Below are 69,348 nucleotides of genomic sequence, written 5' to 3' on the forward strand. Positions count from 1 at the left end.
ACTAAATACACATTTTTTTGTTTAAGAAAAGTGTATGAAGAGAAAACTACCAATTCAAATTATTGGTCAAATCAGGCAATGCCACAATACCATGGACAAGAAAACAAATATAGCATGTGTCTGCTTCTGCAAAAATGTTCAAATACTGATACCTGGAAGTGAAAGCTGCCGTCTCCTCCTACATGCCATGACATGAGGCGCGTCTAACTTTTTTTTTTGCACCACGGTAAAGTAACATGCGTTAAGATGTCGTTGTGCAGGTAGACTGGTGGATTAATTAACCAACAGGGGAGCAGGTGTCTCAGATATGATGCAGCCCAGTGCAGCCAAAGGTGAGCGGTCTGCACACGACAGGCAGCAGCATGGACACGAGTGTCAAACACCACTGAGTTTGCTCATTTCAGCATCTTAACAAAATAATACGTCCGGTGAATTTTTTTAATTTTTTTTCAAAATAAAACCTAAATTGGCCCCTGAGTCTTTACGACACACTTAACACATAATTGACCACCTTTTTCTTTAAATATATACATATACATATATTTCTAAACTTATTTATAGAATTTTTAACTCTGTACAGAAAGAGGAAGGTGTACATGTCTTCAGATAAATAACTTAAAACACATCCGGTTGCTCTGGTAACTATTTAATTTTCACAGATGTACAATTTGTAACATGTGGCTTAAAATCATTGTAATGTCGCAGTATTTCAGAGAAGTAAAAAGCTGTGACAGCTTGTTTTAAAGTAGCTACAGCGGTGTGTTCACCAGTTCCCCGGTGAGCCGTTGGGGGGACCGGGAGAGTCGGGATGGCCGCTCCGTGGTCCGCTCCCCACCGTGCGTAAGATCCGGCCTGGGGGAAAGGGATGAATGTTAATTTCAAAGATGGCGGCGGAGGGAGGAGGGAAGGAGATGAACGAAATTAAAACTCAGTTCACCACTCGGGAAGGCGTCTACAAACTCCTCACTCACTCCGAATACAGCCGTCCGAACAGGGTGCCTTTCAACTCGCAGGGCTCCAACCCCGTCAAGGTCTCCTTCGTGAACGTCAACGACCAGTCGGGCAACGGCGACAGGATCTGTTTCAATGTGGGCCGTGAGCTCTACTTCTACATCTACAAAGGCGTTAGAAAGGTAGCGTGCTAACGCGGCTAACCGCAGCGGGAAACCGTGATAGTGCATGTTAAAACCCACCGCTGCTGTCTGGGCTGTTTACGCATGTGTTGGCTGTGTCTAATAACTCTGGCCGGTGCTTGACTTTGAAATTAGCTGGCAGCTAGTTAGCTTGAAGCTAAGCTGGAGCTAGCCTGCTAGTTAGCTAGCCAGCGCAACTGGCTAATGTTAGCTACAGAGCCACCAGCTAGCTATTGCGAGGCCAGGGGCTAAATTCCGTCCTCTGTCCGCCACTCAGTTGTAGTTTTGCGAGGTTGGAAGGATTGGTGAGGTTGGACAACGATCGCCAGAGTAAAGCTGGCTTTTTTTTGGTTTGATTTAAGCTGCTAGGGTTGACATTGCTCGTAGATGACAGTGACAGTTGTAGGGTTGCGTTTCCACCCATAACACCTGTGGACGCCTTTTGACTGACAGCTGTCGACAAACTACAACGATGCCGATTCAGTGTCTGGACAGTCATTTTGCTAGCAAGCTAACTGCTACCTTTGATGTAAGGTACTCAGCTCTGAGCTTGGGGACGGAATCTATAACCTGACCAAATTAAGCTAACTTGTTCTCCTCGTACTGAAATGCTAACTTTAGCTAGTTTTGATGTAAGTTAAGTGATGGAGGTTATGTTTTCTAAACCCTCTTTCAGTACAACAAATGAACCTCTTTGAAGGCTCTAAATCTGCGCAGTATATTTTAATACTCTGCCTAGATGTGCAGTCATTAACAATTTTAATTCTTCAGTAACTCATTTTGCGGATGGGTGCTGACAAATGTGTATTAATTTTCTAGTTTAACATAATGTGGTTTCAGCTAATTGCTTACTTGACATCACAGATCGACAGGAATCAGCTGACTCCTAACTTGAGGCAATGTGTCATGCCCTTTTTATTATTCACACAATAATGACTGAATGTCATGCATCATCAGTCAAATAAAAAAACAGCTATAGCCTAACTATAAGCTGAACTATCTGAGATTAGAACAATTTCAGTCGAGTTTGTAGCACAGAATTTGTAGTCAAAGACAAACCTGTGCATGGTGTTTATTCTAGTCTTGTCAATCCTGGCAATTTAAGTTTGACAGTATATGTAAAATGACAACGTCTTACAGCACAAACATATTAATCATATGCCCCATAAAGCACTAAATGCTGTTTGGTCACCTTATTGATTATTTGTCCCACTCTTAAGGTGCAGCCAGAAGAGGTGGTGAAAGCAGAAATAGTAATTACAGCAGTTAATAAATCTTGCAGCACATAAGAACCTGTTTATTTCTTGTGTGTGTATATCCATAACCTCCTTACTTAAGTGCTGTTTCCCTACTTTTGACATAAGCTTAATTATGTACTATTTTTGCTGATAATGTCAGTTGTCAAAGCAGTGTTTAATGCCATGCATGCTGTTGTGAGGCATAAGCGCTGCGTTTTTGACTGCACTCTTGATTTTTAAACAACTTATAAGACTTGGTTTGACATTTTGTCTCTGTGTCGTGACAGAAACACTCAATGTCACATCAACAGTAGTGGAGGAACCACTGAGTCATCATCTTACACTTAAAGAATTTTCCATTCTGCCGATGGTGTAAACTGTAAATCATTAACAAATGGAACTGTTGTTACGCTGCTTATCTGCAGTATATGCCCTGGGTGTCTTCTTCACGGCAGTGACATACTGTGTCCCTAACATTAGAGACAAACTGTAAATCGTACAGAATGGGTGCTAATATAGGTCCATCGACAGAGATTGGACACCCTTCTATACTTGAGTTCTTTCTTATTTTTCAGTGACCGCCAGCTATTTCATGTGTTGCTGAACTGGATCTCACTTTGTGTAAACTTTGGTTGCACGAAACTCAATTTATGAAGGCTTTGACCAAATGCAACTTCTTCCTAATCAGTGGACTTAATTAATTAATGGTCCCTTCAGCTCTCCTAAATTCAGTATCCTTGTGTTTGAGATGAAGCACAGGAAAAACAACGCAACTGCACACTCAGCTCCAGTGGCTAATTACTAACAGTTTGATCAATAATAGCCTTCGTCATGTAACAAATTGCATAATGTCATCTTTAATGTTTAAAGGTTACCACACTCACTTCATGTGCCTTCATGGTTTCTCTCACCAGGCTGCTGACCTGAGCAAGCCCATAGACAAGCGCATCTATAAGGGGACGCAGCCCACCTGTCATGACTTCAACCACCTCACTGCTACAGCAGAGAGTGTGTCCTTGCTGGTGGGTTTCTCAGCAGGACAGGTACAGCTCATTGACCCCATCAAGAAGGAGACAAGCAAGCTCTTCAATGAGGAGGTAGGTCTCTGATGGACAGTGGTGAGATTCGTAAGAGTTGTGTGTGCAGCAGTTTCTTCAAGTAACAGTTGAAAAACTGGGCAAAGCAGCAGATTTTCTTTACTTTCTCACAAAATTGATTTTTGTAGTACTGTTGAGCCTTGTTGTCAGACAGGCATCTGCACATTTTCTTTCTGCCATTCTGGTGAAAAGGCCACATCTCATTAAAGAACCCATGCCTCACAGGAGAATCATTAATTAACCTACACCTACACCAACAGATTTGGCAGTATAAGAAACAAATTAATAGCTGTAAACTCTCTCACCGTCTTGTAGGAGATTTACAACATCTGAATGACTAAAAGTCAACAGATTTCTTAAAGCTTTTGTTATTATTTTCATATTGTCCAAACAGAATATTACAAGTGGCCCAAGATGTAAACAATATTTGAGGTGAAATTGTAAGACCATGTTCAGAATATTGATTTCCTCTTGATATACTGAAATATTTTTTTCTATCTCCCTCTGCTCTCTCTTTCCCCTGTTTGCCTCTCAAACCTCAACCTTCCTTCTGTCCTGCCAGAGACTAATAGACAAGTCCAGAGTAACATGCGTAAAATGGGTGCCAGGCTCTGAGAGCCTGTTTCTGGTCTCTCATGCCAGTGGGAATATGTACCTGTACAACGTGGAGCATACTTGTGGCACCACAGCACCTCACTACCAGCTGCTTAAGCAGGGAGAGAACTACTCTGTACACACTTGTAAGAGTAAGTCCACGCGGAACCCTCTCCTTAAATGGACAGTGGGTGAGGGGGCTCTGAATGAGTTCGCCTTCTCTCCAGATGGGAAGTTCCTAGCCTGTGTTAGCCAAGATGGCTTTCTACGGGTCTTCAACTTTGACGCGGTGGAGCTTCACGGCACCATGAAGAGCTACTTTGGTGGCTTGTTGTGTGTGTGCTGGAGCCCTGATGGAAAGTACATAGTTGCAGGCGGAGAGGACGATCTAGTGACTGTGTGGTCGTTCTTGGACTGCAGAGTCATCGCCCGAGGCCATGGGCACAAATCATGGGTGAGTGTGGTGGCATTTGACCATTACACCACAAGCGTGGAAGAGAGTGACCCAATGGAGTTCAGTGGCAGCGACGAGGACTTCCAGGATCAGATGATCCACTTTGGACGAGACAGGGCCAACAGTACGCAGTCTCGACTCTCCAAGCGCAACTCCACGGACAGCCGACCTGTAAGTGTCACGTACCGGTTTGGCTCAGTGGGCCAGGACACTCAGCTGTGCCTATGGGACCTCACTGAGGACATCCTTTTCCCCCATCTTCCGCTCTCACGGACACGAACACACACTAATGTGATGAATGCTACTAGCCCCCCTGCGGGTGCTACAATAATCACTAACACCTCTAGTAACACTACTAACGGAAACAACAGTGGTGCCAATACTCCTGGCATTAACTCCCTCTCTACTACATTACCACGCTCCAACAGTCTACCCCATTCAGCCGGTACTACAACAACGGCAAACAATACCAACAAGGCTGGTGGTGGTGGTGGTGGTGGTATCGGCAGTGGTATCATGGACAGTGCCATCGCTACAGGTGTGAGTAAGTTTGCCACGCTATCACTCCACGATCGGAAGGAGCGCCACCACGAGAAGGACCACAAACGCAACCACAGCATGGGCCACATCAGCAGCAAGAGCAGCGACAAGCTCAACCTGCTGACAAAAACCAAAACAGACCCTGCTAAGACTCTAGGCACGCTGCTGTGCCCACGCATGGAGGACGTGCCCCTCCTTGAGCCCCTCATCTGTAAAAAGATAGCACACGAGAGACTGACTGTACTCATATTTTTAGAGGACTGTTTAGTGACTGCTTGTCAGGAGGGATTTATTTGCACATGGGCGAGGCCAGGCAAAGTGGTAAGTTCTTTTTAATGTAGGAAATGTGGGGAAAACTGAAGTGATAACATTATGTCCGTCTTAAAAGCAGTTGGTGGGCTGTAACTAAAAATCAAGGAATGTTCTGAAAGCATAAAAGCGTAAACTATGGACATTTGGAAAAGCATTTTTAGCTTTTATAGTCAGATTGTCACTCTGCAGGCAGGCAAGTAACATATCACACTTTGTTTAATGTACATCTGCTTTCCAATGAAAGACCTATTATTATGCCTAAGTTTCAAATATAACCAATGCTATTAAAATATTCCAGTCTGGTTATATAATACACTCTGATAAGGAGGGATTTCCTGTATAGACTTACGAGTGGAAAGAAGACGTTAATCCATTTGAAGTGTGTTCATTGGTTCATCATAATCATCCCACAATGCATAGCAGCATAGCCAAGAAGTCATCTGCATACACTTCCATATTTCAGCTTTTATGCAAATGGCTCTATATGTGCCCAAAGAACCTCTGCAGTTTCTCACATGCTTACAGCTTAAGATGTGTATACACCCTTGTATACCTCCCTTTTGTCTGTGTTTTGAGAGATTTTGCCCGAATGAGGCACATGGTAGTCTGGATCCAGAGCAGACAGGCCATCTGAAGGCTAGTTAGTCCACTGTGATTGTTACATTCAACCAGAGTCAGACATTAAGAAGGGATAGAGGCAAACGTACCCGTGAAATCTCAAAAAAATCCCTTATGTAAAAATGAGAACACAAACAATGATATTGAGGTGCACACTAGTGTGTTCGGGGTGAGAAAATGGAACAAATTTGATCCAGGAAAAAAAAATCTTGGCGCACAGCTTGTAGTGGGTATAAATTCTAATTGATACAGATGAAGTGGTTGAGCACTGTTTTGTGGATGGTGCATTTAATATTCGGTAATGGGAAATGGAAGTTCAAACCTTTTTTTTTTTTTTTTTATGGTTATGGATTGAGTGTGCAATAAAAATGTGTTACTTAACAGTCTGGTAAGTTTGCCCTGTTTGGAAAAAAACACCAAAAAAAAAAAAAAAAAGATATTGGGTAAAAAATTTGCCCTCTGGGGTCAGATCAGCTTTTTGCTCATGTACATTAGAAGTGCCTTGATCAAGCAAACCTCTCAAAGACACCGTTAGTCTAACACTGTACGCTTTTCATCCACTCTGACTGCTGTGCACAGGCTTGTAATTAAATGCAGGGGACCGAGATGTGGAAAGAGTAGGCTAGAGGCTGATTTTTAATTAGCTATTTGTTGCTTGATTTTTTGCTACATTCTGTGAACTTTCCCAATGCAAATCTCCTTGTTTTCCTTTTTCCAGGGTTTATTGTCATCCCAAAACCAAGCCAGCTCTCCCAGTGGAACAGTAGTATAGCCACAATATTTCTGCTGCTAAAGAACCCTGCAATCCAGAGTCTGATGCTGCTCTTCACCCTGCAAGCATTGCAAGTTTTCCTTTTTCTTTTACACCCCTTCCCTCCCCCTGGTTTTGTTAATGGCTTTTCTGTTCTTTTTGTTTATCACTCACTTGACCTAGTGGAGGAATGAAGCAAGAAAAGGTGTGGTGCAATCGTGGACTATTGCGCTGATATACTATTGTTCTGTGGCGTTTTAACATGTTTTAGAATTTTAAAAATCTTTCTTTCATGTCGAATCTCATCAGACTGTTGTCCCCTCTGGAAATAAAGCTCGGCTTTGTTAGATGCAAACCAGACAACTGTGGCTTGAGATTAAAGGGATAGTTCACTTAATTTTCATAATCTGTGTATACACCCTATTTTTTTTTTTTTTTTTTTTTTTAAACCTTGTGTAGCCCAGTCTCGGCTCAGGGTTATTGACTCAATTATGAATTCTGGGTGAACTATCTTTTTATGACCAAGTGTGTGAGCATCTGAAAATTTTGCATCCATCCACATTCACCCACCACTTCTGTCTTTTCTTGAGTAGAATCTCCCTGTCAACGACTTTGCACTGATTTTGTTAGTCATTTTGTTGTTTGTCTGTATAACTACTCTAATGGAACAAAAAAAAGAGGGTTGAGGACTGCCTTGTTGCACTCGGCTTTAACATCCTCAGTCTTGAAATCTGAATCTATAAAGCTGGATGCTGCAATCATAGTCTTTTTTAAAGAAAAAAAAGTTTGCACTTAAATTAGTTTATTAGAAGAAAATGGCTTTACATTTTTGGGTGTGCTCCGAACTTACAGATGGTTAATACAGTAGGTGAAGAAAATGATAAAAACTATTAAAACCTTTATCTATTGAGCATTTATTTTAATATTATTTCAGATTCAAATCTGCTCTGTATCATAATGTGTATATTGTAATTAATTGATTTGATGGGGGCCTAAGCAAACTACCATTACTCCAGTGGAAGTTTTGTCATTGATAGTTATATTTCTAAAGCCTAAAGTATACATATTAATAATATTAAAATAATCTTGAATACACCGTTTTCTGTTCTTTTTTGTTCTCCCACATATACTGTATTTACATAACAAAGGTGTAATGCCTCTGGTGTGGAAATTGCATACATTGTCAAAAAAGTGCAGAAGGAAGTTTGCAGACAACGACTGACTCTCAGCCTGATACCAGCAGTGACAAATAGTACTTTGAGAATAAATCATGGAACTTTACATCCTCAGATTTTCTCCTTAAAAGAAATTTAACTAAAGCCACAAGAAAGATTTCAGAGAAGAAAGCAGAGATTCCCATTCGACACCACTTAAGTATTTATGTACTTTATTTTTGTGTGAGAAACAATCATTGTTAATGTCATGAAGAGACCAGCAACCGCTGACACTCAGGCAGGAAGTTGGTCGGGCAAATATATTTGCTTTATTTCCCACTTAATTATTCATGTGTCAGGAGGGTATACAGACATCATGGAAGAGATTTAAGTATTTGTAATGCAGGTTAATGACAACATCAAATAAATGACACTTCACTGTTTTACTCTGATTATGTGTCACGATAACAACACAATAAGGTGCAGACTGACTCACAGACTATTTTAATGAGCTCACAGCTCTGAATCAAGTGGTACTTAAGCCACAATGCCTCAGGTGAGGAGGTACGAGGGTACTTACCAAGCTACACTTAGAACAAAGCTTTAAAAACAAAACAAAAAAAAGACTCAGGACTTTCTTAAAGCCTGATCTGAAAATACAGATGTTTTCACATACATACTACTATGGAAAGAAATGTTCTGTTTGAATTCAGTTTATTTAGTTGGATAATGTAATCAGCCTTTAAAATAGTTCACCAAAGACAACGTTGTGGCTTTGAATAACTGTGAAGCACTTAATGTGAATGTTTTTACTGTTTACCTTTGTACAGGAAGACTACAAATCAGTTTGTCCCGAGGAGTTATTATTGAAAAGAGATTATCGAAAGTATACAGCGCCTATAAGAAGTATCCAACCCACACTTAGGAGCTTTAGATGTTTATTTGCTCTACAGCTTTGAATCACGGATGCTTCATTAAAGCCGCTATGTGTTCTGTTTGACCATTTCTGACTTTGGTAGTATCGTTCTTAACTGCAACAGCACTTTTCAAGTTGCTGCCTCAAATTGTAGATTTATGTCAGGACTCTCAGTCAAAGTTTCAAATTTTTAGCAGGACATTGACTAAACCAGCCATTGTTAAACTTATGTTACAGCTATATCTAAATATTAATGATTCAAGTGTGTCACACCAAAGGTATTTTCTTTTCTGTTAATCAGTGTAAAAAAAAGCTTATTAAATCATTTGTGATTCAAAGCTGTAAAATATTACAGTTAAGTTAAGTCCAAGGGGTGTAGCTACTTTTTAAAGGCAGGAAGCTGACCACACTCCTCTCAAAGTTACACCCTTTAATGCACCTGTTAACCAGCTGCTCACCTGCCCCATATCTTATTGCTCCGCTTGTGTAATAGGCTCAGATTGAAGTATATATTTCTAAACAGTTGTAAACATGTAACACCTGACTATGTCAAGTAAAACCGAGGTCATAACTGAACTACACACTCTCAATCCAACGTAATATGACGCACTCTGATATTGTTTATGTCAAGATCACATTGAATAACAATGAAAGTTAAACAGTTTGATGTAGCAGTCTTAACTAGTAAGGTGACAGGCTTGCCGGTCTTCATTGCACTTTTTTCTTTTAGTGTTGCTTGACAGATTACAACATCAGGCCAACATTGTCCTCTCAATAGTGTGTTTGTCAGTACAGACCTGTCCTGTTTTAAGAGGCAAATTTTTAATCAAACTTTGAAGCGTTTTTGGCTCTCAGTAGCCTCCGTGTTTCCTATCCAGAGGTGGCATGTAGCAGGTCTTAAGAGCTGCGTGGTGTGACTCATCTCGGGGCTGTGAAGAGAGGAAATGCAGCCTGAATGACAACTCAAAGCACGTAATGAAAGCACAACCAAGGCACTTGTTTAGTTAAATGAATTTGATATTCTCCTTTCCTCTTAAATACCACATAGTGAGAAACATAAAACATCTGATACTCTTAACAAACCTGTCAGCTGTGTTTTGCTTAATTTCCACAGTGCTCTTGGAGGACGCAACTCCCAGGAGGCCTAAATGACTGAATAATTCAAAAATGTAAAAAGCCTGATGCCTGTGTAGCACTCCTGTGTTTACCTTGGCCAACCGTGACTGGCACTTTTTTGATGTGATGACTGGCAGCGTGCCTCGGTGCGTGAGAGCAAATGCAGGGATAGTGGAGACTGGGAAGGAGATCTGTGGTCCTGGTACGACCATGTTGAGCTTGGGCAGCTCTGCGGGATAATGAGGCATGTTCCGTCTGATGAGGGGCTCTGCTACATGCTTCATGTTGTGCTGAAGAAGGAAGAAGTATCAGGCTACCAGCTGTATTCATCTTTGAACTCGTGGGCTTTTGGAGATTTCACTTCAGCTGACTTAAACACTGACCAGCAGAAATTAGACTTACGCTCATTAAAGGTGTTTGCCTTGTGTGTCTTCCTCTCATCTGTTTGCCGAGTCTGGTTGGGCGCCAGATGTGCTCTAAGGATTTGTGGGTCCCACTGCTCTCTACTCCAGCCACAGTCCCAGTAAGTCTGTGAGTCTCTGTTTTCTTCTCTGCCAGCCTGGGAGGAAAAAGCAAGAGCAAGCAAGACTTCTCTTACAAATGACAGAATTTTAATATCTAAATTTAAGTCCTTCCACATGTTGCCTTACCAACAAATCTGCCAATCGTGCCATGCAAATTAAAAAAGCTATCATGTTGAGGATTGTCTCTGATTTGCATGGTTTACCTGATTTCCCTAAAGTATGTGTGGCGCAGGGCTGTTTCTGCAGCAATGCGTTCATCTGGATCATAGGCGAGCATCTGATAGAGCAGTGACAGAGCTGGAGCCGGGCAGGTAGGGATTAACCGTGAGAGACCGCTGCCTTTTTTAGGAGGGAAGTTGAAATGCATCGCTCTGGACCTGCCAGGCATTAAGAGACCATGAGAAGTCTTGTTTTCCAAGCAAAAATTGGTTTGATACTCACAATTTACATGTACAGCTTTTCAAACAACGCATTTTAGGTCGAACACCTACTGCTTGAACTTTTGGAGGATGCTCTGATCTGGTGTCCCCAACACATCGTGGATCTTGGAAACCTGGTCCAACTCATTGGTTCCAGGGAAGAGAGGATTCAAGCTGAAACACACAGGTACACAACAGTCTGACTGCAACAACAAAACTATTTACATAGCATTTGTTTGACATTTGTTTAAGTTGTGGTAGCACACAATCAAATAAAGAAAGGAAACGCTCATGAACACTTGTGCCCCTCCCCTGCAGAGCTACCTCATGATCTCAAAGAAGACACAACCAGCACTCCACAGGTCCATCTTCAAGCTGTAGTAGCCGTCAGTGAGGAGGCACTCTGGGGCTCTGTACCAGCGCGTGGAGATGTACTCTGTGTGTGGAGGCTTGGAGTACACACTCCGACATGACCCAAAGTCACCAAGCTTCAGACCATTTTGCTGCAAAATAATTTTTAAAATATTTATAACTGAAAACCAGACACCAGCGTTACATTTCTGTAAAGTAAATGATTATAATGATGCATCTTACTTTGATGAGAATGTTTTCTGGCTTCACATCTCGGTGAAAAATCCCACAGCTGTAAAAAAGAAAAGAAAGACGCCAATGGGGAACAAACAATCTCAACACACTTGATATTGTGTTTTACACTGGCATTTCATTTGAACTGACGCTATTTCGTAACTACCTGTGCATATGTTCAAGTGACTTGCAAAGCTGGTACATGTAGTTCTTTACTGTATGGTCGGGCAGTGGCGTTTCTCTTCCTGCAAGAAAAAAAAGTTCCAGTTCCAGTTCCAGTTCAGACTTACAAGTATGAAATACAAATATTATATGTATGCACTCAGTCATAGTGCACACTTACCTTGTATGAACTCATAGATGTTCATCTCCATCAGCTCGCAAATCAAAGACACAGTCCCAGTGTCTTTGTCACTGAAACATTGCATTAGATTAATATGATGTGGTACGTGAAACTAGTTTGAGGCAGTACAGTAACTTCATAGCAGACAACACTCCAGTACTCACAAAATCAGTTCATGTAGCTGGATGATATTTGCATGCGGGCTTAGTCTCTTCATTGCCTGGACTTCCCGCAGGTTGTTGGCCTGCTCCAGGCTTAATAACAACAGATAACACAATGAATTGCTGCTTACCTCATCCGAAAAAAATCGGGCAGTGAGAAAGAGGGCCAATGGGTCAGTTTCATTTTGACAGCTTTGTATGATAGTAACATTATGCAAATGTAATAGTGTACTGTGCATGGACAATGTAACATAAGATAAGTTGTAGCGCAGATTTAAAGGACACAGTCAGTGTTAAAAACCAGTGCACTGACAACACACATTTCAAGCAGCGACATCTATTGTAACCTCACCACTACAAGGTCAAAGGTGGAGCAAGCTGATATCTAATAGGGTACTTAAGGCAAAGGGGGTGTCACGCTGTTGACTCAAGTTTCAAGGATTCATATGCAACAGAGTATAGTAAAAATGCACCACTGATTGCCTGTGGTGGACAGGACAAGATTTTGTTGCAGCTTACATACCTGTTAATTGTTTGCTTCATGGTTTTACAGGCGTAGAACTTCCCATCTTTTAGGCTCTGGGTTTTCACCACCTCTGAGAATGTGCCCTCCCCTATTTTCTTGATTATTTTGTAGCCTGTAACATGTAAAAAAAACAACAACAAAGACTGAGAAAAGAGAACAGTTTTCCATATTTCTATGATATTACTGTTGGATATCAGTTGATATTTGAGACTAGCTGAACAACAGAAAAGCAAGTCTGCATTATCCAGAGCGAGATCCTGTTTTCCCAAAGGACATTAATGCCCTTGATGATTTTAATGGGATAGGGAGTTGGGATTTTCCGATTCACAGCCAGAAGCCCTACTTTCATCTAGGGCTACAACTAATGAGCCTTTTATTATGAAATAGTCTGCGGACTGCCGGTTTGGTCTGTAAAAATGTCAGACCTAACAATGAAAAATGCTATATTTAAATGTCTTGACAGTCCAAAACAAAAGGAAATTCAGTTTACTATCAGTTTACTAGAGCAAGGAAAGCAGTGCATTTGGCATTTTTGGTTAAAATTGTTAATTTTGGTTAATTTCCTGTAGTTTGGCTAATTGATTAATCTATTAATCATTTCACATTTACATTCACAAGAGACTCATTCTGTCAAAATACTTCACAGGGTGTTTGAAAATAGGGCTGCAGATCACAATTATCTAAATTATTTGTTGATTATTTTCCTGATCAATCCAAGAAAGGACCATAGTTTAGATTTAGCCAGTGAATTTTTGTAAATTGTAAATTTTGTCTGGATTTGGAATTGTCTGATTTTACTGGATTAGGAGTCCAAGAGAAGTGAAAAAGCAGAATTAAGTGGTGTTTGAAGTGTTAACAAATGTTAACTAAACTCTGATATTCACCAAAATGATCCTCTCTCCCTGTCAACAACAGGTGAGGACAGGTGTGTGTCTGACACATCTATGTTCATCATTTTCGGTCACATCTACTAAAAGTACTGGATTAAAAAACAAACAACTGAGTGTTAAATCGAAACATTTTAAGTAAAAACACTATTATAACTGATATAACGGTCAGTGCAACAACGTATATGTCCAATTATTTGCTTAAGAGACAGTGAAGCCACAGCTAGCTCCTGGTTAAAGGTTAAAATATCTCACTAGAAAACAAAATCTTTGGAAAGAAACCTCAACGACTTGTCAGACCTGCCATCACTCTGCTCAGCCGATTAACTCTTAACTTACAATGCATCCCTCACGGTCTCTGCCGCCGCATGTAAGTCGATTATCCATAACACACGTATCTCGGACAGTAACGTTACATTTCGACTGTTTATGGGGAAGGTTTGAAAATGTGAGCTGGCCTTTTTTTGCGCGTCGTGGTGTCAAAAGGACGCGAAAAGTCGCCCCACGGATGCTAGCTTAGCCCCGCTAGCTAGCCCTGTTAGCTGACCGTCGCCTTGGTAACGGAGCACGCCTTCGCCCTCCTCTCTGACCTGAGGAGGAAACTGGAAACTCCGGCTCAATGTTTGACTTTCTGTGGCCGCCCCGGCGAAAACATTCATGATTAAAAGCTACAGCACAGCGGGACATGCCCTTCCATGTATGAAAAATGCCAGTCAAGCAGAATTAGTCGCTGCGGGCCCAGATATTTGACGCATTTGTGTCATTTTTCAGCTGTATAATTCACCTCCTTACCTTTTTTCCAGAGGTGGGCGGCGACACTTCGCTCGGATATCTTTTCATTAGGCATCGGGTTGTTGTTCTGCATGTCCACAACATTTCCCCTATTGTTCCAGTCGATGTTAGATGGTGTTTTGGGTGCATTTCGAAGGCTTGCCCTGTTTTTCACACCAATAAGCCAGTTTGAGTAATGCATCATTAATGCATTCTTAATTCAAAAGAGCAAACCATGAGATTAATATTTCAAAATTATTTTTTGCATTCATGTAATAGCATGAGGTTGCCAGGCACCAGAGCATCCCATACACAATCAATGCCTTCTATTCACTAACGTCCACTGTGTGTAAAAGGCGTGGACTTTGGCTCATTTTTGCTCCACACCGGCTTCCGTAAAAACATGTAATTTGTGCGCATGCTCAGCAGCCCTCTGCATGTACACCTTGCTGATGTTGCTTTAGAAATGTGAAGTTTTGCCACAGTTTTCCTTTCTTTTTCTCATAGCTGTGAGCTGTTGGGTCACCATGAAAACAAGATACACCACCGTGGATATCCGGGCAGTTGTTGCCGAGATAAATGCCAAGTAGGTTATGTGTGTTAATGCCTCTAGCCGGGTTGCTAAGCTAACCATCGTTCATGTGGATTTGTGTTCAGATATTGATGAGCGTTTCATTTTATTTTGCCTCAATCTTTAACAGCTACATTGGCATGAGAGTAAACAACGTGTATGACATCGACAACAAGACGTATCTCATCCGTCTTCAAAAGTAAGGACAGTCTGAAAACTTTCCTCCAAAAGTTTCATGGTATGAGTGTTTACGTGTGGCACGAAGCTCTTAAGTAAAGTAGTAATACAAATTAAAGCTCTGCATTCAATATTGTGATTATAATGAAATATGAATAAGGAAGTATTACTAACATGATGCAAGTGTAAAAAGTAATGATGGGCATTAGGCAGCAGAGAGCCCATGTCAGTGTTAATTTATTACTTGCTATATTATTTGTTGATTATATTTGATGCATTAATATCTACGTTGCATAGTAGCTCCTTTTAGTCATCTGGGTTGTTTAATCTGCCTCATATTTTGTTTGCATGTGTTTTGTATGTATAATAAGTATCTACAAAGATGTGATAGCTGTCAAATAAATGTGAAGTAAGAAGCACACTATTTTCCTCTGAAAATACAATTGTGAAGTACCTGTACTTTCCTTAAGTGCAGATCTTGAGTAAATGTACGTGTCAGTGTGAATAACTCAGTGTCATATTAATGTCTCAGGCCTGACAGCAAAGCTGTTCTCCTGATTGAGTCTGGGACTCGGATTCACTCCACAGACTTTGAATGGCCCAAGAACGTGATGCCTTCAGGCTTTGCAATGAAAGTAAGAACATCTTTTTTGTTGAATTAGAATGGCCTACTGTTTTTTTTTTAATTATTTAACTTTATTTGTAGGCTTTTATAATATTTTGAATTGTGAATCTGAAATTTTCACTTGTAGTGTCGAAAGCACCTTAAGACACGGCGGCTGACCCAGGTTAAACAGCTTGGGATTGACAGGATTGTTGATATCCAGTTTGGCTCAGATGAAGCTGCCTACCACTTGATCATTGAACTGTACGACAGGGTGAGAAAACATTAAGACACGTGCTGTGCTGTGCTGTTCAGAACATGACCATGACATTGATGCATGCCTATGTGTTTGCGTATGTGTGTATATGATGGTCTGTCCATTTCCATCTTCAGGGTAACATCATTCTTGCAGACTACGAGTACACCATCCTGAATCTGCTGCGGTTTCGTACAGCAGAGGCAGAAGATGTTAAGATTGCAGTGAGAGAGCGGTACCCTGTGGAGAGCGCCCGCCCGCCTGAACCTCTCATCAGTTTAGAGCGGTAACCACATCTTTACTAACTTCAATTAACATGTAGTGTTCATATATCAGTGGCTAATTATCTCTAATTGCTTTTTTTTTTAAATGCAGACTCACTGAAATCCTCAGCAAAGCACCAAATGGGGAGCAAGTGAAAAGGGTTCTGAACCCCCACCTTCGTAAGTAGCCAGGCAACCAATTCTGACATGTTCAACTAAAACACATTTCTTTTCAGTTTAAACATCTTAAGATTCTTTTATCATGAAATTGAACAGTTTTAACCCCGTTTTGCATACTTTCCAAACACCTGTCCAGCCTATGGAGCCACTCTAATAGAACACAGTTTGATTGAGGTGGGACTTGCAGGCTCTGCCAAAATTGACAGCCAAGTTGACGCTGCCCAAGGTACAGTAGAGCAGTTGGAGTAAAGGCTGTTGGCATATGGCTAATTTCAGTAAGAGACCAGTGGAAGTAGTGGTTCCAGTTTTAGATGTTATTCTTTTTCAGTTGCTCCTAAAATCCTGGAAGCCCTGCAGATTGCAGAAACATACATGACCAAAACTGAGAACTTCAGTGGCAAGGTAAAAGATAAAGATCATAAGCAGTCTTTATTTCAAGTGAAAATACTTTGCGTCATTCTGTAATGGATTTGTTATATTCACAGACTCTGCTTTGTTTGATTCAAGGGTTTCATCATTCAAAAGAGTGAGAAGAAACCAAGCTTAACTCCTGGAAAACCCAGTGAAGAACTGCTCACGTATGTCTTGTTTTATTTAATGCACTGTGGCTACATTGCAGAGTACTACACAGACGTTTCTGTGACGCTTATTAATATTATGACTAAATAATTCAAAATGACATCTACTTACAGATATGATGAATTCCACCCATTCCTCTTTGCCCAGAATGCAAAGAGCCCCTATTTGGAGTTTGATAGTTTTGACAAGGTAAATATTGGCTGCTTATTGTTATTTCTTGATGCCTTGTTTGGAAAAGAATATATTGATCCTTTCTACATTAGATTGTAATTGTACTTTTTTGAATGTGATGTGAACCCAATGTGATCATCTCACTCAGGCAGTGGATGAGTTCTTTTCTAAGATGGAGAGTCAGAAGATTGACATGAAGGCCTTGCAACAGGAGAAACAGGCTCTGAAGAAGTTAGAAAATGTAAAGAGGGACCACGAACAGAGACTGGAGGCCCTGCACCAATTACAGGTCAGCATTACTGACAACTTTTAGCTTTATCTGCTGCAAATGCTGCACACAATGGCCCCTGGTTTTCCCATATTTAAAAGCTGATTCATCCCGACCTTGCTGAAATGCGTATGCAAGAAATCTTATGTCGTGTGTTGCAGGAGATGGACAGATTAAAGGGTGAACTGGTGGAGATAAACCTGTCTGTGGTAGAGAGAGCACTGCAGGTGGTGCGCAGTGCACTGGCCAATCAGGTGGACTGGACTGAGATCGGCGTTATCGTCAAAGAAGCACAAGCTGCTGGAGATCCTGTGGCCTGTGCCATCAAGGAGCTGAAGCTGCAGACCAACCACATCACCATGCTCTTAAAGTGAGTCCCACACCGATAGACAAATGTGAGCACCACAGACCACTCTCCTCATTTTTACACCACGTGTGTCCTTCTCCCCACTAGGAATCCATACGTTTCTGAAGAGGACCAGGAAGAGGAAGAAAAACTAGATGTGCCAGAGGAGAAGGGGAAGAAAAACAAAAATAAAGACAAAGGACAGAACAAGAAGTTGCAAAGGAACAAGCCCATATTGGTGGATGTGGATCTTGGTTTGTCGGCTTACGCCAATGCCAAAAAGTGGGTTTTCATGTAATCAGTTAGACACAGAAATGAGCATTATGTGGGGAAAGTATCGTTACAGCATGTCATTGTGCTTTCTTAGGTACTATGACTGCAAACGCAGTGCTGAAAAGAAGGAATTCAAAACCATGGAAGCAGCAGATAAAGTAAAAAAGCTTTTTCACCATAACTTTTTCTACATGCTAACTCTTACTCTGAGTTAGCATGACATCTGGCATCTGGCAGTTTTTAAGACCAAAAGCGAGGCCTGAATTTGTGTTTCTGCAGATTATTTTTTATGCCCCGTATAACCACTTGCAGTTTATTGCCAGCTTTGCAGTTGACATGTCATCATACTTTTGTACACTGTGAAATGTTTTTGTTATGTTACTCAAGGCGATGAAGTCTGCAGAGAAGAAAACACAGAAAACACTAAAAGAGGTTCAGACTGTGACCACCATTCAGAAGGCCAGGAAAGTTTACTGGTAAGACAGACATGAGCACGTGTACCTACGTATTCAGACTTTGATTCAGTATTTTTTATATGTCAGTGAGGTGGAGCCTTTTATCGTCTCAACCATTTCTTCCCATTTGACAGGTTTGAGAAGTTCCTATGGTTCATCAGCTCAGAGAATTACTTGGTCATTGCAGGAAGAGATCAGCAGCAGAACGAGATGATTGTCAAACGCTACCTCCGGGCAGGTAATGAATAAACTACACATGCTCTAACCTTAAAAAAAGTTCAGACCTGAGCTTGTTTATCTCCCATGTGTACCTTTACATTATCAGGTGATGTCTATGTCCATGCTGACCTCCACGGAGCAACCAGCTGCGTCATCAAAAACCCTTCAAGTAAACCATGTGGCTTTCTCTCAGCTTCTCTCTGCTGTTTGACATAATTGTATCAGTTTGTGAAGATACTTGATGTTGTATTTCCGCTCCATTTGTACACGTTTCTGCCCTTTTCTGCTCCATCTCCTTTCTCCAGGTGACCCCATCCCTCCTCGCACCCTGACAGAAGCTGGCACTATGGCTGTGTGCTACAGTGCTGCTTGGGATGCCAAGATCATCACCAGCGCTTGGTGGGTTCATCATGATCAGGTAAGTCATCAATGCTGAGCAGCTACATATAGAGGAAATGATGATTTTTACCATGTTCCATACTTGTAAAATTAAAAGACCTGCTCAAAGGAGATGCTAGACTTAGGGTTTGACACAAGGCAGCATGTTTGCTGCTAACAAGTCGAGATTAACTATATTTTGATATGATTGTTGTTTCCTTGTTATTTTACTGTATAAATACACATCTTATAACTGTGTGGTACATAACATTTATTGCATTTCCTCCCATATCAGACATTTGCAAAATAATCTTTTCAACTAGAATATTTTAAATTGTTTACATTCTGTGTTTGCTAGCATGCAGTCTTCTTTTACCGTCATCCACCTTTTCTGGTGCATCACCTTAACATTGCTCTATAATGCTACCAGTGGCAAAAACCCCACAGGTTAACTTTAATTTAAAGGTAAACGACATTGATTATTGCTAATTACACCTATTTTGTTTTTAGGTGTCTAAGACGGCTCCGACTGGAGAGTACCTGACCACTGGAAGTTTCATGATCAGAGGTATTGCACTAAAACTGAAGGTGGATTCATTTTGTGTAATTGCTGTGATGTCTGACAGGGGGACCTGACGTTCGATATGTTCCTCTCCAGGAAAGAAAAACTTCCTGCCACCTTCTTACTTGATAATGGGCTTTGGATTTGTCTTCAAGGTAAATACCGTCATGAGCTGCGAGCACATTTCAGCTCTTTGTCATCTTCAAACAATTCATGCTCGTCTCTGCGCAGGTCGACGAGCAGAGTGTGTTCAGGCACAGAGGGGAGAGAAAGGTGAAGACTGTAGAGGAAGACATGGAGGAGGTCACGTCCAAAACTGCTGAGCTGCTAGAGGAGGGAGAGGAGCTGATAGGTAGCAGCACAAAGTTACTGACTTCATTAACGGTGTATGTAACAACCACATTCAGGTGTTGCAGCTGATTCTGTCGCCTTTTTAGGTGATGACAGCAGTAACGAAGATCAGGGTGAGGAGACGGCAGGAGGAGGTGAAGAGGTGGAAAAGAAGATTAAAAAGGTGGTTGACGAGGATGATGGCATGGGTGGCGAGCTGGCCACTGTTCCTGAGGAGGACTACGTGGAGGGAGAGCAAGAGAGTGGGGAGGAAGAGGAGATGAAGAATGAAGAAAGTGAAGAATTCAGCTTTCCGGATACGACCATCTCCCTCTCTCATTTACAGCCCAGCAGGTAATGTTACCACTTCCTCACCCCAAAACACGTTCTTCATATAAACACCATCATTGCACATGACAATGACTAACACTTAAAGAAACTGTCTCCTCTTATTTGTAGGAGTGCTCAGAATCCTGGTTTCAAAAAGGAAGCAACCACCCAGGTAATAAGTTACCATCTTAAGTCACGGCACAGCAATTTCATCTGGTAAAATCGTAAAAGGTATAATATTTCACACTGATGTTCATTCATTCATGTCATTTCAGGTTGAGGTAAACTCACAGATGAAGAAACACATGACTGCCAAGCAGAGAAGGTGAATGAATGGAATAAAATACAACAATTTAACAGTAAGATATGTACTTCTTGCTGTTAAGCTCATACCATAAATCCCTCAAACATTTGTGGTGTTTTTGTCTTTGCTGCTAGAGAGGAGAAGAAGAAGAAGCAGAAACAGGAAGGTTTTGACTCAGAGGATAAGACAGAGATTTTATCTGGCGGATCAGCGGTTGATCAGGGATCCAAAGGTGGCGGAGGTCCCTCCCAGCAGCCACTGAAGAGAGGTCAAAAGGTAGGAGTTGGAAGATAAGATTCTTAGGAACAAATCTAAAGCAAAGTAATACTATCGTCAACAATGCATGGTGCTTTTAAGTTTATAAATCCTTTCAAATTTACAGGAGATACAATTTAGAAGAGACAAAAAAACCTACAGAGGAGGCAAACAACACTAGCACAACTATTAAAAGCATCAGTAGCATATTTTTCCCCATAACCTGCAGCTAAAAGAAAGCTGTAATTTACATCACAAATTTAGTGTAAATAGTAACGATATGAATGAAATAACATTTCAGTTGAAGTCAAGAGTTTTATGTGATATGTATTGTGTTACATGTGTCCAAATGAGTTGTTTTTTTTTGTTTTGTTTTAATGGATCAATCTTGAACCTGAGCTGATCTGATACTTCAGTCTGGGTTGTTTCTGTTTGTATTTGTTGTCACCATAGAACAAGTTAAAGAAGATCAAGGAGAAGTACAAAGACCAGGATGAAGAGGACAGGGAGCTGATGATGCAGCTGCTCGGGGTGAGGATGAATAAAAACAGCTCTGAACAGTGAACACGTACTGTATATATTCATTCAGTTCAGGTTTCCACAGTCCTTGCGACAGACACAACGGATAAGTGTAAATAACAGTATAATCGCTTTTCCTCCGTAGTCGGCTGGTTCTGCTAAGGAGGATAAGGATAAGGGGAAGAAAGGCAAAAAGGGGAAGGGGAAAGACGAACCCATCAGGAAACCACCCCCTCAGAAACCACCCCAGAAACCTCGCAATGTGGAGACTGCAGCAAAGAAAACAGAGCAGACGGGTGGAGGAGAGGACGGTGGGGAAAGACAGCCTGGAGAGGAGGAAGGTCCTGCAGAACAGGAGGAAAAGGTACGACACACTTCTGCTGAACACAGTGAAGACCCAACACCGGTGACTGCACTGTTTGTCTGTTGATGTTAACAAAGTTACCTCCCAACTTTAAAATGTCCCTCTGTCTCTTTTTAGGGCTGATTTTTGTATAGAATCGGATGCTGCTATATGCAGTCATTCAAAACTTGCCTATTTTCACAATTAATTACATTTATACATATTTACGATACGTTTTTATCGCACATTTATTCATAGTCAGTGCTGTCCTCTCTTCCAGGAAGACGAAGTGGACCAGGACAACCCCGGAGCAGAGGTGGGTTCTTAATGTAAACATTTAACTGTGTGACTGATAAATAATTGATAAGAAAAAAATTCATTATTTCCTCTTTGATGTTTTTTTAATAATAAAGTATATTATGGGGATGAATGCATTTGAATTTTGCATCATTTATTTAAACCCACCAGTAAGTTGTCTTAGCACTGCAATAGTCTAACTTCAGTTTCCCTTTCTGCTGCCACAGGAAGCAGAGAACCTCCTCACCTCACTGACAGGCCAGCCCCACCCTGAAGATGTTCTGTTGTTCGCTGTGCCAGTCTGTGCCCCGTACACCACCCTCTCAAACCACAAGTATGTGCAAATAACCTTTTTGTGTGTAAGAGACAGGGAAAATAAGGAGTGCACACGCTAAATGAGTCGTATGTTTTCCACAGACACAAGGTGAAACTGACGCCAGGCTCTCAGAAGAAAGGAAAAGGTAAGAGGTTATCCATTGTAATGTTTAGAAATCCTTTTCTTTATGATTCTACAGTGAAGCTGATTGCTTTTTGAGTTGACAGCAATGTTTGTTTGTTTTTTTTTTTGTTCCTACCAGCTGCTCGTACGGCAGTTCTCAGCTTCATGAAAGCCAAAGAGACGTCAACCCGAGAAAAAGACCTGCTCCGCAGTGTCAAGGTAAATAAGTTAACTGCATGTTTATAATTGTACAGTGAAGATCTTTGGGGTTTGGACTGTTACTTTCAATTTATAGACTAAATGAATAATGAAATTAATAGTTGTATCATATGGTAGTTTGTTTTTCTTGATGTTCCAACTGTGTCCCCTCTGATCTTTTAACGTAACCGTGTTGCAGGACACGGATCTATCCAGAAACATGCCAGGCAAAGTTAAGGTGTCTGCTCCGAACCTGCTGGCTGCCAAGAAGAAATGAGACATGGGTGGATACAGACCGGATGGGAGGTGTGGATTTAACAGTGTTTGACACGCAGCTGCAGCTCAGTGGGACTCTGCCACCTCATCTGCATTTCAAACGGGTCACAGTACAGTTCCCACCTGGATGTGATTTTATTGTAAAGATTAATCGTATTTGTTGACCAACAGTTTGTTTGAAATGAAAACATGTAAATTAACAGAGGTACACAACTTATGTGTATGTGTTTATTCTTTGAGTACAAAGTAACGGTGTGCCTTGTATTCTACAATAAAAAACACCAAGGGAACATTGTGCAAACCAGGCAATACAAACAAAGCCCTACTGACATTAGGCATTTCAGTGCAACGTGGCTCAACATCCAATACACTCGTAGTATTTAAGTCATTAAGTAAAATTCAAATGCTACAGGAGCCACTCATGACAATTTAAAGGCTTTAAAGACCTCTTTCAGAACAAAGAACCCACATATTTCCTCACAAATATATAAATTACTTTATATGTATATATATATATAAATAAAAACAAAAAATTAAGATTGCTGTGGCTCCAGAGTAGATAGTCTTGCGTAACAAAGCACTAGTTTTAGGTCTGTGAGAACTTAACCTACCCAAGATCTGGCAAACACCTCTATTAAAGATCATCCAAATATGAGTCATAGAAATCAATAAAGCAGCAACTTCCCTAAAAGAATCCGCAATGTTAAAGCAAACCTGTTGCACCAATGCATTTAGTGTTAAGACATAGGACGCATAATTTAAGTTGGCTAAATTTTTGAGAAAGACCACTGAAACCGCCATTTCTAAAAATGTGCTGTGTTGGTTTAAAGGACCAGAAATCTCCCCTTGATACTTGGGGGTCAAGTTACTTATAACCACAGCATGTAGTGTAATCTTACGGGGGAGAGGGAGTTTGAGAAAACACAAAAAACCAAACTCCTGCCCACTTTTCAACCAGTACTTTTTTCAGTGGTCTTCCTGTGAAGCTGAAACATTAGCATGGGATTTTCTGTCCATTATTCTCAACTGAATTGGTATCTGCTCTGCACTGGCTGGAACAATCTTGGCATCAGATAACAAAGAAACATTTTCTGTTAGTCCTGATCAGCAAAATATCTCTGGAAACATCCGTTTAACACAGAAACACTGTCATGGCTTCACTTTACTTGCATTTACTAAATGCTGAAGAAAAGTGGTTTTAATCAAGGCTTCTTGCTTCAGAACAGAAGTAGCGATCCATTTATCATAAAATGCGGACATTAAAACCATGCTCTTAATGTTTTAAGGTTTTCAATAATGAAAAAAACCAAACGGTCCTCCTGAAGAATCATTTTGAGCAAAGAAAGCTGAACAGAGACTAACCCAAAATGAATGCAGGTCTTCTGCTTTCTCTTAGATACTGTGCATCACCTGCACTGCTACTTGACTAAAGATTCTTTGGGGATTGTCTGTTAACTTTACTGTGCCAGTCAGGAGCCATTTTTAACAGTTCCACAGCTGTTCACTATTGCTTGGAGGTGTTTTTTTTTTGTTTAATTATGCAAGTGTCCACACACATTAAACTAATGCTTGAATAGGACTACCTGCTTTTAAAGCAACACTCATCTTGTCCGTACAAACATATTTTCTGGTAATCCTCCGGACAGGAGTGATGGTTTCTTCTTAGGAGCCCAGCGTGTTGACGTGTGACATTCTCTGTTTGAGGCTGTGCAGAAGGTGTTTTGGCAAGCAGTCCCAGTAACTAGACAGACGCTCCCTATGCTGCAGGACGGCCTCCATACAGAACCTAGAGAATGGGGACAGGCAAATATGAGCGCAGAATAATAAAACAACACTGCAGGGTGTAAAAGAAATCCACATTGTAGAGCATCGTCTTTGCTCACCGAACTAATGATTTGGGCTGAACGTTGAAAACCAGTAACTCGTTGCTGTGAGCCTGTGAAGTTAAAAAAAAAACTGGTGAAATTCAGTTTTTTTTTTTAAAAAAAAAGCAGCTTTTAATGTGTTAAATAGTGTTATGTTAAGACATAACTTGCAGCTTACAGCTCTGTGATGAGACAACAGGTTGTTGGAACACCCTCCAAACACAAACACCTCCCCGTCAGGACCGGAGCACGCTGTGTGCCACAGCCTGCAACACAGTGTAAGAACACCCCCTAAATGAGCGGCCATCCCCCACAGTCATTCCGCTGAGACTTAATCTAGAAGCACACAAAACATTAGTTTTCACATTTAGGTGAGTAGATTACCTTGGTCTCTCTGTGTGACTGTGCTTGAAAGGCTTCCATTCGTTTTTGCTCACATAGTACAGCCAAGCATCACCTGGAAAGCAGATAATATCTTCCTGAGACCAGGGATCATTTTGAAGTGGCTATCATTAGTAGCTGCTATAGAAATGTCAGACTCACTCAATGTCTCTCTCTCAGTGGTGAAACCTCCAAATAAGAAGATGTGGTCTGGCGACACAGGAGTGAAGGAGTGCCAAGACCGGCCCACAGGACCCTGCTGGGGAACGCTCCTACAAGGCAGGGAGGGTCAGAGAGAATGTTCCAGTGTGTTTAGAGGATAACTGGGTCAATCATTCTTGTCCCGTCATTTACGAAAATTCTCCTGGTATTACGATGCGTTTTAACTATCGTCTTCCAAGATTATTCCGTGGTGAGATCCATGAAAATGAAAAGAACACTGCTTACATTTCGTGCCACTCCCATGTATCCAGGTCAATGTAGTACAGGTCATTTAGTCTGTAGTTCTGTGGACCAAAGGACAGGGAGATGGGAGTTGGAATTAGACACTTAGGTAGGCGATGTCAACCGTGTGACAAGAATTACCAACAAAGGGACTAAACACATCTTGAATTCTCAGTTTTATGTGCCTTACCTTGTATCGTCCTCCGAACACGTAGCCTCTGTTACCAACTGTGGCACAGGCATGAGCCGCTCTGGGTGACGGGGTGTTCCCCTACATCAAGCCATATCAAGAGAGGAAAGTAGACAATGACAAATAATTGTCAATATTGTTTATGAATGTGTGTGTAATGTTATGTTGTGTGAGGTGAAATTGGTGTGTGTGCATGTGTTTACCGTGGTGATGGGCTGGCTCCACGTACATGTCTCCAGGTCCAGGATATGGATGTGGTTGTTCCAGCCTCGACCAGGGCTGTCCCACTACAGCAGCAAAAAAATACACTTGTTTTTTAACTCAAATTTTATGTTGTGTCTTTACAGGGAAGCGACTCTGGCTTTTAAGCTACAACTTGGTATGAAAGAGACAGAGTTTCTTTTAAATCTAATTAAATGTATTGAAATACACGGATTAAAAGATGCAAAACTTGGAGTGCCTTGGTAGTCGAGTGGTTGCAACTGTCCAGTTTGGCCCTGGAACTAAACCGACCACCTTTGTTGCATGTCATTCCCCTCTGTTTTCTGTCAACCTCCACTGTGACCATCAAATAAAAGCAAAAATCACTAAAAATGATCAAAATGCAATTAGAGGTTAGTGTAAAGAATTTTTGTTTACAAACCATAAGTGAAGACGATTCATCATATTCAAAAGTCCCTTGATGAGCTCCTTGTGCAGCGTAGCCGTAGCCCCCAAAGAATATAAGTCTGTGGAAACAATATCAGACAAGCTTACTTAAATTTCTCTCCATACATAACTGGGTCTGCTCGTGTGTATCTATTATTGTGTATAAATACTAACACTCAGGAAACCCAATTAATTTTCAGTTCATTTGTGACACACTGTGGCAAAAGGACGTTTCATCGTTATGTCAGCAGGGAAATAAAAATGTCATCATCCCTTACCTGTTTTTCTGAACCCAGCACCCTAGCTTGTCCTTGGAGGATGGAGGGAGTCCTTTAAGATCCCTCATTTCCTCCCAAACAAGGTTGGGAGCTCTCAGGGGCAGGCGGTAAATCTGCAAAGCAAAGCACAGCACAGAACACAAGAGATTGATAGAAGATAATCACAAACAGCAGGCTGACCTACCTCAAAGTCTTTAAACATGACGCAATCATTTGAAAATAACTCAAGATGTGGAGAAATTTGCATGAAGTAAGACACAAACTGTACCCTGTTTGTGTTTCCCCTGGCGTGATGACCTCCAAATAGGTAGAGGACTCCATCAACACACACCCCACAGCTGCCTGACATGGATGTGTGCAGGTTACCTCCGGCCACATGCTTTGTCCTGTGAACATTCAGGGTTTTGTCTATTAAAATAACATACATTTAGTGCTGATGACAACAGTATCATTATGCAACTTGGATGTAACGGCTATTACCATACTCCTGACTCCATGTTGTATGCCCAGATCTCAATTCTTGGAAGATACAAGTCGAAGAATCCATGGTTTTGAGCATTCTTGTACAAAGAGGGAATAAAATGTAATTTAACTAAATAGCAAACTGTTAAGAAAACAGTATAAATGTGATAAAACTGCAGTTTTTAGGACGAACATCTAATAACCTCCTTACCTTGTATCCTCCCCACACATACATGATGTTTCTGTCCACTACTGCTATATGACCACTGCGCTCAGCTGGGGCATCCAACTCAAACGACTCAGATGCTTCAGTGTCCAAAGGCTGTTCATCCTCCACCTCCTCTTCATCATCTTCCTCGTCCTCATCCATATCGTCATTCACCATCCAGGCAAACATTCTGTCATCTTCATCTCTATCCGAGTCATTGTCATCCTCTCCGGCTGGAACATCTTGTATGTCTTCCTCCACCTCTGCCAGTCTCTCTGCCATGTCAGTCCCTTGTGTGTTATCAGGGGAAGAAGCCAGAAAGACAAATCATCTAGTTAGTTAGGTTAGTGCTGATAGGATTATTCGATTATGCGCGCTGATCAGTTTTTCCAATAACCTAAAAATAGGACGCAGGAAATATGAAAACGATTCAAAACATTGGATGTCAGGAAATGACTGCACGTTAAATCCATAACTTACCGTCAACTTTTCAGCCTACGTCGCTTTGTTAGCTAGGTTAATTCAGCTGGCAGCACGATTAATTATTGACCTACTTTGCTAGCTTAACTATTTAGGTTAATAAAATTAACGCTAGCTGTTAGTGTAGCCTTTCTCTTAGAGGAAACGCGTACTAGAGGATCAGTTTAAGTTGTATATTTGCTTAAAATGCCCTAATTTACGTGGACTAGCGAGCACCAAACAGCTGTTCGTCAGTGGATGTGCTCACTGCCATTAGCTTCACAGTGTTTGTGAACACTTCGACCACTCTGTGTGACAAAGACCCTAAAACCATAGTGGCCATGTTGATGTCGAAGCTAACATACATGCAAATTCAGTTCTGGGTAAAATGTATTCGCACTTGTAGCAGCCTTACCTTGCTATTAGATGTTTGTTTTTCCTGCAAAATACAAATAGCTGTACGCCATTTAATTGAGGTCATCACAGGCATTCTGGGGGCACGACCGGAAGTTATTGTCTTCTTCACGTCGCCATCTTGGTGAGGTCAGGGACGATATAGAAAATGGTACATTTTTATTAAGTTATTAGAGTATCTTACCAAAGATACTCTTAATATTATTTTCATTATCAATCATTATTATCATTATATCATCATTATTTATTTATAAGTTATTAGAGTATTATTGGTAAGATATTCTAATAACATGTTAAGTTTGACGTTGACAAGTGATTTCATGGTAAAAGTCTCACCTCTCATTAAGGGTGTATACATACTTGCGGATATGAAAAATAATGATCCTAATGTGGAACTAAATTACGAGTGCAATGTCATTAAAAAATTAAAAAAAATAGTCTATCTTGCTTGTGTAGTTTATACACAAAGTTCGGATTAAAAATTACACTAAATTAGTCTCATCTACCAAGCTCATTTTGATTGCAATGCATAACTTATTTATTTTAAATAACTTTTTAAGTCATCCAGAAGTTGTTGAAATAACATCGTCCCTAAATCAGCCTCCGGTGGTTAAGTGTGAGGTTTTTGAGTCAACCGTCTCCCGTCTGCTGCCAACACAGGGGAAACCAAGTAAGAAGAAGCTGCTGGGGCACAGAGTGACTTCACTGCAGGTCCAGATGTTCAGTACAAAGAATAAAACCTTTATTATTCATGACAGAACACACATAGAAAAACATACAAAATAAGACACTACAATAATTTGGTTACTAGTCAATTTTCAGCATATACTATCATACAAAGGCAATGTACAAAACAACTGAAATGGATCCATTTCTAAATTCGTGGGTTTCTTTAGAGTCCTTGAAGTTTGCTGTGAACACATAAGAGCACAACCGATTAGTATGAACATTAATTGATGGTTGAAAGGACACTTATCTGTAGTGAATGATGTGTAAAAGAAAAGTGAGACTTCAAGAACACATCCCACCTGTCCTCCACAGTTCTGTTGGATGGGTAGTACACCTTAAATGTGAAGCCACTTCTTGGGAATGAGCCCTGTACAAATTAATGATTGACAATTTAATAAATAGTACATGAGTCCAAGACCAGCTGGAACAATAGTTTAGCATCTTCTATCATTTTTAGGGCCCTAACTTAGGTGTATTCAAGTTTCTTACCGGGTTAACACAAAGGCAGTCTGTGTTTGCGATGCTGAAAGGGTCATATTTGTCTGCGAAGATGATGACATCAGGGACAGGGTAGGCACGCAGGGAGTAGTCGTACGCCCAGAATACAGGACTGACATACAGAGGCAGAGGAGTCAAGTGACCCTGGGATAGGATGGTCTTAACAAACTGGGGAGAGGACGAGGGAAATGACAAGATAATGTATTCACAAACATAAAAGAACATTAAGTAGATCGCCAACATCTTTGCAGCAACAACTCACTGCTTAAGAGGCACCTACAGTGCAAAAAATAACACTTATAGTACTATTTACAAGGAAATATAAAACCTCAGACAACACAGCTAGTAATACTGTAATTTCACTCAAGTATGAAGATTGGTTCAGAGAAGCCGAAACTCACATGGTTTGGAATGTCAAGATTGTTGTTGGGCAAACGGACGCAGTTCCTGCACATCTTATTGACAAGATCTTCCCTGATAATGACAATCTCCTGGCTGCAGTATTGGATTCTGACAGGAGAAGCATGGCAGGTCACTTTTAGTTTCTAAAGTCACTAGTCCATTCAAAAATTTCTCAAAGGCTTACAAATCAACCTTGTGTACACCAAAACCCTGATCGCTTGACAAAGACATTAAATAAATACCTCATATGTTTTACCTGCATGGATTAGTAGTGAACACGGAAAATGGCACCCTCTGTCTGAACTCCTCCGTGATGTGATCTGCCAAGGGAGGTCTGAGGAAACATATTTATCCCCATTTGTCCAAACCACTGAACAAAACTCACATAATGTTGTTAAAAAACTGATATCTCTGAAAGCTTACCTTGGAAGAATGGTGCCTGGACCAGGGTCTTCAGGGCCAGGAACAAACACAAAGCGACTACTGCAGGTGTAGGATGAACATGTTGAAACCAAACATATTGTAACTTGAATGATCAGGAGCAGACTAGACTATCAAGCTTTATTAGATCGTACCTGCTGTGAATGCTGGGATGTGAACATATGGCATCAGCAAGAGCCTTCAGTGACTCTAAAAAAGATAGAAAAATGAATTGGATTCTGTCTAGTCTCTTTTTTTACAGAGGTGAAAATCTACAGTATGTTATGAGCAATGAAGACCCCAAAGTCTCACCTTTGAGTGATTTGATCTGTGTTTTTCCATACGGGGCAGAAGAGAAGTTACCACACAAAATGAAACAGGTGGGAGGCATTGTAGCATAGCCTGTTAATAAAAACAAAGTGATGCTACACATGATTGGTGTCCTATAAAGTGCATATTCTTGGCCTGTAATATCTATGAGTTACAACTATGATGCAATACCAGACCTGAGAACATGATGTTGAGCTTTTCCATCACCTCAACGCTGTCCAGCCACACATCAGAAACAATCACAAACATGGCGTCCTCGTTCTCCTGCTCCAGCTGCTTCAGCTTGGCTGAAGCTTTCACCGAAGTGGTGGATGGACCACCAAAGAAGTTCACATCGCCGTAATATGCCCTGGCATAAAAGCAAGAATCACATAGTGAGGGTGCCTGTCTGGTTCACAATTGTAAAGATGTTTGATTTCATTACTTGAGACAAGAATATTTTACATGTTTGCTTTCATGCTACTTCACAGACTTGTCACTGCTTGCAAACAAGGTAAAATGGTACATTTTATCTTCCAGTTCACTGACCTTGTGCCTGATGACGACTCTGTTGGTGGAAACCCGAAGCCATTGACGTGAAAAACAGAGTCCTCGTACCAACCTACAGGGCAAATTAAAAAAACGTATTTACAGTTTTTATCTAATTACATATTCGCTCTTTTCATTTTCAGTTATTACATTTGTACTAGTGGTTGTCATCTTACCCTCTGCCAGTACAAAGCAGGATTCTGTGTACAGGCCATTATGAAACTGGTGCGAAACTTATTAAGGAAAACCAAAAATTAAAATTAAATTAAAAGCAACAAATAATCGTAAAGAATAGCTTTTGCTGACAAGCTTCTACAAACATATGAAAGGATATTGCTTTGGACATGTCCAGCTGTACTGTTCCACTTGGGTCCTCCAGGTAAAATTTACCCTTAAAAAAAAAAAAATATCAAGAAATATTTTAGAAACTAGATTGAAACATACATTGTACCGAAAAACAGACCTCCAAGAACTTTTCTTATGTAACTCACCTCTTTCAGTTGTGTGATCATCCCCAACACAATCACCTCTCCCAGTTTAGCAGTGCTACCGAGCAATGCTTCAATTGTCTTGAGCTAGAGAAGACAAATCACAAAATCATGTTAGTCAAAAGCAAAACAGTAAGAGGTGTTTCATTTTCAATCTCCAACTACTAAAGGAAAGCTCAATATGGATGAGTGCAATTTCTGAAGTATATAATGACCATTACTGCACATGATGGTCTTAATATTTGTTACCTGAAATTTGTTTTGACCCTCTTCAACAGCAGCTCCTATCACAGGTGGGGTGAAGAGCTCATGCCGATGTATACGCTACAAAAAATACATCTATATGAATACAACATGCCAGCTACACATACTGGAAATAGCAGCAAAGAGGATGGGTCAGCTCCCTGGTTTGAAAAAACAATAACAAACGGAGCTCACAGACCTGTTGTAAGATGGTGTAACGCTCCCTGAAGAGTTCAGCTTTGTCTTTGGCCAAACCACACAGACTGGGGGCTGGATGGCTCGTCATATCAATGCTGAATGAAAAAGCCAGAATTAAAAACTTTTAAAACTTTGCCTGTAAACAACAGTAAAGCACAAGATCTGCAGTATATGTAAGGGTATAAACTTTTACAGTTTAACACAAGCAGCAAAATCATAGTACACTCACGGTACAAATTTCTTCCGCTCCACACTGTAAATGTATCTGGGCACATCAAAGGCTCCGATGATGTTGAAAACGTTGTCTCTGGATGACAGTAAAACAACTATTAGTGAGACCCAATAAGCTGATAACAATGCTACATCTAACGGATGGCTGAATAGCCATAAAATGGAAAAAATAGCAGTGTAATTATTGCATTATTGTAATATCACTAGGATGTGACAGCAGGCCCTGAATACCCTACTCTAAACGTTCAGCTGAATGACTGTATCGCCTCTTAGTTTCTTATCCACACTCTATAACCTACCTGCTACCTAAACCTTTAGATTTGGTTTTAAAAGGCCTACTGGATATTATTGCATATTACTGCTTTGTACTCCACTAACTAACATCATGCATCATGATAAAGCCATTAAAAATACCTTCTCAACTCAAAAGATTAATATGGAAATAAAACACTTACATGATTTCATCACAAGACTGAGTGCAGTCCTGCACTGCACTTTCCACCACAGACAACTCTATCATACTAGAGGACACTGTGGGAAAACGCAAACAGTGGTTCACAACCAGCAAACACACTTTAGGAAAACACATTTTGTGTCACACACAGCACATTTGCAGAGACCAGCACTATTGCTCTACTTACATGGTTGCTTTTCCACTGCATCCAAGACCTTTTCAACAATATCATCCAGTTCAGAGGGATTGACGGACTCCAGCACCTCCACAAGGTATCTGCTGGCTTCACTGGAGCACAAAACAACAAGAAAACATGCACATGTTGTTGGTGTTTCTTCCTTTCAACTGCTGGTATAAAACTACTAAAAGCTAAGTTTCCTTAAAAGAAATAGATTTGCGCTTGCTGCAGCTTTAGAAACAATAGTTGTTAGTTGAAGTGTATGTGATGAAAGAATTTGAGATGAATCCCTTTATAGAGGTGATGTTTCATGTTAAAGAGGGTGCGAGATTAAAAGCAGTTTAAGAGCAGTTCAATTATCAGCTCAAGTGTAACAAACGTATGAAAGGTACAACGGGACACCTTCTGGCTTCACTGCAGCACAAAACAAGTAGGAAAACAGCCTGCGTCAAGTCATTACTGCTTATTTCCTGATGCCACAAGTGTAACATTACGCAGAAAGTATCGTCTAGTCTACGGAGGTGATAGATGTATTGTGTTAGGCTCTCTTGATGCACAAATAACGTTACAGCAACGTTACATTAGTAAAATTCATTTGAACAGTATTTAACCATTATTAAAGTACATACGGTCGTAGAATAAGTCCCCGCATCTTGAAGTCAGCGGACACTTTAGTCTTTATTTTGCGGGCAACATCCATGGTTGTTACTGTCCAACTCAAGACTTGGCGCTAAATGTCAACTTCCGCATGAGTTTCGTCACTTCCGCTTAGGAATCGCGCTGCCCAAACTTAACATTTTTTTTAAATCTATAATATTTTTACGTTAAATTACTTGAATGTACATATACATTATTATGTACGTTTATGTTTTGAGTTTGATATGATTGCCCTGCATTAAGTTGAAAAAATTATCATATTATTATTATAAATATATTTTAAAAAACTCCCAGTGTTGATGTTTTGGAAAGAACAGTGTTATTTTGCATTTACCTCAACATTATTAATTGTTTTAGTCGGTGTATTGTACAAGGATAGGAACAATAACTCAATAGATCAGTATTGGACTAAAAACAGATCCACTGTGTCAACCTGACATGAACAAAGTTTAAAATTACATTACTCCAAACTCTCTTGGTATATTGTTTATTTAATTTTTATATCATCATCTACTTCAAAATGGCCTATTGATATATTGAATAAAAACCAATATAATGATTTTATTTTGACAAGGGAGGAGGACCGGAAGTTGCATTTTATTTTGTAGCTATGGTGACATAGACACAGGAACTGTGAAGGAAGTGCTCTGCTTTGATGTTCACAACAACAGCAAAGAAAACATACGATCTAAAGGTCCGCGGTACCATGTGAGTATGTCTCTGTGTTTATGTGTTTTGTTTTATTATATATTATATTTGTATAATATATTTCTGTGTCGCGGACACCGTTTGTTGTTTGTGTTCACAGCTATACTATGGAACGTTAACACCCGGATGGGACGTTACGTAGGCTTCATATTTAGTACAAACAGAATAATTTACTGATTTCTTTCTGAAATTGGTAACAACACCATGAGGGAATTGCCTGTTTTATGTCAGCCCCGCTCGCAGTCTTGTGTTGCTTCCGTTTACCAGAAAGTTCTTTCTGCTGTCGAGAAAGAAGGCGACATTTTTAGACTGATTTTCTATAATTTTAGGCTCAAAGGCACGTCTTGCTAATAATAGCAGCGCAGTCATGGATTCCGAATTTGAGAAGCACTGCTCGGAGCTGGTGGCCCGGGAGAGGAGCGGACACACGGCAGTGGTGGAGGAAAACCTGCTGTATGTGTGGGGAGGTTACATGGTGAGAAACACAAACATTTTCTAATGAGCTGTCAAACGGGTTTGCAGCTTTCTTCGGGACAGTTTGTACGTACATACACTGCAGGGGTAATAGGGGCATTTAGTAGTGTATGAGCTAAAGTGATCTGGAGGTTCTTGAATACTTCCTGTGTATACTACATTTCAGATAGATATGTTCCACTTTGTGCTTCATATCCCACCACATTTATCTGACAATCAATTATTTATTTTTTTTTTACTTTTTATGATCAGAATTTTCCTGCAAAACATTGTGAAACATGATTCATGGTCACCAATAAACAATATCAATAAAGTACATGAATTCGCTAAAATTTACCACACATCAACCAGCCACAACATTAAGATGCTGCTTACATGTTAGTGTATCACAAATAATACATCAATAATAATCCAGAAATAGAAAATGTATATGCACAGTGATTATAAATGAATAATGTGCTTAACAAACACTTTTTCTTTTTTACTTTCAAGTGCATTCAACTCAAAATACCTAAAGCTGGCCTTTTCAAACTGCCTGAAAAGTTTTGTGCACATTTTCAGAATTTTGCATTGGACCCAACTGTTTTCTTTCATGTAGATGATATATTTCCATAGCAGTGAAAGGCTACTACATGTATTTTTTATGATAACAGACATGTTGTATCCTCTACAGTCAATCGCTGATGATGAAGTTTTCCTGCCGAATGATGAAATCTGGGTGTACGACTTAGAGCGAAGTGTATGGTAAGAGTATTAAACAGATTACAATGTCTGTTTGTGGTCAAAACAAAGAGTAGTAATGCATGCTTTCCCAAAACCTTTGCACCTTCTGTCCTAATTTATCTCCCACTTTGTGCTAATTTTCATACTTTTTGACACAGTCGTGTCATATTTATTTGCCAGAAGCTTTCTGCTGCCTTGTTGTTGTAAAGTGTGTCATGACACAAATTCATGTGACTAAACTAGTCACTATTCACATTTTCTAACTTTTTTTTGAAGGCAAGTGTTTCACATGACAGGGGAAGTCCCTCCCTCAATGTCTGGGACCTGCGGCTGCTCTCTGAATGGACACATGTACATATTTGGAGGGTGTGACGACAACGGACAGACCAATCAAGTGAGACCGATAACTGATGCTCCACACATTCATGACACCTTGATATGGCTTACTTCAAATGAACCACATGTTTTTTAATTTTGTGTTTGTGGTTAAATGATGACTTTGAACATTGCAAATTTCATCACCAAACTATGTGTGAAGTCTACTGAATCGATACCAAATCAATACGCTGTATGCTGCACTATGTGAAAGAGAATACGTAAGGCAGCAGGCTTGACTAAAACATTGCTTTACTAACTTTCCAAAACAAAATGTAACAAATAAATACATAGACATAAATCTATTACATTTAGTAATTAATCACTTATGATGATACAATCCATTATAAGAATAACAAATAATCATGCATCAGCAGCTTGGTAAAAAAAAACAACAACTTGATGAACAGGAATTACAACGCAAGTAAAACCATATTGTCTGTCTGACTTCTGACTTTCATTTTGGTTTTTGTTCTTTGTCTGTTTAGATGTGCTCTTGAATTACTTGTTGTACTGCTTTTGTGTGTTCTTTTGTTTAACACTTTTGTTAAACAAAAGAACACACAAAAGGTCCTTTAAGCAGGCAGGCTTGTTCTAAGCACTGTAAGCCAATCCAGAGTGGAGAAGTTTCTGTTGACAGGTCTGATCACAGTGAGCCTAGCAGTGCTCTGCTCGTAAACACCCCGCCCACATCAGTTGTAAACATAGCATTGAATTGAATTGATCGGCTTGTGTATCGGCACCGTTGTCATGATCCCCGATCTAGGAATTTAAAATAGATATAGGCCCGATATCCAATGCATTGATTTATTACTGAATTAACTGACATTCAATGAAGAGTTTCTTTTGTTGAATAGACACAATGGATCAGTGTGAACACATACAAAGGTCACAGCTTAGAGGGAAGATGACACGAAGACGTGATCCATGTTTGATTTCAAACAGATCCATTGTGTCAACCTGACAGACGGTAAATACACTTGGAGGAAGATCGTGCATGAGAGCGGTTCTGCTCCCTCACCTCGAGACAAACTCTCCTGCTGGGTTTACAATGGAAGGTAAGCACTATGAAAATGTCAGTGGTGCAAATTCAGTGTGCAGCTGTCCTCTCCTTTTCCTTTGTCACATTTTTTTTGTCCTGTATCTTTAGCTTCTCATGTCTTAAATTCATTTGCAAGCAAAAACACAACCTGTCTTGAGTTTCCTCAATCATTATTCGTTGTATGTGTTCAATTAGCTCTTATGTCTAAAGAAGAGCTAATTGTTTGGGATTTTGATCATTATCTTTGTTTCATATTCTCAAGGCTTATCTACTTTGGAGGATATGGTCACAAACTACTGACTGATCTCGATAGCAGGAACAGAAGCTTCATTGTAGATGACGCATCATGGGTAATTTTTATGGAAAAAATGACTTCTGTACATGTTTGTCATCCCAACAGGGCAGCTTAGTCATTAAAACTATTTTTAAAAAGACATCAAGTGACACATATTTGTAGTTTAGAGATCAATATTTTCTTTGTCATTTTTAAACAGTATCTTGTTGGTTTCAGGTGGAAGATGTCTTCTGGGGATGGAACAACGAGGTTCATATATTTGACCCCATGCAAGCCAGTTGGAGTGAACCACAGACACATGTGAGAGAGTTAGAGTGTGATTTGTGCTTTTATTCACTGAATTCAAAAGCCTCAGATGATTTTATTGAGACCTCTTTTGTTTGCAGGGGCGTGCTCCCATGCCCAGGGCCGCCCACGCCAGTGCCACAATTGGATGCAGAGGATACATATGTGGAGGCAGAGTCACGGTGAGATATCTACCTGCTTTTCAGTCCCTCTCATATGTCAGAACCATAGCTAGTCTACAAGAAGTTATCTGTAGCAATGGCAAGACAAAAGCATGAAGCCAAGTGGTAACTTGTCCTTCTCCTCTTTTAAATGCAGGAAACCAGGACAAGTGACATTTACTGCTTAGACCTTGAATCATGGACGTGGTCAGAAATGTATGTATGTGATTTTGATGATGCGTATGTGTGAATAATGTTATTATCCTCTGTTGGGCTTCCATCCTCAAGAATTTCATTGGAGACAGCAACACAATACACATCACCATCACAGACATTACAATTGGGCCTGCATTCATCGTACACATTTTTTAAAAGACATCACTACAAGCGTGCCCAAAAGACGTCTGTTTCAGCATTGCTATTGATATTTACAATGGCCTAATTTTTTCCTGGTTTGTCTTTGACAACATTGTGCAAAAAACGTTTTCCAGAATCCCAGTATCCACCACTCCAGTGGGCAGATCGTGGCATACGCTCACAGCAGTATCAGACAACACCATGTTCCTGTTTGGAGGTCTCAGTGTAGACTGCAAACCCATGAGTAAGAACATGCACCCACCTATGTACTTTTATTACCCCTTTTCCTCTGGTCATTGTATGTTCTTTAATTGTTTTCTTGACTATTTTTCTCAATCAGGTGATGGGTGGGTGCTTGATGTTGAAACAAAGAAATGGAGAGAGGTCGAGCATCCCTTTAAGAACAAGCCAAGGTAGCAACTTACGAGTATTAACAAATCATGCAACCAAAACATATGGGTTTTACATTTGTTCCTCTATATAAGAGTTAGAGAGTGTTACTGTAAATTGTGGGAAGATTTTAAATAGAATCTTCTCCCCTGTCAAAGGCTGTGGCACACAGCGTGTCCAGGCAAGGACTCTGATGTGATTGTGTTTGGGGGAAGTTGCGACTACATCCTCCTTGTCGACACTGTAAGTATCATAGTGGCACTTCAGAAGCTGAAAAATGGATGTGATATAATTCCAATTTTACAGACCTTTGGAAATATCACACAAACAAAACCTCTTAAAAAACCTATAAAGCCTCTTGAATTCACTCCTTAATACAGTAAATGTATTCTGGTGCTGTTTAGTGTCTGTGTACATATCAGAGAAAACCTGTATGAAATTCAAGCGCATTGAACTTTCCCCATAAATAACTTTATTATGTAGTGAAAAGTATAGTGCACATAAAAATCTACCCTGTAATATGTCTATGTACAGTATACCAGTTCATAGAAGACATTTAACAAAAAGGAACATAGGCCCCACGTCTTTGACAGGAAGTACTTTCTGCTGAATAAATAGTCTTGTGAAAAATTACAGAACTCAAAGTGCACCTTTACAAACTTTTTTTTTCAGGGTCACTGCAATGATGCACTTGTTTTCCAGATGCAGCCATATCCTCTGTTCAGGTAAAAAAAAAGAAATTCATCCGTCTCTAAGAGATCAGTTTATTAAATGACCTACAGAAAGAAAATTCAAATAATTTTACAGCAGAAATAGATAGATAATATAAACATGGTTTGAATAAGTTGTTGTAATTAATTAACAATGGCTGCACAACATTTAGATGTGTCGGCTCCAGCACCTTGGTAATTATGATAACAGTTTCACATGTGCTTCTCCTGTTATGGCAAGCAAAAATATCTGCTCTGAAAAGGTCTATCTCTCTGTCGGTTGTGCTAAATTTAGATTAATTACTTCTCCTTTTCATATCTTATCATTATCTTTCTCCCAAGTTTGAAATGGGAAATGACGAGACTCTTTCTTCTGACAGGATTTGTGAAGATTATATTGCCAAGAATGTGAGGAACTTTGAGATGCTCAGAAATCAGCTTCCTCTCCTGCCGCTCAAACTACTGACAGCAGTACAGAGGAGGATATCTTTCTACAGGCCTTCAAAGAAGCAAAAATATTAATGAAAAAAATGTCTTAATTGCCAAAAACAATGCATTATCATGCATTTTTTATTTAAGTACTGTACTCACTTCCGTGTGAACATCTCAGTCACACTGTGCATGTAGCGTTTTTATTTTTTAAATATATTGTACAAAATATTTGTGTTATATTTTATTGTTTTACAGATGCAAGTATTATTTTTCAATCTGCCTGCTATAATCCTCTTACAAACTGTTCCAGTGATGACTGTGATGATTAAATGGCACATCTAACTGTTTTTGCTTGATGTGGATTATTGGACTAGACAGGTATTTTAAGGATTAAGTAAGCAATGATGTACAGGCAAAAGTTAAACACACACACACACATATATTTTCTCCCAGAAACATAAAAAATTATCAATAATACAGGAATAGCAATTTTTATTTGCATTATAAAACAAAATTACAAAACTCCCTCTCTACATTTCTGGTTGAAATTCACCTTTCGTTAAACAGTGGAAATTATTGTCACATACATTGTTCACATAAATGTTCACACACAACTACTACATTCTACCACTAAGTGGCAGCAGGCCTTTACGTGTAGCTGAACGCAGCTTGGTCAGACAGCCCAAATGAGGGTCTGTGTTACCACACATTCCTTCTTCATAAGGGTGGAGAAGTGCAGGAACTGTGGTCAGGAAGGAAACCTTAAATAAACAACCCCAGCTCATACCTTTGCAGGGCTGCCACTTATGAAAAACTATAGCCTACACACTGCACTGCATGCATGAAACTGCTGGTGGAAAAAGGTTTGCATACAGCATGGCCTCAAGAATGTGCCTTTACTGCTAGGTTTAAGCACAACTGCTGAGTTTGGGCAACCAGAAAAATATCTGTGCTCTCTCCTTTACCTATTAACAGACAAGTTATAGCAAAGTAAGTAATAGGTAACAAATAACAAGGTGTGTGCTCTGTGGGAGCATGTCAGCACTGAGGGGGTGACAGTGACACCTTCAGATAACAAACCAAGGAGGGTTCTGTCAGCTCACAGACCCGCGCTGTGAGGAGAACCTCCTGGCACCTGTTCAAGCTGCTGTTATTACTCTGCAATTACACTGCTTCATGTTGTTAAACAAGACTTGGCTAAATGCAAAGGCCTGTGGTGCAGCAATTTCAGCTCAACACAAACACGCTCATTTTATCCAGGAAACCTGCTTTAATACGATGAATGTAGCCTCCCTTTAGCAGCAGGAAACTGTCAGATGAAACCCTGGTTCCCTTTCTCTTTTCAAAATCAATTCTGCAAACTGCTGTATCCCATGCAGACAGCTGAGGAGGACAGCAGCTTTGGTGCAGCACTCTCCGCTGGGGGTCAGCTAAACTCCCTCTCAATAGTGTCCATCAGCTCTTCTTCTGATCCATCGTACAGGATGACTGGCATGGTGAGAGAGGAGCTATGGCAGCTCCCAAAGGGCCTGGGGAGAGTGGAGAAACATGTCAGCAACATGGTAACAAAAAACAGAAAAAGTGATACTCTATATTTTCATATATATTCATATTAGATATTTATTTATAAGATATATATTTCTAAAGCAGGTGAAATCTTTTTGAATAAACAACATAAACTCACAACTGATCAATTCCCAATGAATCTGATGCACAAAAGAGGCCACGATGCTGAAAGTGGGAATTTATCCTGTCAAGTTGGCTTGATGTGTAAATATGATTTTCTTAGTTGTGCTCCCGGTTTTCACACTCACAGCAGCAACAACAGACACTCGTTTGTTTCTGTCCTGCGTGCTGACTAATCTGATCTGCCCTGAGAGTAATGGGTTGGTATTTCGATCTCCTTAAAGTAAATTTGATCCGGCCCTCCTCGGCTTTTACTACTCCACTGAGCTCGGAAATCAATTATTGATCAGAGTTGTCTACTTACGATTGTTTGTCTGACGTGGGAACAGCTTCCAACAAAGGCCCTCTTGTCAAAAAGCTCCGAGAGGAGGACTGACATAAACCGGAGAGGAAAGAAGGGACATCATGTGTTTGAACAATTCTCCAGCTTCATTTTTACTTTAAAACCATCCTGCTGTCAATGATCTATTATTAGTAAAGCGAGTTACACTGTAAACAACCACCTCACTCATGTCTGATCCAATAATAATAAACATCATATCGTTAAAAGTGAAAATGAAAGAGTTTGGTCTTAATGAAAGAGTTTGGTCTAGACCTGCTCTTTATGGAAAGCGTCTTAAGATATCACTTTTATGAATTGGCGCTTCATAAATAAAGATCGACTGAAAAGCCCTTACACTCTGCTGACTTGGGCACGCAGGTGTGTGTTTTTTAAAGTGTGTAAAAGCATCGTCGATCCTCTTGTTGACAACTGTCGCTCCGCCATGTGAGCCACGTGGCTCCGGAGCTGAGCTGAAGTCCTCGTCCTCCTCCTGACTGAAATGACACAGTCCGTATGTTTTGGACCTGGTGACAGTCTTCTTGGTGGGGGCTTTCTTCACTGAAGCTCTCCCTCGCTCCTCGTAATCCGCAAGAACCGTGTCCAGCTCTCCATCCATGTCATCGTCCTCCCTGGAAAAGTCAGAGTCGTGCCCCTCGCTGTGGCAGTCGGGTTGCGCACGGTTGCGCGCGGTGCGTAAAATTGCGTGGATTTTGAGAGGCTTGAAGGCACGACTGTCCTGTTTGGGTGAGGTGCCAGCATCTGTTTCGGTCACCTCGGTGACACACGCAGGTGCAACTTTCTTCCCTCGGCTTGATCCGCTGCCCATGTCCGTCCGTCTGGCTGCCTTCAACATCTAAATGCTCAGTCCCATTTCCAAACTCCTCTCCAGGCACAGCGAGAGCTTCCAGAGTTGAACATTAACCAACAAAGACGTGATCCTTGGCAGTGTTTAAGGTCAGATTTCAATTAAGTTTACAGTTTGAAGACAGTTCTTTGGCTAAAAATCAGCTCTGGAGGCCAATTTTCTTAAAAATGCTCCGCCACCGATCTGCAGACGCGCCTAAGATGATCACATACTCCATGTTCACAAACCGGACTTCGGTCAGACTCGCTTCTTGTAAACTTTCGGGTGTCTCCACATCAGGATGAGAAGCAATGTTTCTGTTACATAACACCAGTTTGGCTCAGGACCCCAGGGAGAAGACTCCGCCTTCTTATGCAGGGACACACACACACACACACACACACACACACACACACACACACACACACACCCTTTATGTTTCCATTATTTCTACTGGACAAAAATAACTTCCACTTTAAGAACTCTATGTCTGCGTTTCTATTCTTATTTGTCATATAATTTAAACAATGTGGTTTAAAAGAAAAACTGAAAAAAGAACTATAAATATTCTCCAATTCAAAGAGATTACATAAGGACTTAGACAGTATGAAAAGGATGAGGGGGCCAATTAATTTGATTTATCTGTATCACATCAGCAACAATGACCAGTCTTTTACCCGTCTGTGTTCAGCTAATAGATTTTATTGAGGCAAGTGAGGTCAGGAGTGAGTGAGTGAGGCCCCCCAACCCAACCAGCCACTCTGGTGACTGATTAAGACTCAAGCACTGAGCCACAAGAGAGATGGGGCATTCCTTTCCAACAGCTTGGGCTTCCCGGAGATTCCTCACTAAGCTTTTGTTTGGTCCACTTGCACATACAAAAGACACATCGGGAGCATCTCCCTGCCAGAGCTGTCCAACAAGAGTCCACCAGAGTAAAGAAAATGTTTGCTATCTTTCATTAAGTGCCTCTTTTTCTCTCCCTCTTTCCTTGCTTGTGTGTACACATATATGTGTGTGCCAGACAGCTGTGCAACCTGTTCTCTCTGGAGAATGACCAAGTCAAAGACACCTGCTGTTTAAGCAACTGGCACTTTCCAAACTGTGAATGTGAGAGGGTGGAGGAAAAGAAAATCAGCCAGCAAGTCCCAAATGTCTCACTGAGGAAATTCCTGCTTTATGTTTAGATTTTAAGGGAACATGTGTGAGATGTTTGGGGAAGATCGACACTATTGTTCCTTCACTTAAATGTTACTGAAATTAGATGTTTAGGCTGAAAAGTGCTCATGTAAAAATAGATGAGTAGCTCATTTGAAGACTAGTAGCAGTAGTAGCAGTAGTAGTAGTGAATGCCCCCCCAAGGATCAGTAAGCCTTGTTCATAAAATAACATCATGATTTATTTGTTCATTATATTTTGTGTTATTATGCTAAATCTGGAATGTAACTATAGAAACTAAAGTTATCAAATAAATGTAGTGGAATAAAAAGTGCAATACTTGCCTTTGTAACCTTTTTGAGTAAGTTGTGCCAAGTATGAAGTGGCAGAAAATGGTACTGTAAAAAAAAGTGTACCTAAGTACAGTACTCGAGTAAATGTACTTAGTTACTTTCCACCGCTGACCATTTCAGTATGAATACGTTTTACTAACCAATCGCTCTCCATCAGTGATGCTGTACAAAGATGTGATCGTCTTTTCTCTATAAAAAAAGAGATTGTTTTATAGGTTAAGGGCCTCAGAGCAAACCTGGAACATCCTCCTGAATGTGCAATAATTGCATAATTATATATGTTTAGCTCCTTTCTATCTACTAATCCAGTATATTATTTTACTTATTATTAAAGTGAAAGTTGAAGATCTGATTTTATGTTGTACCCAGAAGTACAAGTTCACAAGCAAGCTGCTTCTCATTGAGTCTTGTTTGTGGTGTTTTTCTTTTTTTTTTCGGTCCTTATTGCTGTTATTCTCTGCCTGCTGCAGTGTATCATTAAACAGATCGGGCAGCCACATCTGGAGAAGAACTCAACAGCTTCCAGACGAGGGGGAGGATCTGCCGCAAGATGGAGGCCACAGCCCAGCTTGCTACATAACTGTGGCTTTACTGACTTCTTCCAGATTCAAGAATATTCCTCCTCCCATGAACGGAGACATGAAAGACTAAGAGTGAAACCCTTGTTCTGGATCCTGCATAGCTTTGTGTATCAAATGTATAAATACTACATGAATTGAAATGATTATGGGGCTGTGTTTAGATCATTTGTGAGCTTCTTTTGTACTGTAACGGATACAGATGCCTTTTGTTCCCTCCCAACAGCAGGAAAACGTGTGAGAAAAATTATTACGACTCTACTGCTCCATTTGCATAGCAACAAATGAAATTGTTGTTGTCGTGTTTGAGCCATTTCTGCCATATGTCTGGTGAAACTAAATCTTTTGAGGATTTTAACAAGCCAGCTGCCCGCTGATAGGCATTCCAGTAAAACTGTCTGGGCCTCTTGCTCCGCCAGGTGCACAAACATGAACACGACAGGGTCAAAAAGAACTACACACCAACATATACACACACCATAAATAAGTGCTGTGTGTATCTGTTATTTATTTCTAAACATTTACTAGTATAGCATTAGGCTTCACTCAGTCCCAAAACTGTGAGGATTTGTAATTCCTAAAAAGGACACACACACACACACACACACACACACACACACACACACACACACACACACACACACAAAGACACACATTATTTTACCATTTTAGCATTGATCTATATTAATCATCCTATAGTGTGTAATATCCAAGTCTTATGAATGTATGTGCAGTTTAAATCATGTACATAGGCTGTATATCTAACCAAAGAGTCACCATTTCTGCACACTAATTTCAGCACTATTTTATCTAACAGCATTATATAGTTTTAGGATTGGGTGGGTGGGGTGGGCTACATCTCTTGTTACATCAAATTGACCTTTTTATGATTTTAAAAATATAGGATATGTTAGATAATATGTTCCGCACTAAAAACTTAAAATTATTTTGATTCATGTGTAAGACTTAAGAGTCTACTGTCATGCCGGCAGCTGTGTGAGTCTGTACTTGCTAAATGCTAACGTTAGCTTGCTAACATTCCCATACTCAAAACACCAAATGTCAACTTTATGGTGAAGCAAGAGGAAAACTGCGGATCACTGAGGTCATTAAGACTCATCCTCTGGGAACACCGAACAACTACTTTCATGGCAATCCACCAGATATATGTTGAGATATTTCAGTCTGGATTCAGTGGTGAGTCCACCAACAGACTTTACAAACTATATGTCAACTATTAAAACTACTTTGAATGTACATAATAGGCTATACTGTAGGCCTACATGAGACACTTTCTGCAGAGGAAGATGAAGCTTCTTCTTTTGCAGTCAGCCGGGAGATCCATGGAAGCACTGCCCAGACGTAATCAACTGAACAGATGAGCGGAGCTGAGACAGATGGGTTATTGTAGCTCTGACACGGTGATATAGGGTTGTCAGGGCAACAGTCAATGCAGCCAAGAGGAGCTGAACTGTAGTAAAAGGACCAGGGGCAACCCTGTTTATCTTTGAGCCATCCCTCTTAATATGCTAGATTACTAAATGTAAATTAAGGCTTTAGCTGCTGTGTTGACGTTGAAAGTACGTCAGAGGTGAACTTATGACCTCTGGAGGAGGTTTGTGGGAAACCTTTTCAGTGCTCACTGCAAACCTCTCACTCCCAGTCAACGCATTCATAATAACATACTACTTCTCATTGACCTCTTACTATACAAAATGTGGCATCAATCTTTATTCTGACCTCATGATTTGGTTCATGTTTCTCGAACAGCTCGTGGTTAGAGGAGTTTTATGGCTATGACCAGCAGATGGAGCCAGTATTCAAGAAAACCAAACCACACAGTGTGTCCTTTCTCCTGCCAGTGAAGAGGCCAGTGACAATGACCCACACTGCATCTGTAACGAAAGCTTTGCTTTCCAGGTTTAATATGTGGGGACGGTTCTGCTAAACTCACTGGGGATCTTGGATCCTAAGTGCATGTTTGAGTCAAAGTACACGTTTTGATATGTTGTTTTTTTTTTAAACTTGCTATAAAGCTATGTAAAACAATAAGATAATACTCTTTACATTCACTGCTACAAACCTTCCACAATGTTACATTGGAAATAGACTCTCTGCTGTTTTGCTTGTTTGTATTTTCACCCATTTCCTCACCATTTTCCTTACCATGTTTCTGTGGTAAAAGTAACACTGGAAGTTCTTCTGAACCCTGTCTGTGGTCACTACTGCAGTGACCATTTTTTCTGTCAAAAGGCCATGTAATCAACAGAAAACAATTACTGCCTCTCTCAGGCACTCAAAGCGCTCAATACAAGAATCTGCTCACTTCTTAATTACCTACTAGGTAAGAGGCTTCATTTCGAGAGGAACTCACAGCAATCAATCCTTGCATCATACTTGGCTTGTTTGTCAGCCTCCTAATGTGTCAGACTGAAAGTGTCAGATCTGTTCAGTTCAATCTTTAATTAACCTCTCCTTTACCTATATGTCTTTCATCTATGTATAACCTACTTGCATTTCTGGTGTCTTTTTCTTCTTCTAATTCAATCCACTGTAAACTTGTGACCTGAAAGTATATCCCAGTTGCCTGTTTTACTCCTTAGGCTCTTTTCACTTTTTACTCTCAGGCTAGTGCTAACCTGGTTCTGCCTCTACAACACACTGTTTTAAATGCCTCTCCTTTGTTTAGTATTGTTTTTTTTTCTCCCTAGCTACTTGAGATACCTCCTCTGGCAGACAGTGTGTCATGTCGATTAGAGCAAGCTGCTGTGAAGCATTGGCTCAGTCAAGTCCTGGCTCCAATGTTGATGTAGAAAGAATACACCAAGGTAAAGCTGTAGTACAGCCGTTTTCTCAGAAACTGCATTGTGTGTCTTAGTGCATTTGTAATGGTCTGCTTGAAACAGTTTGGAGAATCAAGCCTTTAAGAATGGACGCAAAGAGTTAAAGTCTCAAAAATGGGCATGGCTCTAAGGATGACAATGTCATCATGTCATCATGTCTGTTGGTCCAGGTTAAAATATCTCACCACCTAAAGGATGGATTGTCATGACATTTTGTACTGACATTCATGGTCGCCAGAGGATGATTGCTTTTGACTTATGCTATAGCTGCACCAGTAGGTTGACATCAGTAGGTTTGAGTGAAGTATCTGCAACAACTGCAGGTTGGATTGGTTAGGTGTAATTTAGTACAGACATTAACGTCCCCCTCAGGAGAAATTACCATAACTTTGTTCTTCCATCATCTGGTAATGGATTTAATTTTTCCAATACTTGTGGTTCATGAGCAAATAGCTGCAAAACTAGTTATATTCCCATCAGCCTCAGCTGCACATTTAACATTAACAGGCAAAATGCTGGCCTGCTAAAATGCTAAACAAAGTGGAGGAAGAATTTACCTGATCAATATCATTTTAGCTACTGTGCCATAGAGCTACCAGCACAACAGACTTAGTTTTGTTTTTTCTGAGAAATAATTTTGACTGGGTTGATGTCTGTGTCTGCTAGTGCTAAAACCAGTTCAGCTTTAAATAATCCTACATGGCCACAGCACATTTCTTCCAGTGGATAATGTGGTATATTGCAATTAAGAGCAAGCTTTTAATGACCCTAAACAATCCACAATCCTGATTATCTAGACTATAAGTTTAATTCTTTGAAGCCAAGATAAGCAAATCTATAAAATCTGCAAGAAGCTACGCTACAAAGATACAGTTTCTACCATGACAAAAACATCTGCTGAGCAGCACCTCAAACCGTTTTTGTCAGTGATTTCCTGGCCTTTCTCTTTTACTTTCTGTCAGAACAACACAGAGAATATGAAACTTGATCTGATTCCTTCCCTAGGTATTTCTGTTTCAAAAACATGTTGAGGGTAGAGGAAAAGAACAGACAGTCCAGAAAAGGAAGCAACACCATTTTGATGCTGTCCATGGTGCTGACATGCCACAGATTGCCCTAAATGGACAGCTGCACTAAAAACCTTACTGTTTAATTGACAAAGTCCCAGTGGTCGATGGGTATGCCATACTTTAGGAAAAGTCTGCACACTTAAAATAAAAGTGGGATTGGATTGAGTGGATTACAATTACATTATATAATATTTAGAAACATTCTGCAGAAGCAGAAGCAGAACATCTTTTAACTGATCTGTAATTAAAAAAAATTCCCAGGTGGCTGAAAAATAAAGTAGCATGCATGTCTGGTGTTGGTGCAGAGTTGCTAGACAACGAGAGCATATTGTGGGTTGTTCCATTCAGTGTATTTTTCCCTACCAAAACAAGTATGGATGCACTGCACGACATATAGAAACACAGCTCAATGTTTACTGTGTACATGAGTGCTTGTACCTGGCCTCAAGCAAGCCTGCTAGATATAGGAAAAAGTACAGTGTGCTGTTGAAAAAAGTGGCATGCATGTGCACACCTCCCATCCATGTTATATAATGGGACTGTTGATGGCTGGCATCATTATCAGCCCTGTCTATGCCAGTCTAAAAATATGGTTCAGGAGTCCAACAGTATGTGGCATTTATGTAACTGAAGAGAACAGGAGAGGGGTTTGGATCACAAGCTGTTTCTATGACAGTCCAGAGCCAATGTGACAGTGAGGGCGGTGAGGAGGAAAGATCCAGACTCAAGTAAAAAGAGAGCGGGAGGGAATTTTGTGTGTGTGTGTGTGTGTGTGTGTGTGTATGGGGGGTGTATTGTCGAGCGAGAGACTGAGTGAGTAGTGGTAGAGGTGTGGAGGAGGTGTAGGTACCTCAGTTCTATTATCATGCACATTTTAGATATCCCTGCAAGGGCCACCTGCGAAGAAATGCTCACTCGTCTGCAGCATATTTCTTCAAACTGTTCATCGTCTGCTAATGCAACATTATGTAAACAGCCTTCTGCAGTTTAATTTTACAACCCTTAAAGGTATTATCCCAATAAAGTATATTGCAAACTGCACTCTCAACTGAAGTGAAGGTGGAATTAAATTAAATTTTAACTTGTAAGTAAAGTTGAACAAATTAAAGGAAGAGTCCTGAGTGTCAATCTGAGGAGAAAATAATAAATCAGCATCCAGTGAAATGTATGTTTTGGCTTTCAACACCCTGTTTTCTTACTCTGAGAGATGTTCAAAATCTGAGTTTCTTTTACGCAGGAGATACACTTGTGTTTCGTGCGGTTTTTGTCTGCCAGTGAAGGCACATACTTCAAAAACATTTCTGTTAAAATATGACATCTGTGGGATTATTTGTTCATGCTGTCAGGCCCCTGTCAATCACATGTGAATGAACCACATCATCCACACAAGCAAATATGAAGAATGAAGCACATTTTTCAGAGTTCAACTCTCAGGCCTTGTCCACCCATACGCAGTTATTTTATATCTCCAAGTTTTGGCCTCTTGTCCACACGCAACGCTTTAGGACACTAAAGCAGAGATTTTTGAAAACTTCTAAAGTTCAGATTTTTAAAAACTCCACTGTGTGTCCATATGAACATATAAAATTGAGTGCATGCGCAACAAGAACATGTTTGAGCACTCAGGTTGTGCAGACAGAATTTCTTTCTTTAATTATAGGGGGACAATATACATTTTCAGCACAAATCTGGTATGTGTAGATCATATATGTTAACATGGATGACATGTCCCCACTTCCATCTTGGCTGGTGACATCCATTGGAGCCAAAGTCTGTACAGTAGCGATCATGGCTAGAGCTGCGCTATCGAAGTCCTCTGCCCCCGATACACCCACCTGACTCATTTGCAAGTAGAACAATTCATTTGTTGTCTTATTTTTGCATTTTTATCGATTATACTGTAGTATAATAACAGAGCTAGCTGGCTAATGAAGCTCCTTTACATGAATCATCATCAGCTGGTGAGGATGCTAACTTTAGGTTGGACATATGCAGCTTAAGCCTCCCTTGTTCATCGCTATATGTTATAGCCATCAAATATATATTATAGATCCTTTCAAAAGGTTTTCATTGTAAAAGTAGCAATTTTTAAATGTTAAAAAAGTCAGAAGACAACCAGCTTTAGCTTTATTAGTTTTTTGCAAGAACATCATGTATGCAGCCATCACACACATAATTGAGAGCATTTATGGGAATGTAATTAAAAATGGCTCAGCAGGAAACAGCAACCGCAACTGAGATGGCCAGACTCCAACAGTCAACTAATCATACATAAAGATTTTTTCTCAATATGTACTTTAATTGTTAGTTATTGAATACATGTCATCAAAACAACATCAAAACTCATCACAACTTCAGCATTTGAGCTTGTGTTTTATTTCCTTGTTGATCAAGGTATTTATGAGGTATTTACATCAGTGAGGGAACACTGATGCTGATCACGTTTCTGGAACAAAAAATAAAAGCAATCTCAACACTGTTTTGTGACATTGTTAACACCGCACATAAACCTTTACTATCAGGTAGCAGCAGGTGGATGTGCTGAGATAATTCCTTGTTTAGAGTGACGTTGTCCTCTGTTCCCTTTGCAGCATCTTATGCTTAGAGATCAGACGCCGGGGAGGGAATCTACTCAAGTGTGATTAGAGCAGCATTACTTGCTAAATGTTTCCTCTAATTAACATGCAGTTAAAGCTGACGGGGAGACCTCATCGTCAGTTGCAGCATCCATAAGCCCTGATGATGTTTTCCCTACATTTCCAACATCCTCAACAAGCTGGCATACACACTTATGCTACACACTTCCTCGGTTAAAAGAAATACATTTCTCTATTTCTCTTGATTTACTTCCTAATTGTGACCTCGTGTTTGACTCATACTCCATGGAGGACTTCTGGAAGTGGTGTTTATAATAATGGGATTTTATATATGAAATTCGCAATATGCTAGGCTACTTAATTAAAGTATTAAAAGTACTTGTTATGCAAGCAGAATGGCACCTGTCAGTGTTACTTTATATACAGTGCTGTGAAAAAGTATTTGCCCCCTTACAGATTTCTTCTTTTTTTGCTTTATTGTCACACTTACATGTTTCAGATCATCAAATAAATTTTAATATCACACAAAGATGACCTGAGTAAATACAAAAAGCAGTTTTTAAATGAAGATTTCATTCATTAAGGGAAAAAAGCTATCCAAACCAACCTGGCCCCATGTGAAAAAGTAATTGCCCCCCCTTGTTAAATCATGAATTAACTGTGATTAACCACATGTTTGAAAGCTGAGTTCAATTTCACTAGACACACCCAGGCCTGATTACTGCCAGAGCTGTAGAATCAAGAAATCACTTAAATAGACAATATGAAGTAGGCTAAAAGATCTCAAAATGCAACACATCATGCCCTGATCTAAAGCAATTCAAGAACAGACAAGAAACATAGCCATTGACATCTATCAGTCTGGAAAGGGTTAAAAAGCCATTTCTAAGGCTTTGGGACTCCAGCGAACAACAGTGAGAGCCATTATCCACGAATGGAGAAAACATGGAGCAGTGGTGAACCTTCCCAGGGGTGGCCGGCCTACCAAAATGACTCCAAGAGCGCATCGACGACTCATGCAGGAGGTCACAAAAGAACCCCGAACAACATCTAAAGCACTGCAGGCCTCACTTGCCTCAGTTAAGGTCAGTGTTCATGATTCAACAATAAGAAAGTCACTGGGCAAAAATGGCCTCCATGGGAGAGTTCCAAGGAGAAAACCACTGCTGACCAAAAAGAACACGAGGGCACGTCTGATGGTCTGGGGCTGCTTTGTTGCTTCAGGACCTGGACAACTTGCCGTAATTGATGGAACCATGAATTCTGCTCTCTACCAGAAAATCCTTAAGCTCAAGCGCACTTGGGTTATGCAGCAGGACAATGATCCGAAGCACACCAGCAAGTCCACCTCCGAATAGTTAAAAAAAAACAAAATGAAGGTTTTGGAGTGACCTAGTCAAAGTCCAGACTGAAATCCGATTGAGATGCTGTAGCATGACTTTAAACAGGCCGTTCATGCTCGAAAACCCTCCAATGTGGCTGAATTAAGACAATTCTGCAAAGAAGAGTGGGCCAAAATTCCCCCACAGCGATGTGAAAGACTCATTGCCTGTTACTGCAAACGCTTGATTGCAGTTGTTGCCGCCAAGGGTGGCACAACCAGTTATTAGGTTTAGGGGGCAATTACTTTTTCACATAGGGCCAGGTTGGTTTGGATAGCTTTTGTCCCTTAATAAATAAAATCATCATTTAAAAACTGCTTTTTGTATTTACTCAGGTCATCTTTGAGTGATATTAAAATTTGTTTGATGATCTGAATCATGTAAGTGAGTTGTAAGTTGCAAAAAAGCAAAAACAGAAGAAATCTGTAAGGGGGCAAATACTTTTTCACAGCACTGTATATCAATATTGATATATTCACAATGTAAAGTTATTTTGCATTAATGTGTAGGCAACAATTTAATGTTGTAGTTGGTCAAGGTGAAGTAATTTTTCAAATATCTCTTACTGTTATAGTTTCAGTAACAGATAATGCCTAGCGAGGTGTCCATTATGAGGAATTAATGGATGACGGGGAGGCCGAGAACCGTCCAACACACAGTAGAGGCCCATTAATTCCTGATTATGGACTCCATGAAGGGCATTATCACACTTATACCACTGTCACTGGCCAAAGAAAAAAAAATGAAGACCATTAATCTATATTTTCATGTGTTACAACTTGACAATAGGAAATGTTTCTAGTCTGTTTAACTCATAGAAACCTTTGGCGCAGATATGAGCTGGAAAGCTAATGTTATACTACCAAGACTAAAAATCAGTAAGACAGTGTATGACTGACAAACAGTAAATATAATTTTACAGTATGTAAATAAGACAGTAACAACAACATTAGTTAGCTATCCAGCCACGTTACTGTCCCCAAATCAGCTTTAAGGTCTTCATGAACAAATAACCATGTGCACTGTAAGTTGCACCTCAAGTAGTGAGTAGCGAGTAGAATAGCCAATGGGATGTGAGATGATGTAATAACAAGTCTTAGAAGGTCCATTCAGATGGTCAGCGTACTTCCTGCAGGTTGTGTGTTACAGTCACCATCCTGTTGTGTTCAGAGGATGAGGCACTGCAGGGCTTCACTGTTGTGAATAAACTTATTAATGTGTTACAATAAATTGTAAAGAGTGGCTTTGACTACCTCCCTGTTGCCATGGTTACTCATTTAACGTAGCAAGCGCATTCATTTAGAACGGCGAACAGACAGTTTCACAGGTATGACTTAGTAAGTGTCCTGCATCGCATTTTAATGGCATCCTTACAGCCAATCAGAATCAAGTATTCACCCAGGCTATTGTCTAATCTATATCAGTGTATCGTATGTTTCGTATGTATCGTACGTACCTGGAAATTAAAGTGTACATAAATAAAGCAATTCAGTGTTGGTAGGTTAGAATTTAAAGAATTTTAAGATTAGGATTTGTGTGTAAAACTGTAAACATCCCACATGATATATTGTATACTGGCTTGCTATGTGGTTGTGATGTTGGCTCTAAATAAGAGACCTTGCATTGTCTTGTCTTGATAACAACTCTGCCATGGCCTGATGTTGTGATGCCACACTGAACACTAAACCCTAAAGGGGGTAGAAAGCTACTGAAGCAGAAGGACGCACTCTGTGTGGAATAGAGTTACCCATTCTTGACAAATTACACCTGGTAAGCAAGTCTGAAACACGTTACCTCAGTGTTTGTAAGATTTATGAGCACGTCTGCATCTGCATCTAATTCACTTGGATCTGGCAGACACGGCAGAAAGCCCATGATGGAAAAAAAGGAGATTTCCTCAACAGTTTTTTGTGAGGACGTATGCACTTCCCCTGTCATTCAAAAGAGGTTGTAAACGTTAACAACTTCTGCATATAATAGGAGAGCAGTAAACATACTCTGACATATGGCTGGTTATGCTGATCAAAGCCTTACAATGTGGTGTAGATGAGGGGCAAACTGGAGGAGATTCGGATTTCAGCATTTCTTCATTTTATGACATTTTTGTATCTTTAAAGTTGGAGGAAAGCTCGTAATGTCACTAATTATACTGTATGTGTCATGAAATATGATGATATGTATAACATATAAAGATGTTGGTATGATTTTATAAGAAACTGCCCCACAAAAAACATCCCATTTTTGAAGCACTGGACTCCTTCGTTAAACCATGTCATCTATAAAAATGTTCTGACATTCATGGCATTTCTTGTTTTCGCATTTTACATATTTACATTACATATAAGTGAGTGAAGCTAGCTCACTCCAAACAGGGTGGGAGGTATTGCCCATATGAACTGATTTGGCTCTCCGGCTGTCTTGCACAGAGCTCTATGCTGCTGTTGTTCTGCTTGTGTTATCAGAGCTCAGCGGACTGGGCTGAATAATTCAACGCTCCCAACAGCACCTCTCTCTCTCACACTCTCCCTCTCTTTGCACCGACCTAGTTTACATCAGGAGTTTACAGGTTGGGCAGGGGGCTGGAGACTCACAGCCCTTGGCCTAGCCTTAGCTATCAACCCTGGCCAGAGAAAAACTCCTCTGTAAACAAGATCAGCCTTTGAAAGGGACGGATATTAATGTTAAAATGCATTATTAGATTTAACTAAATGCGTTTGTGTCACATTGTAGCTCCATAAATGTGCATTTTTATGTATACACTGCTATAAGATGACATTCACAGTGGCACAACTCCCGAAGTCAAACAGGTTGCAGGACTTTAACTTTAAGCTCTATCCAGAGGCACAGTGTTAGTTCAGCCACCTGCCAGGCTGACAAGGAGAAATGTTACGCCTGTTAAACAGACCTCCAACATCCGAAAGCTCACCTCAGTGACAAGCCTAATGGTGCTCATAGCTCTCCTGTGACCTGCCAAAACAGTTGAGCCCAAATGAGCTTAAAACGCAGCATGAAACACAGGCTGTCGACACTCATCTGTGAGTGGGAGTCTGTTCGCCACAAGCCCTGGATTCAAGAGTTGTTGAGAGGTGACAGTACAGATCCGTCACACAAAATCATGTTTTGGAACATAACGTTTTTGGAATTTTAAATGTACGTATTACATCTTTCCCCTGAGCACTGACTGAGTGCACTTCAGTTTGAAAAAATAAGTTGACTTTACTGATGTTTTCTTTTTTGTTTTTTCAGCTAAACTATGGGTGGAACAACAGATGCCAAGCACTGGAGTAAAGAGTTAATGAAATTTCCCCTTGAAAGAGAGAGAGAGATGAAAAATCTAACAAAGAAAAATTGAATTGGGCAGCCTCAGGTTCAGGGAAGCCAAGGTTAAGGAAATGCAACAAAGCAGTGCAGTGTTTTCATAGAAAATCAATACTGTGCTTCTCATTATTGTCCTCATACTGCTGTGTAGAAGACAGGTCAGATTTTTCAACACTGAGGGAAACACTGAGGGAAAGAGAGATCAAACCCAGTGTGTCAGTATTATACGTCCATGCAGACACTTGATGGTCAGGAGAGGAAAAAAAATCTTAAATACACAACATAAATACACTACTAACACAATATGAACAAAGCAGGTAGTAATATTATCAATCATTTCTCCCTTTCAGGCTGCTCTTTTAACTTTAAAGTTTCCAAAGCTGAGCTCAGCTTTTAGACATATTAAGGCAGTCTCATTACTCTCACCTCTCATGTTCACGGCACATTTCCCACTTTCTGTCGACCCCCGGCTGACCTCCCATTAGCAACAGCTATCACAGACTGACATGGATACCACTGCTTCAGGTCAATATTCATATCACACCTCAGATGTAGAGTGGCCTTTCCTACCAAGTTTGTGTTAATTCATTCTGGGCAAAAACGAAATAATTATCTCACTATTTGCCAAAATGTTGTCTTTGAATACTGATTAGAGGTGAGAAATTACATAACTAAAATAAACCTCTCCGCAGACACTGAAGACATTTGATTTCCTCAATATTGACGTTTATGTTATCACTTTATATGAATTGTTCAAACTACATTTTTTTTTAAACATGGGTCATTGATTTCAGAATGAGATACACAAAATCAGGCTTCTCATTTCCAATTGGTGACCAATGATTTTGCCACCTGACAGGACTACTGTCACTAGTGGATTTTAACAGCTGTAGATAACTGTTATGAAATAAACATGACCTCATGACCTCAATTACATGGAGGTGACGTGCAATGTTTGAAAATTGCATACCAGCACCGCGGAAACAACGCAAACGGCCAAAGTCGTTTGTTGGGATGGACACACAAATTCCCTGGTTCAACAACGTCACACAATGGATGGTGGTAGTCATGTGACGTATTATGGAGTCCGTATAGGGAGCAAGTTGGGGTGGATGGATGGGTAAACATGCAACTATCACAGAGGAGAACATTGTCCGTGTCCGATGTAAAACCAAAAGTCAGTGCTGACCTGTAACTTATATTATTTTTGGTTTTGAAAAGAGAAAGAAAGATACTCCATCCCCCAAACTCTGTAAATGGGGAGTATGGCACTAAAAGCAGCCCCATGCACACCATGACAAATGCAAAAAATGATGGGTCTGCCATTATAATTGCTAAACTAACATTAGCTACAATTGCCTTTCAGGGGGAGTTAGTTGCAAGTTTGGTTTCATTTATGACAAAACAATTCCAAAATTGTGTCATTTTCTTTTCAGCTTATAGCCTAAACTTTTAGTCTAAAGTCATTTGAACTCAAATGCAAGTTTATATCATAATGGACGACAACATCCCTGCCGCTAATAAACACAGCTGAAGGTCAAGCTACTCCCTGTGCCGGCATCCCAAAACAAAAGACTACATATTACCTCTGTAAGTGCTACCAACAATATGTCACAGTAAATTAAATTCCCCTCCCCATGCAGGCTGGAGCTACTGCTTGATCCCCTCAGACGCTGACCTCTCTTTGCTGGTCAGTGCAGTCAGGCAGGAGAATGAAGTGAACGAGCCCCGGCCACAAAAGGCCATCCCTGTTTAGCTCGCCATCTGCACTGCCGGAGCTGACGTCACAAGTGCTATTACCATATAAATGAGATAAGGTCTTTAGTAATCGCTGACTGAAATTAAATCCAAATAGTCATGGATTGGAGACACTTTGTCTGCATGTGGAAGGAAATTGTGATGTGTTCTTACAGTACATTGACTCAGGTTTCTGGAATTAATGTATTTGTAAATGACAAAGACGATTATAATTCTTTATTCCAGCGTTATTGTCAGGCAGAAATGTGCTCTATAAAGGCATCTTGGCAGTTTATTTATTCAAACATCCCTCTATAGCAAGATATTTCTGAACAAATAAATCAGATTTGATTGTCCTGGCACCATAAAACAACAACACGTGCTTATTAGAGCAAATGAAAACATTAACATTGGTAAAATGCCTTATCAAGAATCCTTTTAATCCCCTTAAAGTTATCTGATTATGAAGAGCAGTGCACCCATCACATAACAAATTATTCTCCAATATTAGCAGCGAGCAAATAAAACCTTGATAAGTGCTGCTAATTACATCTGCGATGAGGTGTGTGTCATCTGCTGATTTTTATGAGTATTGTGTTGTATTACGTTATGGTGCTTTGGTGCTGAGAGAGGGGCAATGGCATTTATTAGTTGATTGAATAGCCCACCTGGGATAAGAGCAGCCGTGACATTTCAGTGGTGGAGCAGGGCAATTACCCCAGGTGTCAGCAGCAATAGAGCAAGATGGCCTTCTATTGTAGTTCAACTGATCTAGGCTTTGATTTGTACATAGCTTTTCTCTGGTTGGACATTTAGAGATGGAAAAAAGCATCTGTCTTTGTCCTTTAAGCCAAAATCTAATGTAGTGTTTTAAAACCAGAAGTTGAAACCAATTATAGGATTGTTTGGACTATGATGTATTCATGTCAGTATTAGTCATGTCAGGAAGAAAATAAAATTAAAAGGTACCAGTATATGCTATTATTGTAAGGAACTTTGTCTGCATTTTAACCACCATTGTAATTGCATGTGCAAATAGGAGAAAATAAAGCTGTCACAGGCAACAAGCTTGAACAAACCCATTGATTTATTTGTACCATCAACCCTGTTTCACATCTGCAAACTTTGAAAGTTGCAAACTTGAACAGTTTTACTCCAACAGGGGAGGTTAAGTAAAATTGAATGGTGCAGTCCAGCTAATAAGCTATGATAGCTTTCTCCATTTTGGACTTAAAGTTATTGGTTAATGATGTAAAATCGCAGGTCAAAGTTTATTAAAGTTGAACGTGACACCAGTCAGCAGCTGTGGTGTAATTGGTTATGTGGATGTGATGTGGGGTAGTGTGGGGTTTTTGAAGAAGAAGAAGGTGTGGTGGCTTTTCAGTCTGGTATACCACAGCCTGTGAACAACAATAATACTTTTATAAAGATACACAGTTGTAATGATTTCCCATGTGGCTAAAAACAACAGCACGATATAGTGTCAGTAAGTGGGATAGTTTATCAAGAGAAAGTTACCTGTGGCTGGAAGAAGTTTGATTGGGGGCAGGGAAGTCCATGGTAGGCAATGTTTTACTTCACAAAACCACATGAATGGGAAAAATAGTTTATGAGGTTTGAATGATTTTGGCAAGCTAGCAATCTCACACACAACCCCAACCAGGTAAATGCTATTGTGTACTGTATAGGTGATGAAGCAGATGACTTACTGAAATGATTGAACCTGTCCAATGCAGAGCAACAGCAATATGCTGCTGTAAGACATGGATTTCATGGCTTCTTCAGTGTTAAAAATGAAAAATGTGACACATGAAAATACAAGTTTGAAAAGAGGACACAGGCAGAAATTTTTTTGACTTGTTTCCGGCGTATTTTAGACTTTGCAATTATTACGCTCTGTATAATGAGATAATCAGAGACAGGCTAGGAGTAAGGCTAGCGGACTTACGTCCTTCAGAGCACATGCAGTTAGTTAAAGCAAGAGTGATCGAGATGACAAGATAGACTGAATCAGTGAAACAATAGAACAGCAACCTACGCGGGGATAAAGTGGGCAAAAGACAGACATGCTCAGTGGATAGAATAAAGAGAAAAGCCAAACAGTTTTAGAAAAAGAAGAAATAACCAAGGTGATAAGCCTAGCTAAGGGCGCACAGAGAATAACAGACTGTCTAAATGTTTCAAATGTGAGAAAAATCCCTCACATCTGAAAGCAAAGTGTCTGGCTAATAAGCTAATGTGTCATTCATGCACAAAAAAGGACCTTACAAAATAGAGTGTGCATCATCAATAGCTGTGTATGAGGTGCAGAAAGAGGATGATTCTCCTTGGCACAACGGCAGCAGATGGAGATTCATGGATGGTGGATTTAAAGTTAAAGGACAGGATGGTCACACTTAAAATCGACACGGGTGCTGTCGTTATTCCAGACTATGTATTCAAGTGACAGGCACTTAAGAAAAAAAACAGACTCCTCACGAACGTTCAACAACACAAAGAGGAAAAATAAATACAAGGAAGTGTGTACGTGATCAGAGGTCAGCACTACTCAGCAGACTTGATAGTGGAGAGCTACGGCTGATAGCTTGAGTATGCAGCATTAATATAGAGACAAGTAAAAACAGATAAGTTGTGCAGTTGTTTTGGTCTGATGCAGCAGCCATACACCATCAAACTGAAACCTGATGCGATGTGGTTCACTCTAAAGACCCCACAATGGTTTCCCCTTCCATTAATGCCCCAAGTCATGCGAGAATTAGAGCGTATGGAGAGGAAAGGAGCCCACTGATTGGTGTTCAGACATGGTGGTGGAGCCTAGAAAGATGGATGACTATTGCATATGTGTCGACCTCAGCAAGCTAAATGAGTCAATACATAGAAAAAATTACATTCTTCCTTCAGCTGGATAGAGTCTTATTACTCTCACTCACTCTAACCCTGGTCTAGAGGTCATGGTTATGCCATATGGATCACAGGAAGAACATGATTCCCATCTTTATATGAATCTTCATACATACTTCATAAGGTCTGGATGAAGGCAGAAAAATTCAGAGGGGAGCTAAATTCCTGTGCCACATTATCTCCGTTATAGGATTTTAATCAGATCCAGTCAAAACAGCAGCAGTTGGAATAATGGCAGAGCCAACTAACACAAGTGAGCTATGCAGCCTCATGGGAAGGGTTAACCAGCTGGGAAAGTTAATCCAACAGCTTGCAGAGGGAGACAAACCTCTCAGAGACTTTCTCTCAAAGAAAAACCACTGGTTCTGAAGAGCTGACCAAGACAAAACTTAAGGATGAGCTTAAGGATCATATCTGTGATAGCATTGTATGATCCAAATCAGTACATCAAAGTGTCAGCAGCAGTGTCACCTCATGTTCTTCTGGATAGCATCATGAAAAACCTACCAAGAAGCACTTCCTACATGGACAGTCTGACTGAGCATCTCAAAGCAGACCGTATGTGCTCCAAAGTCATAAATGTCTCACAATGGATGGATGGTACATGGCGTAAAACTAAAGAAATAAAAGAGGAAGGTACTCCACACACGTCTGTGTTTATGTGCGTGCACATTTTCCAGATGTCTGATGCATAATGTGGGTTTGAGGTGAGCAGAAAGACATTGTATTACTCAAACAACACTCACATTACTGTATTGTTGGCAGCATGTCAATAAGTGTTGTTATTAAAGTTCATTACATCAGAAGTTTGTAGAACTTGGCTAGCAGCCAACCTCCATATAGCTGTTGTCCTGAGGTCTCTATTTGGGTTATCTGCACTGAAATGTTTGACTGTTTGACTGAAATGACTGCATCTGATTTCCAATGAAAAGTGAGTGATAAGTCAAAAGTTTTCAAAGTAAAACATTTCAGTTAAATAAATTCTGCAGTATTTAAATTTAAACATGAAGTATTCAATTGTGATTAAATGTCAAATTCAGTATTCGGTTTCTGATACATTTCCAGTTATTACAGTAATGATTTGCATCCATACACAACCCGATGCGCTACCCTCATTCCATTGTCTTCCACTCTCTCTCTCTCTCTCTCACTCACCCCCCCAAAGTCTGAGCAGAGATTTCGCCCTTGAAAATGACCTGTAGTATATCTTATAATCTATAGCCTTTTTATAATGAATGTTTAATGAATGTTTACTTCATAGTGTTTTATTTATGTTTTTAATCTTGAGCACTTTAAGTATCCATACATGAAAATCTCAACAACATTAAAATGACGATGTTGTCTCACATTATGGGGCAAAATATAACAGATAAATGCAAGTTCACACATTAAATACAACAAATGATCACAGTTATTGCAGTGAATAATTTCTCATACTTATTTTTTCTCCAGCAGTAAAATGATCTGCAAAGTTGTTAATCCATCTGAAACACTAACTTTACTACAGTGTAACCTTACTTGACCTTACTTTATGGTCTTGGCAAGTGAATGCATTTAAAAACATGAGGGGAGAAGCCAGTGTAGGCAGACTGCATTTGATTATCTCTTGATAAGGAGCTAGTTGTGAACTATCGATTCTTTCGACTGTGATAACATGAAGGGTCAAAAACCATCTGTTGCGATAAATCAAGGGATGATGGATGAACTCCTGCAACTATATCGGTTTGTTTTTCATGGGAAGCATTTTTCAGTCAGGTTCAGTGACTTATAATCTTTGCCACTTGTCATATATACAGTACATGTCACAGCAGCGCATGACACCGGATCAAAATGAGCGACCCCAGCTTTGTTGCGACCTTTTACTACCATGAAGTCACGAAGAAAAACCTGCACTCATCACGGCACTGTGTTTCAATTACCCCCACATCATAACGCTTCTCTCCTCTACCCAGAATGCCACTGCCTGAAGGTCATGGCAGCCTTTTAGTATCGCATGCTGTCTAGGACTTTTCGTGGTTGACCTTTCACTGTCTGTCACTTCACAGAATAACACCAATCACTATGCAAGAATTTGATTGCATGCAAGGTTACATCACAAGGTCCTGGCCAAGTTTAATAGAGTAGCCTATATTAAGCAGTTTTTGTTCATTGTTGAGTCTGTCATCTTGTCTGCTGTGTTATAAAAGGACATACAGAGATTGACAGACTGAAAGAAGAAGTTGGGAGTATGTTTTAAAAAAGCCAAAAAGAAAAAAGAAAGACAAGAGACCAATTCTGCCTGTGATGACTGAGCTCTAACTTGACTGATTTGTTCCTGACAGGGTCCTCTCATTAATTTTTTACATTTTGCCTGTAGTTATCATTACTAAGAAAACCGCCAGGCTCTTCTCCTTTATTTTGACAGAGACACTTTCTTTCATCTTCACGGCAAGAACAGGGGGTGTGGGGGTAGTGTGGGGAGGTAGGGGGTTGTTGTTGTTTACTTGCTTCCCACCCACCTTTGAAATTCTGCAGTGAAGTCACCCACGAGACGTACGACTGGACTGACGAGCATGTCATTTCTATTTTTGTTTTGAGAAAATGGAAAGTGCTTGATTGCACCACAAAGTAATACTACAAAGTTTAGTTTTAGATTTTTTTTTTACAGAAGTAAATTATTACCCATAAACCCAATGAGTAATAAATCAATCAAGTTTGACACATATTTTGTTTATACAGATTAAGAACATTTAAAAGTTCCCTGCAGAGATGTTGCTGTAAACAAAGAGAAGTTATTTTTATATTTTCTGTTACTCATCAAACTCATTGTGTATATCTTGACGTCTAATAAACGTGTTGAGTGCATTTCCTTCCTCATAAAACATTCGCAAAAAGTGGATTTTTAACACTTTTTAAATTCTGCATTTTTCATCTGCTTTCACAGGTGAGCTACTGCATGCACAATCATTAGATAATTGCTCCATAGTGCTTCTAAAAATTCAATAGGGTACCTTTAGTTATCTTACACATTATTAAAATCATCATATAACTTAAGAATTGTGGTTTGGTTACTGAATACACCTATTTATCTGCTCCTCTGTAGCCCAGTGGTCCCCAAACTGGGGTCTGGTCAGGATAACATAATTCTGCAAAACAAAATATAGTTTTCATTCTATTTATATTTTATTTATATTATATTTTCACTGCATTGTGCAGTTTCCACATGCACATAGGCGTGAAATGCAGACATGCACACGCAGGACCCATACACATGCAATTATGGGGGAAGATGTTAGAGTAATGGGACCCTTAGAGCTGATAGGGGTTCGGTGCTTTGCTCAGGGGCATGTCGGCAGTGCCCAGGAGGTGAACTGGCACCTCTCCAGCTAAAAGTCTATGCTGTGGTCTGTGCTGGACTTGATGGACAGAGCTACTGCTGCCCCCTGAACATGAACAACCAGTGATGAGGGGTCACAAGTCGGCAAAGCTTTATTTTAAGGGATCATGAGCCAAAGAGGTCAAGAACCACTGCAGAACAGCATCTAATGTCAAAGTCTATTAGAAATAACAACATACTGTGGTATTCTACCATGTGATTCATTCCCTGGAATTCCATTCACAAATTCAGAGCACAGTCACAATTGATGTTTGTACATTGAGCATGTCAGGCCTGCTGATCATTCACAGTGCACTTTGGGCATTATGAATATTCAATGTGGTAGCCATCCTGTAACAATAATGGAGCTTGAAGTCTGCAGACAAGTGGGCATGAACTGAGGCAAGCTAATGAATGTAGCTGTCTCGCCTTGATTAGTTTGGATGACAAATGTTTTGATGGAAAAAGCTCTCAGAGGCTTCAGTCTACATAACATCATTTTCTTCTTTGTGCTGCGTGACAAAGAGTTCAACCAAGGGCAAGATGTGAACCAGGGATGTTAATATTTTACCTTTTGAAACAGAGGCAAAGATCGAAAATTGTGTACCCTGCTTTTGCTTATAATGTTACAAAAAATAGACCTTAAGGATGAAATATTAGTCCAGTGATAAATTGATTGTTACACAGAGAATGTTTTTCTTTTGTTCAATTTTCTAAGTATAAATGCTGCTCCCATACAAACACAAATAAAACAAGCAGCATCAAGAAGACAGCACAAAATAAAAGGACAAGAATAGAAGTCTCAGTATGCTAGAGCATTACTAATATATAAAACAAAATGAAGTCAGTGACTCAAGAGGTACAGCTACTATTAGAGGATAAATGTCCACAAGCTCAAGCCAGGATATGTGGACCAAAAACCACCAAATAAAACATCAGCTAGTAACACAGCACGGTGCATGTTGCACTGTGGGACAGGAAAGACTAAATTATATCATTTGAAGGGCTGGCGTGCTTTAAGAACATGGTCCACTGGCTGAATTTATTGTAAATATAATTTATACTTGACACTCTTTGTCATTCTGTAACAGGAAATCTCAAAGCGGGAGCATTACTGGGAGCTGGCGTCAGCCTAATTACTGCATGGGAATAGTGCTTGTCAGGAATTTAGGGCAAGACCTGCAGTATGGCACAAACATTAACATAAAGAATGTTGAAAGAGATTTAATGGGATTTTCAGCTTTTTAGGTGAGCAAAATGACAGCAAAACAGTCGTTCATACAAGAAAATGCAGATGTACCGTGGTTATTCTGACAACAAATCAACTCTACTTTATTGGCGACTGTAAAGCTTAAGACATGCTAATTCACTCTTGAATACACATAGACTGAAAGACTCGCACAAGACATATATATACAAACAGTGTATATTTACATATGACAACATTTACATGCACACACATTTTTCTGTCGTTTGCTGTTGTGCAGCCACAGAAAGTAGTCATGTAGAGTTAAATTGTTGAATATATCAATAGTGAATATTTACAAATGTCACTTTTTTTGTAGCTTGTGCTATTAGCCTCCACAGGGAGTCCTTTTTTGATGACAGCCATCATTTTGAAAGAGTAAATTATGCTTTGCATGATGGTGGATGTCTAGTTTTAAGAAGTGTCTCTTTATGTAACTAATTAGTGTGTTTGGCTGTCCTGTGAAGGCAGTCTGTGGTAAACTCAGATCCATCTGAGGTCCTTCATGTGTCCACATTGAAAACCAGATGAGATCCACAGTGATTCTTTGCTTTCTGCTCAGCTTGGCTGGCCCTGATCTGGGTCATCTGGATCTTTCACTGGATGGCTGTGGGCCAAGAAAAAAAAAAAAAACAACAAAAAAAACCTCAGAATATGAAAACACAGACTCACATTTTGCGATTTGAATGTGAAACAGCTGTTAACCTTGCCAGAAATATTTCATATCAACTTCTCATGTGTTGTTAGATGTGTTTTTAGAAGAGTCCAGTTTCAAACAACGTTGCATTGACTGTATAAACATGATTGGGAGTTCTTCACAGTTGTAGTTTGCCAAGGTTTGCTCCTGGAGTCAGAGAAGATCATTAAATATTAAACCACCACAGCCTGCTATGGGGCGAAGCTCTGTTCATGCAATAACAAGAAGGCTGTTTACTTATCCTCATCTTGCAGTTGAGAGCTTAATTTTTCTGTTATTATTTTTATGTTTAGATAAAGTGGGACACTCTAATTGAAAAACTGCAATACCCCTTTCCTGTGAATTAAATCTCTGGAGAGAGGAAGTGTCAACTGACTCACTGAGCGTCTGCCACTGTTGCACTTGTAGTAATTTTGAGGTACTAATATTTCTAATGTTTGCTGCCTTAAACTTCAACTCCACTACACTTCAAAGAGGAATATTATGCTTCTTACTCCTCTACATTTATTAGCCATTTATTGTTGGTAGTTATTCTTCAGATTAAGAATTTACATATAACAATCTTATCAAAAGGAAAAACCTGTGGTACCAAACCAAAGAAGTCGAAGTCCATCAAAGTTTATTGAGTAGTTAAAACTAGCTTCCACTTGACCAGCTACTACAGTAAAATGCTGCATGCTAATGAATCAATGCATCAATATTACTAATCCGATCATGTAGGAATATATCACTGACTGGGCGATGTTTATGCAGAATGAGCACTTTATACTTTTGCATTATGACTATTATGATTACATTGGTGTGTTGGCACTTTGAGTTAATCAGATTAACAGCGATTAGAGTACCACATTAGATCATATACTACTGCTCCAACATGTCGGGCAAATAACTGCTAGTACAAGGTGTGGTAAATGTTTGAGAGAGTGGATGAAAAACATTCAATTAAACCCTAGAAAAATATAATAAAATTGATATTCTGAAGTATGAATGGCTACAGGGGCTGCAGCAAAATGAATTCCTTTTGGGATATAAATAAAGGGTCAGTTGTTGTGTTGCACATCAACGGTTCTGGATACCAGTGAAAATAGATTTCTACATCAAAGAGGATTTTACATTGCACCTAAATGGATTCCCCTACAGGGTTGGGCAGGAGCTGCTAAATTGCACTTTCCTTATTTCAAGTGTAGCATTAATTAGACATAGTGAATAATGAGCCGAATGTATAAAATATTTCCTTGGTGCCATTGTGATACTGACCAAAGGGAAAAAAAAGTGTGCAGGAAGATAGTAAAAATAGAAAATAAATGGACTGTAGGAAGGAAAGGTTGTGATGTTGGTTGTAATGGTGTGTACATGGAAGCAGTGAAGGAGTCAAACGTTTACTTGTATGCACTGTAATAACCTTTCCTCATCTTCCCTTTGGGAAAAAGTGATACTGTATTTGAGCCTTTTTGCTGCCTCTCTATGTAGCAGTTTTCAGTAAAGTCAGCTTTGTTTTATAACCAGGAACACCATCTGCCAGTGTGTCAAAATAAATGCAAGAGGGCATTTAACTGCATCCTGCTTTGGATTTAATGACATTTTAGTAAAACTGGAGAGATGCTTGGGGCCTGCAAAGTTGGTGAAGCCACCAGAAACAGAAATACAACTTTGATTTATGAATTCACCCACCAATGACAATGACAATGATCTGAAGTTAGTCAGTCCACCACTTTGGTCCAGACTAACATATTTCACTAACCATGGCTCTGCTCAGGATGAACTGTAATCATGTTGTCAGCATCATTGCTAGATCAAAATTGTAATTTGTGAAATACTTTGGTTTATGACCAAACGCCTGCAAAATTAAATGTCATTCTAAACTAATTACTAAATGTGCACTCTATGGTTAATGCATTGCCAGAGCATGCTGATGTTAACATTTAGTTTAAACCATCAAGGTGCATGAGTGCAGCCTCACAGAACCTCTGGCATGGCTGTAGACTTTCCCACTGTGTCCCATTTCAACAATACAACAACTGTTTTTAAGCAGGTTTTAAGTATGTTGTGTGTTCACTCTAGAAAAGTGACAATGGTGATATGTTTTTGAGTGTGCTGTTCTGCCACAATGTCATGCAACAGCTGCTAACAGCTGGAAAACATAGTCATGGGTGGTGATGGCAGAGCTCCAAAAAAAAAGAAAAAGTATTAGATTTTAGGAAAAACATTTTTGACTTTCCTGTAATTGTCAGTGCCTCTCAAAAGTTGCAGTTTGATTGACATCAGTTGTCACTCCATCTCATTTCCAACTATATGTTGAAATGTTTATATAGTAACTGTTAAAACAGTATACGATGATGATTAGTATGTTGTAGTAGTAATACTGTAGTATGGACATACTTTGATAGAAAACTTGCATGAAAACTGCCTCATGATTGTCATGTATTTTATCCTATTGGACACTGAAACTGGAAGGTAGAAAAGATGTCAGACGCAAAGATGAATCTCTCCTTTTGAAAACCTCATATTTATGGATTCTTAAAAGCACTGCTGCTGTAGGGGTGTAAAGAGTTACAGCTTTGCCCTATGAGATCCTTGAAGCCCTCTTAACTAAATGTGTTTGTATTTTTTTATGTCTCAGTGCCAACCTCTATTAGTATCATGTCACTAAGTGCCCTTGACTCCAGTCAGGCAGCGCTGTGCCTGTTGGTGAGGTCCAGGTTGCATTTACAGTCTACACCCCCAAAACACAGCTCTGCACAGCGCAGGGCAGATGAAGGATACCAACTCCCCCATAACTGAAGGATGTTTATATTCAAGCTGTGTAGACCTGAGGGAGAAAGTGAAGCACTTGCCAACTTTGAAAACATCTTCTTATAAGAGCTTTTATAGTAAGACAGTCAGACTTTGAATAGCAATAGGTCACCTGTCTGCTTTAATGGTACAATGTCATACACAGTATAATACCCTCTGGTACATTGAACTAATATTGGACTAATATTGCACTAAGACTGTATAAAATACTGTTATGTCTTGATGACAGCTCTACTTTACTTAGAGCGCTGCCTATAATTCTTTATAATGTTACATTAGCTGCTTGGTGAAAGTCTTGTGTGGGCGGCTGAATCACACAGGGATTGTACATGCAGGTTCATTAAACTATTCAACCATAGTTTGATGTCATTAAATTTCACGACTTCACTTGAGTGAAAGATACCCTCCAAATATTTTTCACAGCAGTAGGGAGGTCTGCTCTTTCCCTCCCAGGTGGTTTATTGGTAATTTTCTAACCTTGGAACAAGGAAATATCAGCATGATATGATTGCATTTGACAGAAAATGTTAGCGTTTAAATGCTTTAAATCATATTTTACATTAGATTATTATATTTAGCGAAGTCTGTAGGTTTTACAGTGCCAATATTACTGTCAAACAGCTTCAGTAAATGTGCAGCTCAGGTGAGGTTCTTGGCAAATGCTGAATGTGTTATTATTAGAGCAATAAAACTGCATCATAACACTTGATGTATCTTAGGAGTAGGGGTAATGGTTTAAAGTAGTGTAACACTTAAGTGCCTTTACAGTGCATAATCCATGCTTATCTGCAATACACAGTGGCAGAAATTAAGATGACGGAGGTAGTGGACTTAATGGTAAGTACACTTTTGAGGTACTTGAGCATTGTAAAGCTCTTTGGTGGAAATGCAAACAACTCCTAGGCAATGGAAACGTGATGTTTTGAATAGTTTAATTTAAATGACAGTTCAAGGTTCAAAGAGGTAGAATTATTAAGTATTAATACAACTGTTAATATCAATAAAAGAAAAGACGGACAAAAAATGAACACAAGTTTGTTAAGCAGAATATTTGCTTTTTTCCTTTTTTTTGCCTACCC

The 69,348-nt window shown here is 39.9% G+C and overlaps 7 protein-coding genes across 7 annotated transcripts; 3 read left to right on the forward strand and 4 right to left on the reverse strand.

The window, feature by feature from the left end:
• The first annotated feature begins 869 nt into the window (after positions 1-869).
• wdr20a (WD repeat domain 20a) lies at positions 870-7,830 on the forward strand. The gene is made up of 4 exons (XM_070842489.1): positions 870-1,133; positions 3,286-3,468; positions 4,031-5,377; positions 6,705-7,830. Exons 1-4 carry the CDS (start codon positions 870-872, stop codon positions 6,756-6,758), a joined length of 1,848 nt encoding a protein of 615 aa, XP_070698590.1. The 3' UTR covers positions 6,759-7,830.
• Positions 7,831-9,380: 1,550 nt separating this feature from the next.
• On the reverse strand, positions 9,381-14,344 carry LOC139212358 (MAPK/MAK/MRK overlapping kinase-like). The gene is made up of 12 exons (XM_070842894.1): positions 14,161-14,344; positions 12,479-12,593; positions 11,959-12,048; positions 11,795-11,865; positions 11,618-11,696; positions 11,461-11,509; positions 11,191-11,369; positions 10,939-11,040; positions 10,651-10,824; positions 10,326-10,482; positions 10,016-10,213; positions 9,381-9,736 (listed from the first exon to the last, which is right to left on the reverse strand). Exons 1-12 carry the CDS (start codon positions 14,342-14,344, stop codon positions 9,659-9,661), a joined length of 1,476 nt encoding a protein of 491 aa, XP_070698995.1. The 3' UTR covers positions 9,381-9,658.
• Positions 14,345-14,571: 227 nt separating this feature from the next.
• On the forward strand, positions 14,572-22,791 carry LOC139211590 (ribosome quality control complex subunit NEMF). The gene is made up of 32 exons (XM_070841850.1): positions 14,572-14,725; positions 14,841-14,909; positions 15,420-15,522; positions 15,640-15,765; positions 15,885-16,033; positions 16,123-16,190; positions 16,327-16,416; positions 16,519-16,592; positions 16,698-16,768; positions 16,883-16,958; positions 17,089-17,229; positions 17,370-17,578; positions 17,663-17,836; positions 17,922-17,985; positions 18,215-18,303; positions 18,417-18,520; positions 18,608-18,670; positions 18,807-18,919; positions 19,390-19,447; positions 19,538-19,596; positions 19,673-19,793; positions 19,879-20,125; positions 20,231-20,273; positions 20,377-20,426; positions 20,540-20,681; positions 21,114-21,191; positions 21,325-21,543; positions 21,803-21,838; positions 22,047-22,153; positions 22,237-22,280; positions 22,398-22,477; positions 22,656-22,791. Exons 1-32 carry the CDS (start codon positions 14,667-14,669, stop codon positions 22,731-22,733), a joined length of 3,204 nt encoding a protein of 1,067 aa, XP_070697951.1. The 5' UTR covers positions 14,572-14,666; the 3' UTR covers positions 22,734-22,791.
• Positions 22,792-23,243: 452 nt separating this feature from the next.
• klhdc2 (kelch domain containing 2) lies at positions 23,244-28,149 on the reverse strand. The gene is made up of 14 exons (XM_070841851.1): positions 28,083-28,149; positions 27,212-27,498; positions 27,019-27,098; positions 26,807-26,924; positions 26,539-26,651; positions 26,256-26,340; positions 25,816-25,899; positions 25,613-25,693; positions 25,426-25,484; positions 25,141-25,250; positions 24,982-25,054; positions 24,776-24,863; positions 24,616-24,668; positions 23,244-24,518 (listed from the first exon to the last, which is right to left on the reverse strand). The coding sequence occupies exons 2-14, from the start codon at positions 27,488-27,490 to the stop codon at positions 24,395-24,397; spliced, it is 1,347 nt and encodes a 448-aa protein (XP_070697952.1). The 5' UTR covers positions 27,491-27,498; positions 28,083-28,149; the 3' UTR covers positions 23,244-24,394.
• A 723-nt stretch (positions 28,150-28,872) lies between these two features.
• pole2 (polymerase (DNA directed), epsilon 2) lies at positions 28,873-33,480 on the reverse strand. Its single transcript, XM_070842675.1, has 19 exons — positions 33,410-33,480; positions 32,790-32,890; positions 32,604-32,679; positions 32,147-32,224; positions 31,919-32,012; positions 31,726-31,800; positions 31,480-31,563; positions 31,323-31,379; positions 31,165-31,213; positions 30,989-31,061; positions 30,637-30,809; positions 30,443-30,532; positions 30,286-30,340; positions 30,134-30,193; positions 29,967-30,044; positions 29,710-29,818; positions 29,300-29,476; positions 29,110-29,177; positions 28,873-28,992 (listed from the first exon to the last, which is right to left on the reverse strand). The coding sequence occupies exons 1-19, from the start codon at positions 33,478-33,480 to the stop codon at positions 28,974-28,976; spliced, it is 1,587 nt and encodes a 528-aa protein (XP_070698776.1). The 3' UTR covers positions 28,873-28,973.
• Positions 33,481-34,056: 576 nt separating this feature from the next.
• LOC139211959 (kelch domain-containing protein 1) lies at positions 34,057-39,714 on the forward strand. Its single transcript, XM_070842392.1, has 14 exons — positions 34,057-34,145; positions 34,475-34,620; positions 35,293-35,363; positions 35,619-35,736; positions 36,663-36,775; positions 37,022-37,109; positions 37,271-37,354; positions 37,441-37,521; positions 37,658-37,716; positions 37,992-38,101; positions 38,198-38,270; positions 38,406-38,490; positions 38,920-38,972; positions 39,338-39,714. The coding sequence occupies exons 2-14, from the start codon at positions 34,513-34,515 to the stop codon at positions 39,477-39,479; spliced, it is 1,185 nt and encodes a 394-aa protein (XP_070698493.1). The 5' UTR covers positions 34,057-34,145; positions 34,475-34,512; the 3' UTR covers positions 39,480-39,714.
• A 167-nt stretch (positions 39,715-39,881) lies between these two features.
• Positions 39,882-42,544, reverse strand: LOC139212144 (uncharacterized). Its single transcript, XM_070842616.1, has 3 exons — positions 41,753-42,544; positions 41,380-41,447; positions 39,882-40,918 (listed from the first exon to the last, which is right to left on the reverse strand). Exons 1-3 carry the CDS (start codon positions 42,248-42,250, stop codon positions 40,816-40,818), a joined length of 669 nt encoding a protein of 222 aa, XP_070698717.1. The 5' UTR covers positions 42,251-42,544; the 3' UTR covers positions 39,882-40,815.
• Between the last annotated feature and the right edge of the window lie 26,804 nt (positions 42,545-69,348).

The sequence above is a fragment of the Pempheris klunzingeri genome, chromosome 13 (assembly GCF_042242105.1).
Source record: "Pempheris klunzingeri isolate RE-2024b chromosome 13, fPemKlu1.hap1, whole genome shotgun sequence".
Taxonomy (NCBI): Eukaryota; Metazoa; Chordata; class Actinopteri; order Acropomatiformes; family Pempheridae; genus Pempheris; species Pempheris klunzingeri.

What these genes read in the sequence shown, in the direction of transcription:
- wdr20a (XM_070842489.1), top strand. Translation starts at nt 870, where the DNA reads ATGTTAATTTCAAAGATGGCGGCGGAGGGAGGAGGGAAGGAGATGAAC. An exon ending in TCTACAAAGGCGTTAGAAAG is followed by an intron (nt 1,134 to 3,285) that starts GTAGCGTGCTAA and finishes TTCTCTCACCAG; the next exon opens with GCTGCTGACCTGAGCAAGCC. An exon ending in GGGCGAGGCCAGGCAAAGTG is followed by an intron (nt 5,378 to 6,704) that starts GTAAGTTCTTTT and finishes TCCTTTTTCCAG; the next exon opens with GGTTTATTGTCATCCCAAAA.
- LOC139212358 (XM_070842894.1), bottom strand. Translation starts at nt 14,344, where the DNA reads ATGATGCATTACTCAAACTGGCTTATTGGTGTGAAAAACAGGGCAAGC. An exon ending in CATCTATGAGTTCATACAAG is followed by an intron (nt 11,697 to 11,794) that starts GTAAGTGTGCAC and finishes TTTTTCTTGCAG; the next exon opens with GAAGAGAAACGCCACTGCCC. An exon ending in GCCAGTCACGGTTGGCCAAG is followed by an intron (nt 9,737 to 10,015) that starts GTAAACACAGGA and finishes CTCTCTTCACAG; the next exon opens with CCCCGAGATGAGTCACACCA.
- LOC139211590 (XM_070841850.1), top strand. Translation starts at nt 14,667, where the DNA reads ATGAAAACAAGATACACCACCGTGGATATCCGGGCAGTTGTTGCCGAG. An exon ending in GTTGCCGAGATAAATGCCAA is followed by an intron (nt 14,726 to 14,840) that starts GTAGGTTATGTG and finishes AATCTTTAACAG; the next exon opens with CTACATTGGCATGAGAGTAA. An exon ending in TATCTCATCCGTCTTCAAAA is followed by an intron (nt 14,910 to 15,419) that starts GTAAGGACAGTC and finishes TTAATGTCTCAG; the next exon opens with GCCTGACAGCAAAGCTGTTC.
- klhdc2 (XM_070841851.1), bottom strand. Translation starts at nt 27,490, where the DNA reads ATGGCAGAGAGACTGGCAGAGGTGGAGGAAGACATACAAGATGTTCCA. An exon ending in ACATGGGAGTGGCACGAAAT is followed by an intron (nt 25,251 to 25,425) that starts GTAAGCAGTGTT and finishes CCTGCCTTGTAG; the next exon opens with GAGCGTTCCCCAGCAGGGTC. An exon ending in CACTGAGAGAGAGACATTGA is followed by an intron (nt 25,055 to 25,140) that starts GTGAGTCTGACA and finishes TCTGCTTTCCAG; the next exon opens with GTGATGCTTGGCTGTACTAT.
- pole2 (XM_070842675.1), bottom strand. Translation starts at nt 33,480, where the DNA reads ATGGATGTTGCCCGCAAAATAAAGACTAAAGTGTCCGCTGACTTCAAG. An exon ending in AGGGTCAAAACAAATTTCAG is followed by an intron (nt 31,564 to 31,725) that starts GTAACAAATATT and finishes TGTCTTCTCTAG; the next exon opens with CTCAAGACAATTGAAGCATT. An exon ending in AGCTGGACATGTCCAAAGCA is followed by an intron (nt 31,214 to 31,322) that starts ATATCCTTTCAT and finishes TAAGTTTCGCAC; the next exon opens with CAGTTTCATAATGGCCTGTA.
- LOC139211959 (XM_070842392.1), top strand. Translation starts at nt 34,513, where the DNA reads ATGGATTCCGAATTTGAGAAGCACTGCTCGGAGCTGGTGGCCCGGGAG. An exon ending in GACTTAGAGCGAAGTGTATG is followed by an intron (nt 35,364 to 35,618) that starts GTAAGAGTATTA and finishes TTTTTTTTGAAG; the next exon opens with GCAAGTGTTTCACATGACAG. An exon ending in TTGTAGATGACGCATCATGG is followed by an intron (nt 37,110 to 37,270) that starts GTAATTTTTATG and finishes TGTTGGTTTCAG; the next exon opens with GTGGAAGATGTCTTCTGGGG.
- LOC139212144 (XM_070842616.1), bottom strand. Translation starts at nt 42,250, where the DNA reads ATGTTGAAGGCAGCCAGACGGACGGACATGGGCAGCGGATCAAGCCGA. An exon ending in CGTGCCCAAGTCAGCAGAGT is followed by an intron (nt 41,448 to 41,752) that starts GTAAGGGCTTTT and finishes GGTTTATGTCAG; the next exon opens with TCCTCCTCTCGGAGCTTTTT. An exon ending in CCCACGTCAGACAAACAATC is followed by an intron (nt 40,919 to 41,379) that starts GTAAGTAGACAA and finishes CACTCTCCCCAG; the next exon opens with GCCCTTTGGGAGCTGCCATA.